Source organism: Carassius auratus, unplaced genomic scaffold (genome assembly GCF_003368295.1).
Source record: "Carassius auratus strain Wakin unplaced genomic scaffold, ASM336829v1 scaf_tig00040939, whole genome shotgun sequence".
In the NCBI taxonomy this organism is placed as follows: domain Eukaryota; kingdom Metazoa; phylum Chordata; class Actinopteri; order Cypriniformes; family Cyprinidae; genus Carassius; species Carassius auratus.
In genome coordinates this window covers 6,443-78,531 of record NW_020526618.1, presented here as the reverse complement: position 1 = coordinate 78,531, position 72,089 = coordinate 6,443, and the positions used below count along the sequence as shown (strand labels likewise).

The 72,089-nt window shown below is 36.3% G+C and overlaps 3 protein-coding genes across 4 annotated transcripts; all 3 read left to right on the top strand.

The window, feature by feature from the left end:
* Window positions 1-2,539: 2,539 nt before the first annotated feature.
* On the top strand, window positions 2,540-10,884 carry LOC113084936 (uncharacterized). The gene is made up of 9 exons (XM_026255036.1): window positions 2,540-2,597; window positions 2,773-2,841; window positions 8,709-9,077; window positions 9,360-9,493; window positions 9,598-9,876; window positions 10,081-10,176; window positions 10,275-10,431; window positions 10,551-10,633; window positions 10,726-10,884. Exons 1-9 carry the CDS (start codon window positions 2,540-2,542, stop codon window positions 10,804-10,806), a joined length of 1,326 nt encoding a protein of 441 aa, XP_026110821.1. The 3' UTR covers window positions 10,807-10,884.
* Window positions 10,885-14,617: 3,733 nt separating this feature from the next.
* On the top strand, window positions 14,618-24,394 carry LOC113084935 (uncharacterized). Of its 2 annotated transcripts, XM_026255034.1 has the most exons (25): window positions 14,618-14,696; window positions 16,262-16,365; window positions 17,036-17,071; window positions 17,156-17,200; window positions 18,093-18,128; window positions 18,214-18,243; window positions 18,364-18,497; window positions 18,603-18,866; window positions 18,951-19,046; window positions 19,166-19,295; window positions 19,426-19,559; window positions 19,662-19,931; window positions 20,018-20,113; window positions 20,210-20,345; window positions 21,504-21,581; window positions 21,712-21,845; window positions 21,951-22,214; window positions 22,299-22,394; window positions 22,486-22,615; window positions 22,735-22,865; window positions 22,961-23,230; window positions 23,311-23,400; window positions 23,495-23,624; window positions 23,699-23,781; window positions 23,860-24,394. In XM_026255034.1, exons 1-25 carry the CDS (start codon window positions 14,692-14,694, stop codon window positions 23,938-23,940), a joined length of 3,003 nt encoding a protein of 1,000 aa, XP_026110819.1. In that variant the 5' UTR covers window positions 14,618-14,691; the 3' UTR covers window positions 23,941-24,394. The 2 variants fall into 2 exon arrangements, with proteins under 2 accessions (XP_026110819.1, XP_026110820.1); XM_026255035.1 differs by lacking the exons at window positions 17,156-17,200; window positions 18,093-18,128.
* Window positions 24,395-42,393: 17,999 nt separating this feature from the next.
* On the top strand, window positions 42,394-44,053 carry LOC113084934 (forkhead box protein I2-B-like). The gene is given in 3 exon segments (XM_026255033.1): window positions 42,394-42,496; window positions 42,499-43,131; window positions 43,240-44,053. Coding segments are annotated over 3 exon segments (1,236 nt in total). The 5' UTR covers window positions 42,394-42,408; the 3' UTR covers window positions 43,755-44,053.
* The last annotated feature ends 28,036 nt before the right edge of the window (window positions 44,054-72,089 follow it).

Here is a 72,089-nt window from a genome sequence, read left to right as displayed (position 1 = left end):
CCACAGGTGTTTCCAGAGCAATTAACACGCCGTGGAGCATTGCTAGGAGGACCGACCATAGACACAAGATGCAACTGCAGCTCAAAATGACTCTCTCTCTCCCTGTTCTCCCCCAATAGTTAGAGAGCTTAGTTTAAAATGTTGATTTTTGTTTCATTCACAGCTGACACAGCTCATTAACATGCTAACATTAACAAACGGGAGGAGAGTGGTGGGGTAAACCGATTGAGGAATGAGACTAAAACTAATGCTGACATAAAAATCCTGCTCCCTTACTGCATTTCATTATGTCTGCCTATCAAATCAAATGAAAACATCTGCATCATCTGGGCAATGAAGAAAGTGGTTCAAAGTGTGCTCATTTCTAAGTTAAATTCAGGAGCATATGTGTGATTTACTTTTCAAATAAACATAAGCAGACTAATGCACAAACCCTCTCCACAGTTTAATTAGCTGCAGATCATTAATATTGTCACAAACAAGCCATTTTTTAGCATTTTTACTATTTTGTGTACAAAGCTTCAAATGTGCATTATAGATTTTTAGACTTTGACAAATTTTATATATATATATATATATATTTTTTTTTTTTTTCAGGATTATTTGATGAATAGAAAGTTCAGAAGCATGTATTTGAAATAGAAAAATCTTAAAATGTCTTCAGTTGCTCGGCTCGTCTCTACAGAATCCCCCACAGCTTCTCAAGAGCATGAAGATTGAGTGAAATACTGAAGGATTTTCACCTTGGGAGAATGAATATATTCATTGTCATGCTGAAAAAATGCCCAATAATGCAGGGAACGAGGGGAGGGTATTACATCACACAGTAGTGTGTGAATTCATGCCAGCGTTGATAAAGCACACCTTCAGCACTCATTCATCCCTACAGAAAAACTTTACTAGCACTGAACATCACTGTGGGTACCAAGCACTCACTGTACCGCTCCTCTAGCAAACACCTGATCATTCTGGAAGCTTTTGGATCCGAAATGATTGACTTGATCTCTTGAGACCAGAGTATGGATTCCCAGAAGTCTCCGTTTTGTAAATATGAGCCTCGGAAGAGGTTATATTAGCTACAGTAAGTAATTCTAGTTGTTACAACAAGCATGCATGTCACCTCTGCAGACTGCGTCATACTCTAAAGATAAAGTGTCACTCTTTTTGTAGCTTTTGCCTGCTCTGAGACACTTGCATGTTATTTCCCCTGCTCTTTTTCTAGCAAAAATTCACTCATCACTAAATGATAAAACTTAAAGGGAAGACCTTTCAGGAGCCTTATCACAAGTCCATTCTTTTTGAATGATGGTGCAACTTCTGCTTTATTTTCACACTTGTACCATTGTCCTCTTTTATGCTAAGAAATACATCATCTGGCAGTTCTCTCCCTAGTGGTTCCTCTGATGCAAGCATTAAGAGTATGATTCAGTGGGCTATATAACACTTTTAATTGTCAATAAATTACTTGTCTTTAAAAGTTTTGGTTCAATATACTTACCTGTTGATCAAAAATAGCCTGAAGCTTATACACTTTTTTAGTAACTTTCAGGAGGATGTGCTCATTTTTGCAACACAAAATGTTATCACTTTGATAAGAAAATCTTATTTGCTAAATAATATTGGAGCTCTTCTTTGCTAATTGATCAAGCAGGCTTATTAGGAACAAAGAACCCTAACATGCACTGTATAGTATATAAGGCTTGCCACAAAAATATGAAGCAGCACAACGGTTTTCAACACTGATAATAATCAGAAATGTTCTTGAGCAGCAAATTAGCATATTTTCATGATTTCTGAAGATCATGTGAGACTGAAAACTGGAGTAATGATGCTGAAAATTCAGCTGCGCATCACAGGGATAAATTACGTTTTTAAATATATAAAAAAAGACAACAATGCTTTTCAATTTTAATAATATTTTAAAGATTTTAGATTTAAAAAAAATCTTATTAATGCATCCTTGTTGAACAAAATATACTTCTGTAACAATCTTAGTTATTCAAAACCTTTGACTGGTAGTGTATTTGACACACACACACACACACACACACACACAAATGCTTATCAGGTTGCACTCTCCCTATTTCACAAATGTAGATGATGCACTATTCAGAGCGTCTTGTCACCTTCCAAGTGCATCAGAGTCTATTTGTTCTGCGTGTGAGAGAACATAAGGACTCTCCTGACACGAGCGTTTGGACATGTGACATAACAGCAATCTGAACTCTGCAGCATCTGATTGACCTTTGAAGAGCAGAATACATTTCCTGCCACACATCCGACAGACTGATGCATTTGTTAATCTAACCTTAATTACGGGCCAGAGTTGAACAATAATGAGAAATTTCTTATTCTTATTCTTGGCATGAAAAAGGATGAGAGATAAAAGCTCTTGACAGTGGCTCGCTTATTAGAGCCATTTACAGATAATGCAACATTTCCCATCGCGCTGATGACGTGTTTCTCTAAAATGTGTTGAAGTGTCTCTCTGAATATTGTTCCCAATTAATTAAACGTTTACTGGCTGTATTATAAAGTAATGAAGGTCCCCAGTGGTCCTGAAGTGTTTCTGTTTCATGTCTTCGCCCTTCAGGAGGGTAAGTATCATCAATAACTCTCATCAGTCATTTTAACTCTGTGATCACGGGGCATTTGCTGATAGTCAGACTTCCACTCATCTGAGCTTAAAGCAGGGAAGCGGTGAGGGCCTGGATAAATGTTAAGGAAATCATGAATCATCCTTTGATGTGTTTCTCTCGCCTTTGCCTGCAGAAGTGGCCTACAAAACCCCAGTGCACTGGAGGAGGAGTACCACTGACCCCATCAGGTGGATCACTGCAGGTACATCTAACAAAAGCGGTTACATCTATGCTTAAAGGAGACCTATTATGACACATGCACTATGTGTCCTTAGAATGTGTCTGTGAATTTCCAGCTCAAAGTACCCCACAGATTATTTATTATATCATTTTGAATATGCCTGTTTTGAGTAGAAGCAGAAACCCCATTTACAGAATAGGGCTGTGCTTGTACAGCTCATTCCTCAGATACCGCAAAAAAAACATCTGTTTGGTTTAGATTATCATGTCTATCCTGCGGCGGTCTCACGGCATGCGAGCACTAAACTAAATTCTCTTTCATGTCTTATTGCACTGAAACTGTCAAATACACAAAAGTCTGTAAAGAAAAAAAAAAACACGAGTTACAGAAACAGTCAGTTATGTCTGTGAAGGTAAACAGCTGGGAAAGAAATCACACATTTACCGTATTTTCCGGACTATAAGTCACACTTTTTTTCATAGTTTGACAGGTCCTGCGACTTATAGTCAGGTGCGACTTATCAAAATTAATTTGACATGAACCGAGAGACATGAACCAAGAGAAAACATTACCGTCTCCAGCCGCGAGAGGGCGCTGTAGTCTACACTGAGCAGCATAGAGCGCCCTCTCGTGGCTGGAGATGGTAATGTTTTCCTCTTGGTTCTTGGGTCTAAATAAATGCGACTTATAGTCCATTGCGACTTATAGTCCGAAAAATACGGTATATTATATCTGTGTAGACGCAATTTGATATACAATAAATAAATCAATAAATCCACTGCTCTCTTGTCTTCTCTCTAAAGAGTGTTCTGTGCTCGTTTGGCCACCCAAAGTCAGAAGAGTTAGCATGCTTTCCTTGAATTTATTTAAAGCACCCTTTTCTAGATAATTAATCATAAAAATGATGACTAATAGGCCATAAACACAGTTACATCTTCTCAACAACTTATCTGTACAATATATTTATTAGCCAAATTGTATTACAATTATGATAAACGGTCAAAAGCACAGTGTTTTTCAGAAGTGCATCTAATCTTGCTGTACGTGCATCAATGACTTTTCATGTAACTAAATGTGCACAGTAAGAACACTAAGAAATATAGGCTACTCAATATTTGATGCGCCATCCTTACCTGATGTTCGTGATCGTGTTCAGGGGGTTGGGGGTTGACCGTATGTATATCTATATACAGAATCAGCAAACAACAGTTGTCTAGTAATGTAAAAGCCAATGAATATACACATAAACACACACACACACACACACACACACAGAGAGAGAGAAAGAGAGTGAAACAGAGAGAATCAAAATATTGTGTAGTAAGCAAGTTTCCATCTGCAATATAAATACACACAACATGTGTGTGTATGTGCATTGTGTATTGACAATATTGTATGACGTAAAACAATCGCACAGATAAAGTACTTTAGATGACTAGCCCTTAGAAAAGCTGTGTCTGTTATTCTTGTGAGCAGAGAGATAAGCAGAGATAACTGGTTGTTAAAGCAACATTTCAGCTGAAGATACTGATGTGAATCAGCAGGTGAAACCTCCAAGCATGCACAGAATGAGGATACAACAGAAACAAACATCCACCTGCTGAATGATGGTACTTCCACTGAATGATGACACAAAGGTTAAATGTTTTATCATTCTGTGTGAACAATTCCAGATAAAGAGACTGTTGAGCGAATCCAAATAAGTCAAAATTTCCTGTATTAATTAATTCCTGTATTATTCTTTAGTGCTGATTTGTGCTGTTGATAGCAAAGCCTCATGGACCAACTAGAACTGTAAAAAAGTATCGTAATTTAACTGCAAATGCAGCAGTAAACCTGTTCAGTAAGTTTCCTTTACTTTATATACAGTGGAAAACTGTAACGTTATGTTAAATTCTAGTAATATTTCACAATATTTCTGCCTTGGTGAGCATTAGAAACATGTGTGACCCTGGAGCACAAAAGCAGTCTTAAGTCTCTGGGGTATATTTGTAGCAATAGCCAATAATACATTGTATGGGTCAAAATAATAGATTTGTAGTTGATATTAAGTAAAGATCATGTTCCATGAAGATATTTTAATTTTTCACTGTAACTAAATTAAAACTTAATTTTTGATTAGTAATATGCATTGCTAAGAACTTCATTTGGACATCTTTAAAGATGATTTTCTTAATATTTAGATTTTTTTGCACCCTCAGATACCAGATTTTCAAATAGTTGTATCTCAGCTAAATATTGTCCAATCCTAAAAAAAAATGCATCAATGGGAATCTTATTTATTTAGCTGTATAAATCACAGTTTCAAAAAATTGACACTTATGACTGTATGGTTTTGTGGTCCAGTGTCACATTTTTTGTTTCACTTTAGACATATGTATGCATTTAGCAGATGTTTTTATCCAAAGTGACTTACAGTGCATTCAGGCTAACATTTTTCACCTAACATGTGTTCCCTGGGAATCAAACCCACAACCTTTTGCGCTGCTTATGCAATGCTCTACCACTGCGCCCTAGGAGCAATTTCTCATCTTTAGACTTAACAGGCAGAAAACAGAAACTTAGATTTCTCTATTTTCCTCACATAATGCCCAAGTCTAGTATTCAGGAGAACATTTATGGTGCATCTGCATCTTCTTTTAAAAAAGGCAATTCTTTACATTTTGTCTATTATGCACAATGACATCACTAATGTTTTGTACCGTAGGTGAGGTGTGTAAATGATGACAGTGTTTCTGGATGATTTATTCCTTCAATGTTCTGCTGTCAGGTTAAGTAGTGCATATCATGTTGGCATGCAGTGCATATTTGTTTTGTTTTTAACTTTCTTTCTGTTTTGCATACAAATAGACGCAGGCCAAAGGACTGTACAGTAAAAAAAAAAAAATAATAATTATAAAAAGACACATTATGTTTAAACAGTTATAACTATGTGTTATAACTAAGTTATAACTAAGTTATGACAAGCCAACTTTTCGTATGGTGTGTATCACTGCCAATTCCATGATGTTTATAAATGATTTTGGTCATATCTCTTAAAAACCTATCTTAAAACAGGATAGAAATCCTAAAAATGAGTCACAGATTAAACTAGTATAATTTCTTAATAACACTTTATTTTGCAGGGTCTTTGTTACACGTTACATTCATTTAGTATTATAAAGTCTATAGGTAATTCTTTTTTTTTTTTTTTTTTTTTTTTGCATTGAAGTTACTCGTAACATTATTTTATGATGTTGATCTGTCACATTGTCTGAAATGTGAAATGAAGCACTTTTCTATTTTGTAAGTTTTTGGTGGTGTTCCAAGACCAAAAAAAAAAAAAAAAAAAAAAACCTTAATTCCAGGGTGATGTTCTGTCCTTAAGCAAAGGTGTGGACGATTAAAAACCACTGCAAACTTCCTGCTAACTCACAGCAGGTTCAAGAGCATCGTCAAAGCAGCTGTCTGAGGTTCGTGAAATCATTATCTATAATGCTCCATGAGTGATAGATCGATTCTCTTGTAAATTGAGCATAAACATTACTTAATAATATAACATCTTTTATTTCTGAAGCGAGATATATTCGTTTTTACTCCACTAAATTGTATTTAATTTTAATTATATGAAGAAAAGGTGATTTAATTTTTTTTTTTAAAGGGTTAGTATTACTGTAAGCTTGAATTGAGTGCTTGCATGTGGAGAAACGGAAAATGAGTATGAGTAAACCATGCTGGTATATCATGTGTCCCTAATTATATTGGTATGTGTTAACTATATACATTAAAAAGCAAACTAACATGCATTACATATTTGTAATAAGCGTACAGTGTAAAAATGTATTACGCAACATACTTATAAATATAAAGTAAGGGACTTCTTATTGGATTTTTTTTCCTCCAGTTTTAGTGGCTTTGAATGACTCCAGTAAGATTTGATTGAGTTTCCCTGAGTTCCAATAAGAGATTTTGGTTTAATGCATTTTTGATATTGCATGCTGCTTTAATAATGCTGTCTGATTGCAGAAGAAGGGCTTTTGGTTTTATCTCTGACATCAGTGTCATCATGAGATTGTCTCCAGTTTTCCAACATCTGCGGTTGTTCATATCAGTTCTAATACTCGGTAAAGTTTAGTTTGATTGATTTTCAGACTTAAGCTGATGATACATGGAGCAACTTTTTGAGCAATGTTGCCGTCAAAGGGCAGCCAGGTGAGACACAGGGCCCACGAAATCTTAAAGCCCATTCTCAATGGGAAATTGCCCAAGCAACCTTGCAAAATTTTGCCCCATGTATGGCAAAGGCAATAAAAATATGTGCTGCTGAATTTAATCATCTCTTTTTCTTTTTAACAGCCAGGACACAAATAATAGCAACATCAGGTAATACAGATTTTATTAATTAGAACCAGATCTGTTTTTCCTCACAACCTATAAACGCTGCTTTGGTGCGAATAGAACAAACTGAAGAAAGGAGTGAGCATCTCAATCGAAGTTGTAGCTATGTAGATGGCATCTGATTATAGTTTTGGAGACTTTCTGATCTGCAGGTCTCCAACTGATCCATGTAGACTATTTGTCTTCTAAAAAACATCCTCCTCACGGTGTACTGTATGATTGTTATGCGTACAGGTAGTACGCTTGTGTGCCATCTCATAATTATAGCCTAGTTACACTTGAAATTCACTATTTTATTCTTACAGTCAGCATGAGATATAAATTAATCTGTATTTGTATGTTATAAGTGGGATAATGCATGGCTTTCTGTGCATTAAATTATTTGAATGCACTTTTTTGGAGGCTTCACGTCGGGTTCTTCTTGGCCTCCACGTTGTGCATTAAAATCGTTAAAGGCACAGCTAGCCATGCATTATCCCGCTTATACCATGGGCATTTGCCAGCATTGACAAGTTAAAGATGTTGCACAATATGTGACCGCAAGGGTAAAAATGAAGGTACATTATTAGTCAAATATGGCTTTTGATGGCATTCTGCCTGCTTCAGATAAGACACAGAGATGGAGTAGTGTGATTTTATTTAAAAAGCAATTTTACAACTTGTTGTGGAGTAATATAATCTAGCGATTAAGTATCTAAGCTATTTTATGAATAAATGTCGCAGGGGTACGTTGACAAGTGTGTGCCCAATCCTATCTGCGATCTCTCTTTCTCTCTGTGTGTGTGTGTTTGAGTACAAGTGATGTGTGTGGGTATGTGTGCATCAGTAAAAGCAGCACATTATTATAAAAAGGTGATTAAACTGACTTGGAACTACATGTGCTTTAAATAGTTTTAGCGGGATAAGTCAACGTCTATGTATGCATTAAGCAATTCTAATGCAGGATGCGGAGGCAAAGAACTTTTATTTGAAAGATGATAAACGGATTTACCAAGGGTGCCAGTTACACTTAAAGTCTACCACCAGAGGTCATCAGCATCCCTCAAAAGATTACATCCAGATTTCTCACAGGAGATAAACATGAGTGGAAATCAAATGTCACATTTTTAGTATTTTTTGTTTGCTCTCTAGTCACCACCAGCAATATTACACTCATTCAGTTCAACAGCAGGATGCACGATAAATTTTACTGCTGCTGATGGAAGCAATTTATAGTTATGTTATCGATATTTCAATTAATTATCAATAGACAGAAAGAGGCAAAGTGTGTTCTGTGTGGGTGTTTAGGGTTAAATACCCGTGACAGTGCATTGTCTCTCTACATTGTCAGTTTTGTGTTAGGGCTAATCAATAAAAGAGATGAAGAGATGCTCTAAAATTGGCTGTGTGCAAGTTAAAAAATGTATGATTCTTAAATCCACTTCTCCACTTCTTGGTAGATCTTATGCTAAAAGTGTACTGGTAATTAAAATTATTTCTTTTATAAATTGATTTATTTTATGTTTTCACAGATCCCTGCTATAACTACACTGTGCTGGATGATCCTAGGAGATCCACAGACAATCGATATTCCTACGAATTAATGTGTGACGTATGGGTCAGCTGGAGCGGCTGGTACCGTCTCTTCATTCATGGTCAGAGCGCTCAGATGCCAGACACATGTGTTGATAAGTATAGCTGTGGCACTAATGTCCCGCTGTGGCTGAACGGAGGTCATCCGAATGTTGCGGATGGAGTGGTCACTCGAGGCGTCTGTGGTCACTGGTTCAATAACTGCTGCCGTACTCCATCCAGTTCCATTAGAGTCAAAGCCTGTCCAGGAGGTTATTATGTCTATGAGTTTGTGGTGCCAGTTACCTGCCATTTGGCATACTGTGCAGGTAAATATAGTTTGCATTCACCCATGTATGTGTTTGTGTAATACTTTATAATATTTGTATGAATATTGTATGAGTTTTTGGTTTACTGTGGAGGAAAATACTTTTAATGTTTTGCACAGTAGTGCTAATTTCGTTAATAAAAACTATTTGTCGATGAGCTTGTTTATATTAGATGAGACAAACCAATGTCATTAAATGCTAACTGTGTCTCTGTATATCAACATGCAATACTGTTGACAAAAAAGTGAGAATAAATCATTTTTTGTTTTTTTCTCTCGACAGGACGAGGAATATTCTACCCATTCGGCTGGGCAGTAGGAGACGCAATAAATCCTGTTGTTGATGATGAAAGCTCCTCTGTTATTCAGCTGTCGAGTCCATTTCTGTTCTTTGGTCGCACATACCAGCAGATTTATGTACGGATTTGACTCCATCTTCATTGTAGGTCTAAATGTGAGTGGTGAATGCTTTATAAACTCATCTGAGGTCAGTCATTTTCACAATATGTCGCATGTTTCAGGTGAATAATAATGGACACCTCACATTCAACAAGGCTTCAGCGGAATATGTTCCATATTCATTTCCTGGTTATGAAAGCCAGGATATAATCGCTGGTCTCTGGACAAACCTCGACAACAGTGTGAGAGGTTTTGTATCTTATCAGCAGTACACCAGTGGAGATGTTCTCTCTCAGGCCACTCAGGACATAAACACACATTTCCCAAATCTGACTTTCACTGCTTCTCGGGTTTTTGTTGCAACGTGGAATAAAGACGCTTACTCCAACTCAACCATCACAGTAAGATTGATATTCTTCTCAAATATGACTGTTTTTACTTTAATCGTGAATCAGTTTCGGAAATCTTTATTGGCATGAATGTATTAACACACAAAGAAAGTGACAGAAAATAACGCAAATCAGTTATGACCACAGTTTTCTGTAATGTAACTAATTTCACAAAATACATAAATAATGAAAGTACTTATTTTTCCAATCTCACAGGAAACATCGTTTCAAGTGGTTTTAATTTCAGGCAGTAATTCTTCATTTATTCTGATGAATTATGGTGAGATTGCTGAAACAGGACTTCCAGTGCAGGTGAAACAAACTTGCGTTCTGTTCTGTGAACAAAATGTTACTATATACCACTGTACATAAATATTTTGTTTGTTTAAATATGTTTTGCACACTTTCAGGCTGGTTATGACACAATAAACTCTACACACTACTTTGTGGTTCCTGGGTCAGACAGCGGCAGCTTCATCTCAAACCTCAGGAACTCCAGTAATGTTGATGTTCCCGGCCAATGGGCCTTCAGAGTGGACAGCGGACCAAGAAACAGCCTCTTGAAAAGTAAAACTCTTTTCAATGTTTAGTCGTACATTTCAAATATCCCCATATAATATGTTTGTATGATTAGCGTCAATAAATCCAAATGAGTATTATATGTGTTTGTGTGTTTTTCTGTTCAGACAATGTTGTTAGTTTTCGAGTGAGACTTTCCTCATTTTCAGACCTAACACAGAGTGGAAACACTGAAAGGCTTTTACAGAAAGTAAGTCACGCGCACTATGAATGTTGATACAAAAGTCAACAATAAAAGATGATTGATGGAAAGTTTGATCTGTTTGTCCATCTGTGTTTCAGATGAAACAGGAGCTGGTCAAATACGGTCTGCCAAACAACTGTGAGCTGAAGTTAAGAAAACTGCAAAAGATAAAGCCATAATTACAGTTTCCTTCAGAAAAAGTCAAACTGGTTTGTTTACCATCTGACAGCAAATATCCCTGATGACTGATGATGTAAACACCTTATTTAGAACAATATATTATAAGGATACAAAAATTGATCATGTATTAAGAGCTCCATGTTGCTGAGATAATTCATACCCGTTCGTTTGAAGTAGTGATGTGTCGTTCTTTAATGTGACTCGGGAAGAACGAGTCGTCTCGGGGAGTGAGTCTTGAGCCGGAAAGAGAATTGATTAGTTCATAGTTCGGGTCTATCCAGGGGGGCAAGGTTTCATATTTTATTGAAGCAGTCCTGGGTGCCTCCATTGGCTAGCGGACCCCCACCTGCTGTTAGCATTCCATTGACTCCCATTCATTTTGGTGCCACTTTGACAGCGAATAACTTTACATCTGAGGCGTTTAAAGACTCAATTTTTCCATTAATTATTTCTAAAGAAACACGAAAATGAAAGGGGAAGGGCTAAGGGGTAGAATTGGGATTGGTCCTAACCCTAAATCTCAGATGATAATTGCAATTTTAAAGATTTAGAAAATGATCAAGAGAGGAATGTCACTGCACAGGACAGAGAATCTTGTTTGATGCTTCACTCTTCCGCTTTCTGTTTCTCTCATACATATTGCCTACATACATACAAACATATTTGATTATATACAAAAAAAAAAAACAACAAAAAAAAAACTGTCTTTCTGTGTTTTTCCGTCACATCATGCTTCATTGTCACATCTTTTTAATCCCTTAAGAAATTCAAGTCAAGAAGTTTATTTACTAAAATATATCTTCTATAAGAAGGGGAATACTCAACCAAGTTGTAAAATATGTGCTTTGCCTTTTATAGTTTGATTGGTATCAGTGGTTTCTGTTTTTGTCTGTTTATTTCACACTTTAGCGAGTAAAAAACAAGCTTGCTTCCTTTTGATTGGCAAAAATAAATTGAGTATTCAAAATGAGTATTCAAAAATATTTAAATTCTGACATATACAGAGCATTTGATATAAAACTGTCACAGAGAATAGACTAGAAATTTTCTTTTTTCTTTGTTCACCACGAGAGGGAGACAGCAGCTAAATGGTGTTTGAGTGAGATCCTTTGCTTTAAACAATTGTGTTTATGTTTTTACCCTGAAATACCAGTTTCAAAATCATTCTGAAGGCACACTTAATCACACAAACTTCTGTTTTGAGACCGCAGAATGTAACAGATGATACAGATGAACCTTTAAATTAAATCAGTGTCTGGATCCAAAATCACAACTTTTGTGCCGTTTGCGTTTGTACTTGTACTGCTGTGTAATAATCATTTGATGCTAAACTAATTGGCAAGCTCCAGTTCTAATAACTTTTTAATGAAATCTATCATAGAATCTAGAGTCTAAACCTTAATCAAACAATTAAAAGTCACTTATAGTACATTTGTATGATTTCGCTGTGGACGTCATCTTTTGGAGAGAAGTGGGAATTTACTCTGTGGAGCCCAGTGCATTATGGGTATCTTCTAGCTGCTGAGAGAGTGTCTCGCTTGTACAGTCGTTATTGTGGTGTAGCTTGGAATTGAATGAGTGCTGCCCATAATATCCACTTTAATAACCTCTACAAATGATGTCCTTTGAATTAGTGTAATTTACAGGAAAAATTTAGCAATTTTGATAAGTTCAACAAAACAAACTGAGTTTGTTGTTGTCATAATTTTACATTAATATGTATCCTAAGAAAGTGCAAAATAAAGTGATTTTAATGCTTTTTCAGCTCATAGTTTAAAGTTCTCTTCATTCCACACAAAAGTATTTAGTTGACCGTGATAAACTCGACCTTTTCTCTGGAAACCGTTTGACAAAAGTGTGTGTGTGTGGGGGGGGGGGGTAGTTTTAGCTATAGACACCACACTCGGTACATATATTGGTCTCATCAAGCCAGACAACTTTATAATTTACGTTCATCAGCTACGACCAACAGAAAGTCAGCTATTTTGCTTTGAATGTTGTTTTATGGAAGCAATCTTAAGATGAAAATGCGTATTTTGCTTTTATGTCGCGTAATTATACATTTTGGAATCTGCACAGAGGCTGGGACCTGGGCATTGCACATGGTCTCTTTGGCATCCCCTCAAACATAGTCAGAAAACTTGATGTATATCTCACACATACTTGCATGTATTTATATGAAACTAGATAGATCTCATTGAGCATGTCATAGGCTCCGCTCAACAGGAAGTTAGCTGTGTTATGGCATGCTCTGGAATTTGATATATTCCTGTGAGGATTTCCAACTGATTGCCACCAAACTCGACGAACATGATCTCAAGACATTAGGGATGCTAAAATGCGAAGGGATATTTGTTATCTCGAATGGTTTGGCCATGGTGAGTGGACGAAAATATGATGAGAAATGAGAAACGGCATGTCTAATAACTGTTGCACACATTGTTTGATTTTGATGGAATGTCAGTGGTTTGTTCACTGTGTGAGGTTGATCACATAGATGTGACTACTAGGAGTCGCCACCAACTGGCAGCAGGAAGTGTGTCTTTTCAAAATGCTTTGAATTCAGCATCTTGTTTTTACTCGATTTTTTTTTTTTTTTTTACTTTACCAGGATAATTTCAAAACATGACCGATGTGAAACTGTAAAGGGACTTTTAATATCCCGAGAAAGCTTGTCTCCCCAAGTCCAGCCATGAGTGGACTTTGGTTCCCATTGGCAGCCCAGGGTGTGCTTTTGGAAGTTCACAAATAACCACCCACCCGCCAGCTCCTTCCTCCTCCCCTGCTGTCATCTCACCATTTTTTCGATGGGATCAGAAATTGTCTGCCAGTCTCTGCATCATGTCTCCGCCTCCAGGAGTCCAGGACTCCACCTCGATATGTGATATGTCATGCCCATGAACTGTCTGTGTGTGTTTTTCCTCTCCATGTGCTCCCCGTGACATAATTTCTCCCTATTGTTGATTGTCTCATTTGAATCCCCTGTGTCATGTTCATTAGACTTCATTAAGCCCTGTGTTTATAGTGTTGTATGCCCTTTGATTGCTTTGCTTTGTTAAACATATTGATGTGCTACCTGTGTCATAATAAAGACTATTATTTTTTTTCCTATTGCGTCTCCACATTCCTTGCTGTTCACAGCAGCACCATGACAATACGAGACTGCATTGGTGTTTTTCCATAATAAATTTAAGAAATTGATAAGTCTGTTACATAAATTTAGATGTTGTGAGTGTGCATTTGATACAGAGAGCAGAAAATTGTCAACGTGCAAACATGTTAGAGACAGAAATTACATGCTATCGTGTAAATAAGATAAATAACGTAAGGTTATTTAGTTTGTTTAATAAAAGAATATAGATTGTTCTATAGGAAAGGTAACCTTAACTGACTGTTGTGATCTGGTGCTATATAGAAAATTAAATTGACCTTCAACAATATAATGGCAGGGTAAACACTCAAAGTCACATTCATATACTGTAAATAGAATAAAAAACAGTTAGACAACAGATCACATAGTTATACATGTTGGATTTTAATTATATGTGTGATTTTTAATTAATATTATTAATTAAATTGAATGTATATAATTATATTCTATATATAATTTTAATTGTTTGTGAATTTTGTGTTGGTGTATAGAAAAGATATAATGTATAGCTATACTTGTTATTAATCGAATTTTTAATCTGCATGCAAGAATGATAGCGAAAGTGAAAGAGCCATAGGTCAAATACATTTCTAAGAATTACTGGCAGTGTGCCAATGTAAACAGTTTCTACAATTCCAGGAGATGTCCCTGAAAAATGTTGGTGATGCATATATAAACCCAATGCGAACTGTATTCCACAATAGATACCTAGGAACCTGTTAGAAGAAGCTGCATGAGGCAAGTACAATATTATCATTGCTTGTGTAATGGTTTGAACATTATATATCAATGGGTATATTTTATTATTTTATTAAGGATACATTTGAGACAACACACTAGTAAAGCAATAATCCAGTCAATTATTTTATGATTTTAAACACCAAATTGTATAAGTCACAATGATGTATTATTAATATTTAAAATAACATAATTATTGCAGGTGTAAGCATAGTTAATAGTGAGAACTGGTCCCTATGCTAAAGTGTTACCAAAGTCATATTCATTTACTTTAAATACCCTTTACCCTTAAATACTCCAGTTAGACAACAGAGCCCGAATTTATGGATTATTTTTATTTATTTATTTATTTATTTATTGGAGAATTTACAGGAGGGTTTGTCTATGTATTTTGAAACAACAGTTGGACAAATATGCAAATAATGGTAAATAATGCTTATTCTGCACATGCTATAATTATATGTAACTATTAAATCATGTACATTGTAATCTAAAGCTAAAAATTAGTACATAATTAAATATTCACTGTCAGCTGATAAATATCCAATGTTGATCAGTACCTTTAAATTAAAAATAGCCATGCTGATGATATACCTTGAACCACTATTTTTAGCTGCATTTTTTTCTTGTTTCCAAAGTACAGTACTGTAGCATGTAATCACATGTACTGTTTACAACACATAAAAGTTAAAGATTCCCAAAACAAAGTGGGACCCGGCTTCAGAGGCAGAAATGTCTGATTACTTTCTCTTAAGTTCTCTTGAATTACCCTGATACGACAGAACTCAAAATTAAGGCAACCATTTTTTGTTTTTTTAGATAATAATACATTTCAATATTTGTATTACATGCTAAATGTATTTTTTTTTTTTTTTTATACAGTTTGTTTAATTAAAATATTTTAATTAAGTTTACTCTTAATATTTATGGTGCCGGTGAGGTGTAGCTGCATCAAGTTCTTGCAAGGTTATGACTGATTCACAAATTCCTTAAAATACACTATTAATTGATGGGATATCATTTTTTTATCATCTGAAAAGATTATTATAATTGTTTGGGGAAAACAATGATGAATACAATTTAGAGTGCATTTTGATCTGAATGTTCTACTTGATTCAAAATTAAACAAATATCTATTCTGACATCTTTTTTCCAAATGAATAAAATATTAAAAACATTCCACTCTTCTTCCAGCCACTCACAATTCACCCTTTTGACTTTTTAATATTTAATTAATCTGAAATGGAATGTATATTAATATTTTTTTGTCTCTCCTCTTTGGACATATTAGGTTTACAACAACATTTATTAATCTCTTGAATCAACTGAAATCTTTCTACTCGTTTCTTTTTTATCAGATTTTTGCTAAATGTAATTGAATACTCTCTCAATTTATGTTTTAAGTATTCCCAATTAATACCACTCTGCATTCTTTTACAGGAACTCAAAATATCTAAGTTAGTAGAACTGTTCTTTAAATATTTTGAATGTTTGTTTTTACAGATTAGGATTGGTATAACTGCATTGTACAATAATAAATTCAGTTATTATTTCTCTGATTACAGAAAAAGAACCCCTACATGTGGTTTTATCTCTGACTTCATCATCATGAGACTGTCTCCGGCTTCACAACATCTTCTGCTGCTCCTCTTATCTGTCCTGTCACTCAGTAAGGCTTTGTTTATCATCTGTCTTAAAGGTTTAGTTCATCAGATTCAGCAGTAGGACAGAAAAACATATTTTATAATATCTCAGAAAGCAGTAGGCCTAATAAAGGAGCAGTAAGTAACTTCAAAGGGATTTGAAAAGACCTGTGTAATTTTAAAAAGTGAAAATGTCAACTCCAGCCTTTCTGAGCAATCACCAAAACTGTGTGCCACCTGGTAGTGATCTTGCGAATGAATTTCACATGTGACCAGATTGTATTTCCGTGACATAGAATGCCATTCACGACTGTTTTGACTTATTTTGTCACAAAATAATTAGTCTGGATGCCATGAGTCAGTTTTGGTGACTTTGCAATAATTATTAAAGTGTTTAAAATGTTAACAGTGAAAAATGAGTAATTGTTTCCCATGTATGTAAGGAACACAAAAGCCCCGTCATTGGGTGTATAAATATAGGCAAGTAAAGCAAGAGAGAGATTAACCCTCAGAAAAAAACACCAAAATATTGATGACTCTAATTGTTTTTAAAAGGACAATATTTGATATGTCCCATACCATCTTTCTGTTTTCATGAGAAATATTAATATTTATTTATATGTGAACATTTGTTAAATGAGTTACGAGTTACTGGTGTAGCTATTCAATGATTTTTGTGTTTGTTCATTCACTCAGCAAACCCCTCATTGGCCAACACCACAGATCCATCAGGTAATGTTATGAATTTTGTTGTGTGCAATGTTTTTTATGTACTTCACAGAAGTGTTTTATTTAATGTTGTTTTTTTTTTAACAGTCAATACAACAATAACTCCAACAACAACTGCACAGCCATGGACAGGTAGTCTATTTTTGAATGAATGTGTGCCAGAGTAACTGTAATTACAAGATTATGGAAACTGGAAATCCAAGATGTAGGTGACTTTGTTTCTTCAGTAGAACACAAACTAATTATTTTTTTACTCAAATCGTTGCAGTCTGTCAGTCCCATAATGTCAGTGGATGGGAATAAGGGCTTTGAGAGTCATAAAACATACACAGACAATACTAAATTAAACCTTGCAGCTTGTGATGATACACTGATGTGTAAAGACACGAAATGATTGCTCTGTGCAATAAACTGAACAGTATTTATATAGTTTTTTACATCTGATTTTAACCACAATGTCTGAACTGTCCTGAGCGCGTTTGCATCTTCTTCTTCTTGCTTTACAGTCACAGAGGTACGAACAACTCACTTTTTTTAAATGAGAATGTCCCTTCACTAATAGGTCCTGCATCTGACTCGATAAATAGCAAGTCTGCATGCATGCTTGAAATGGCTATTGGCTTATTTTCTTATATATTTTATAATATTTCAGATTTAATTTACACTGTCAAATCATACTGGTGCCTATAACTCGAAAGAAAGAAAATGTCAAAGTTTTAAATATTAACAATGAAAAATTAGTGATTGTTTCCAATGTAAGGAACACAAAAGCCCAGACATGGAAAGGATAAATATAGGCAAGTAAAACAAGAGAGAGAGAGGGAGAGGGAGAGAGAAGATTAACCCTCAGAAAAAGCACTAGAATATTGATGATTTTTTTTTTAAAAGGACAATCTCTTTGAAATGTCCCACACCAACTTTCTGTTTTCATGAGAAATATTAATATTTATGTATATGTGAACATTTGTTAAATGGGTTTCTGATGTAATTATTCAGTGTTTTTTGTGTTTGTTCATTCATTCAGTAAACCCCTCGTTGACCACCACCACAGATCCATCAGGTAATAATGTTGTGAATGATGTTGTGTGCAATGTTTGTATGTACTTTACAGAAGTGTTTTATTTAATATTGCTTTTCTTTTACAGTCAGTACAACAACTGTTCAGTCATGGACAGGTAGCCTATTTTTTTATTAATGCTGTGTTCACTCCAGAGTCTTCAATTACAATATTCTGACTTGTAAAACTCCTCACATCTTCATTTGTGTGTGTGTGTGTGTGTTCATTCTCTCTGCAGCGCCAGCAATATTTTATCCATTTGGCTCAGCAGCAGGAGACACTGAACATGTTGAAACTGGTGGTGAAAGCTACTATTATGTTGGTCTTTCAACTCCATTTAAGTTCTTCGGCCGAACATACAACCAGATATATGTGAGAACTCAGTTCCATTAACAGTTGAAGTTTGAATTATAACGTAGTAATGATAAGCCAGTTATTATTTTTCTGCTGGATTTGATTTGATTTCTCAAACTGCAGGTCAATTATAATGGACTCCTTACGTTCAACGTCCCTTCAGTGTCAGGACTATACAATCCCACCAGAGGAACTGAAGATTTCATTGCTGCGCTCTGGAATGACTTTGATGACAATTACAGTGGTGTATTCTCATATCAGCAGTACACCAATGGAAGCGTCCTCAGTCGCGCCTCTCAGGATATCAACCAGTATTTCTCTCAAGTGAACATCAATGCTGATTGGGTCTTTGTCGTCACTTGGAGATATGGATCTCAGCCAAACCCGGTAATTAAAAAAAATCATCTATGTATTTTCCAAGGTCACCTATTATTTAATCAATTAATTTTGTTGTTTTTCTTTTCTTTTCAGGCAATCCTGTTTCAAGTAGTTTTAATTTCAGGTAGTGGTCAGTCTTACTTTCTGATGAATTATGGTGACTGCGGTATGTTATATGGTCAAGTGGAGGTAAAACACATCACAGGATTGAAATAATATTACATGTATTCTATATCAGCTCTATATGTATTCATAATGTTGTTGTTGTTTTGTGTGTGTGTGTGTGTGTGTGTGTGCGGTTTTAATAGGCTGGATATGACACAATAAACTCCACATACCATTTTGTAATCCCTGATTCATCTAATGGCAACTACCAAAGCCTGAAGAACACGACTAATGTAAATGTTCCTGGTCGCTGGACATTTAGTGCATGGGCAGGTATTGATTGACTTTTTAATTAATGCTGTGTTCTCGAGCACAGTAGCTGCAATTACAAGATTCTGACTTGTAAAACTGCTCACATCTTAATTTGTGTTTTTGTGTGTGTGTGTGTTCATTCTCCTGGCAGCACCAGCAATATTCTATCAGTTCGGCTCAGCAGCAGGAGACACTGAATATTCTTTAAATTCTGATGAAGGCTATTTATTAATTCCCTTCTCCATTCCATATACATTCTTTAACCACGCGTACAACAGCTTATATGTGAGAATTCAGTTCCATTGCCAGTCTACAGTTAATATAAAAGCAAATGTTAGGATAAACATTTATTTTCTGCTGGATTTGAACTGATTTCTCACATTACAGGTTCATTTTAACGGACTCATTACTTTCAACCAACCACAACCCTCATCTGGACCTAACTATAATCCCAGCAGAGGAGCTGAAGATTTCATCGCTCCGCTCTGGAGTGACCTTGATGACTATTATAATGGTATGTTCTTGTATCAGGAGTACACTAATGGAAGTGTCCTCACTCGCGCCACTCAAGATATAAACCAGTATTTCCCTCAGAATAACTTCACTGCTTCTTGGGTCTTTGTCGTCACTTGGAAATATGGACCACAGCAAAACCCGGTAAATGTTATTTATTATTTTAATTTTTGTTCAGGGTCACATACTGTATAGATTATGAATCATGACACATTTTTTTCTCTTTTCAGGCAATCCTGTTTCAAGTGGTTTTGATATCAGATGGCTATTTTTCTTTCTTTCTGATGAATTATGGTGACTGCGCTGTACTTTATGAACAAGTGGAGGTAAAACCTACATCACAGGATTTAAATAATATTATGTCTATTCTATATTGGCTATGTTTTTGTATAAATAACATCTGTTTTTCTTGGTTTTAATAGGCTGGATATGACACAATAAACTCCATATACAACTTTGTAATTCCCGATTCAACTAACGGCAACTACCAAAACCTGAAGAACACGACTAACGTAAATGTTTCTGGTCGTTGGGCATTCATCGCAAGCAATGAATCAGGTAGGAATTTCATCAAGATTATGTCTCAGTTTGTTAAAAGGATGGTTCACCCAAAGAGGAAAATGTGATGTTTATCTGCCTACCCCCAGGGCATCCAAGATGTAGGTGACTTTGTTTCTTTAGTAGAACACAAACTAATATTTTTAACTCCACCCGTTGCAGTCTGTCAGTCCTATAATGTCAGTGGATGGGAATCATGGATTTGAGAATCATAAAACACACACAGACAAAACTAAATTGAACCTTGCAGCTTGTGATGATACCCTGATGTGTAAAGACACAAAATGGTCTGTCTGTGCAATAAACTGAACAGTATTTATATAGTTTTTTACATCTGATTTTCACTGCAATGTCTAACCTGGCCAGAGTTTATTCGCATCTTCTTCTTCTTCTTGCTTTACAGTCACAGCGGTACAAACAACTCACTTTTTTAAACGAGAATGTCCCTTCACTAATAGGTCCTGCATCTGACTCGCTAAATAGCAAGTCTGCACGCATGCTTGAAATGGCTATTGGTTTATTTTCTTTTATATTTGATAAGATTTCTGTTTTAATGATACTTCATAAAATAATTTAAAAATCACAATGTTTCCAAACTTTTGACAGGTAAAGTTACTGTATGCAAATCTGTAGAAAATCATATTTTAACTGATGTCATTGTTGTCTACATCTGTGAGGGAGGATGCAAGCAGAAGGCAGTATAATCAGGAAGTAAATGACATTTAATTTACACTGTCAAATTATACTGGTGCCTATAACCCGAAAGAAAAAGAAAATGCCAAGTTTAAAATATTTACAATAAAACATGAACACAAAAGCCCCGACATGGAGTGGATAAATATAGGCAAATCAAATAAGAGAGAGAGAGATTAACCCTCAGAACTTAATCCCCAGCACTCTTTTTATTTTAAAAAGGACAATCTCTTTGAAATGTCCCACACCAACTTCGTTTTCATGAGAAATATTAATATTTATTTATATGCGAACATTTGTTAAATGAGTTTCTGATGTGGCTATTCAGTGGTATTTGTGTTTGTTCATTCACTCAGCAAACCCTTATTTGACAACCACCACAGATCCATTAGGTAATAATGTTGTGTGCAATGTTTGTATGTACTTTACAGAAGTGTTTTATTTAATGTTGTGTTTCTTTAACAGTCATTACAACAACAACAACAACAACAACAACAACAACAACAACTACAACAGCCCCAACAACTGTTCAGTCATGGACAGGTAGCTTGTTTTTGAATTAATGCTCTGTTCACTCCAAAGTCTTCAATTACAATATTCTGACTTGTAAAACTCCTCACATCTTCATTTGTGTGTGTGTGTGTGTGTGTGTGTGTGTTCATTCTCTCTGCAGCGCCAGCAATATTTTATCCATTTGGCTCAGCAGCAGGAGACACTGAACATTTTGAAAATGGTGGTGAAAGCTACTATTCTGTTGGTCTTTCAACTCCATTTAAGTTCTTCGGCCGAACATACAACCAGATATATGTGAGAACTCAGTTCCATTAACAGTTGAAGTATGAATGATAATGCAGTGATGATAAGCCAGTTCTTAAATTTCTGCTGGATTTGATTTGATTTCTTATATTGCAGGTCAATTATAATGGACTCCTTACGTTCAACATACCTTCAATGTCAGGACCATACAATCCCACCAGAGGAACTGAAGATTTCATTGCTGCACTCTGGAATGACTTTGATGACTATTACAGTGGTGTGATCTCATATCAGCAGTACACCAATGGAAGCGTCCTCAGTCGCGCCTCTCAGGATATCAACCAGTATTTCTTTCAAGCGAACATCAATGCTGATTGGGTCTTTGTCGTCACTTGGAAATACGGATCTCAACCAAACCCGGTAATTTGTAACATTCAAGTTTATATTTTCTAAGGTCAACTACTGTTTAACCAATGAATTTTGTTGTTTTTTTTTTCTTTTCAGGCAATCCTGTTTCAAGTAGTTTTAATTTCAGGTAGTGGTCAGTCTTACTTTCTGATGAATTATGGTGACTGCGGTATGTTATATGGTCAAGTAGAGGTAAAACACATCACAGGATTTTAATAATATTTTTTATTTCTATATTGACCCTGTATTTATAAATAACATCTGTTTTTCATGGTTTTAATAGGCTGGATATGACACAATAAACTCCATAAGCCACTTTGTAATCCCTGATTCATCTAATGGCAACTTCCAAAACCTGAAGAACACGACTAATGTAAATGTTCCTGGTCGTTGGACCTTTAGTGCATGGGCAGGTATTGATTGACTTTTGAATTAATGAAGTGTTCTCACCAGAGTTGCTGCAATTACAAGATTCTGACTTGTAAAACTGCTCACATCTTAATTGACAATTTTTTTTTCATTCTCCTGGCAGCACCAGCAATATTCTATCAGTTTGGTTCAGCAACAGGAGACACTGAATATGTTTCTTCTGATGAAGGCTATATATCCATTCCCTTCTCCATTCCATATACATTCTTTAACCACACATACAACAGCTTATATGTGAGAATTCAGTTCCATTGCCAGTCTACAGTTAATATAAAAGCAAATGTTGCAATCCTTTTCTGCTGGATTTGAACTGATTTCTCACATTACAGGTTCATTTTAACGGACTCATTACATTCACCCAACCACAACCCTCATCTGGACCGACCTATATTCCCACCAGAGGAGCTGAAGATTTCATCGCTCCACTCTGGGGTGACCTTGATGACTATTATAATGGTGTGTTCTCGTATCAGCAGTACACTAATGGAAGTGTCCTCACTCGCGCCACTCAGGATATCAACCAGTATTTCCCTCAGAATGACTTTGTTGCTTCTTGGGTCTTTGTTGTCACTTGGAAATATGGACCTGGGCAAAACCCGGTAAATGTTATTTTTTATTTTTGTTCTGGGTCACATACTGTATAGATTATGGATCATGATGTTGTTTCTTCTCTTTTCAGGCAATCCTGTTTCAAGTGGTTTTGATCTCAGATGGCAGTCTTTCTTTCTTTCTGATGAATTATGGTGACTGCGCATATGGTCAAGTGGAGGTAAAACAAACATCACAGGATTTAAATAATATTATGTCTATTCTATATTGGCTCTGTTTGTATAAATAACATCTGTTTTACATGGTTTTTATAGGCTGGATATAACACAATACATTCTATATACAACTTTGTAATTCCCGATTCAACTAATGGCAACTGCCAAAACCTGAAGAACACGACTAACGTAAATGTTCCTGGTCGTTGGGCATTCATGGCTGGATCAGGTAGGAGTTTCATCAATTAAGTCTGTTTGTTGAAGTTATGTAGTACTGTCTCATATTTTTGCGTATGGCTTTAGAAAATGTTGTAGGACTTCAAGTGAGACTTCAGTCATTTTCAGACCTAACAAAGAAGGAAGACGTTGAGACTGTTTTGCAGCAAGTAAGTCACCAGAGCATTTTATGTTTTATAGAACAGAAATATCATATATTTTGATCTGTCTATTCATTTTTGCTTCAGATAAAACAAATGCTGTTAGATCGTGGACTGTCAAGTAGTGTCGTGATGAAGATAAGAAAAGTCGAGAAGACAAAGCCGTAGCATCAGCCTCATGGAAGTGAATTAAAACACAGAACATCGCTGCAGTTGAGGATGTTGTTACCATTGATAAAGAGGAAATGTCACTTCACAAGAAGGAAACCTTAATATTTTTTCACTCTTCAGCTTTCTTATGATGGACAATGATGTATAAAAAATTATTACATGAACTATATATGTTCCAGCTCTTTTCTATGTTGATTCAGTTTGAATAATCATTGGTCCAATCTTTTGTTAAAGTCTAATCTAACTGATCTGTAGTATGCAAACCATGAAATTCAACATGATCTTCCACTACTTATGTAAGATGATTAATACTTGACCCTGTTGTGAATTACTTTCTTTAACATTTAACCCCCTGAATAGTCCCTTTTAAATAACAAAACATAAATGTAAATTGTTTTTAAACAACTTTGTAATAGAGGTTGTCTTTAACAATAAATGAGACTTGACATCACATGAGCTGATCAACTGTGAGAAGAGCGTGTTTTCTTGTTTCTTTTGCTCACCACAACCGGGAGAAGCAGCTGAGTGAATGAAATGCTAAACTAAATCAGTAATATTTTCAGCAATCTCGGAAACAAAAGGAAACGTCCATATGCAATTACATTTGGTTCAATAAAAATGAATGTAACTTTATAAAACTGATCATAACTTTTTCAGAAACTATCAAAAATATTTCAAAAATTTCCAATCAGAGTAGATCACTGTTAAGTGCGCCCCCACGAGAAGTTTGTGTCAAAACACCAAACGAAAAACTGTGAAACATAAGTGAAATCTATGGCAATGCATTCAGAATCCACGATTAGCGAAAAACAAATCTTTGAAAATCGTTAACAAAGAATGAAGTATATTTGAAGAGCCTGTTAAATTTGTGCGACGGAGTGAATTTTTTTCACTTTCATTGTGTTTTTCTTCTTTTGTAATGGCATATTTTCATAGTTTCTGAAAAAGTTATGTTCAGTTTTATAAAGTTTCGTTCATTTTTATTGAACCAAATGTAATTCCATACATCCAAAGCCAAAGGGACTCAATGGCACGCTGTCAGTAGAGTGAGTAATGTGTTGTTTTTTTATTATAATCGCAACGATTATAGGGTGCATTATAAACCAATTAGTTACAATTATTGCATTATATTTCAGACAGTGCAGAGTGGTATCGTGTGGTAAACAGTAAACAATAAGTGGCGTACACGCGTGAGAGATCACTTCCGGCACTTTCCGGTGCTTGCGCAGACTAAACCAGAACGTGCGCACATGTCACACACCAGGAAGCACGCGTGCCCTCAGATCACTTGGACGTGGTTGTGTATAAGAGGTAAAAACAATATAAATACTGTACGTTTTCTCACACAAACCGCTCGTTTCGTGTCTTAGACCATCAATGTGTACTTACGATGGGGAATTGTTTAATTTGGACTTCTCTGTGCATGCTCTTTGAGGTGGTGACCATAGACCTCCGTTATATAAGTCACAGACAAGAATGGTTTGACTTAAACATATCAAAATTGAAACTACTTTGGAAACAAAGACACCTTATCTTGGATGCCCTTGTGGTAAGCTAAAACATACCAAAAATTAATTTCAAAGTGAACCATCCCTTTAAGCATCATTTTTAGACAGCGAACACAACGAACTTACTCCCGATTTCTCTCAACATGGAGACAGGAGAGCTGTCAGTCAATAAATGAGAAATCTTGCATTGCTTATTTGAAAAAGTAATTCAGATATTTTACTGTAAATTAAAAAGTAATGCGTTTACTTTACTGGTTACTTGAAAAAAAATAATCTGATTATGTGACTTGTGTCACTAATGCGTTACCTCCAACACTGTTAATAATGATACCAATCTTTAGCTGATCAGGCTGGGAGTCCAGCTAAAACCAGCAAACCAGCTTGGATTAAAAGGGTTAAACATTTCTACTGAAACTGTGTTTCTCTCAGCATTTAGAAACTCATTTCAACCAGTTGAACAGGATAAGTACAAAAGTATTCAGAACACAAAGTAACAATCATGGTTTCTCACCTGTTCGTGCGTCAGCTGATATTTATCCTTTTGTGATCCTCATTCTCTACATTCTTATGAATGCAGACAAAACACACACACAAAACATATGGATGAAATCTGTCAGAAGAGGTTAAAGAGGTCAAATTACCAGTTACTCCCTCAGCAGAGAAACCCCAAGGCGTCGTTTATTAGTATTTTGTAAAGAGCACATTGTTGTGTTTTTTTTTTTCTTAAATTCCCTCAAGGAATGTGTGCTCAGACAATCTCAGGTTGTGTAACGTTTAAAACAAACCCACAGAAAAGAGCACTGTGTTGTTACCATTATAAAGGGTCATCACACATTTTCATAAAGTATGTTGCAGGTAATGAATCATGTACCATAATAGTAAATATAACAAATTAAAGATAAACAGGCCTATATAAAGTGTTCATATTGCTCATATTAGATTACATCTGATAAGATTTCTTTTTAATTTGTTTTATTTTTCTTTAGAGAATTAATGCCAGTATTCCCACAAAATGTATGTATTTAATTTTTTTCCCTCATCCCAGGAGATTTTTCCCCGTAAACAGTGCTAGGACATCGATGAAACAGGTGCAATAGTTACTCAGAAGAAGCTGTATGAGGTAAGACAGACCTTTCTATTTAATATTTAATGCTCAACAAGTTATGTTCTCTTAACTGTGTAACATTAATGGATTATGCAACTTAAACATTACATAATAATGGTTATATTTTGTTGAGACAACATAAAAAATAAAGCAATAAGCCAAACAAGTTGCTTAATGTCTTAATGATTTTATAAAAACAATACGATAGAAGATGATGGAATGATAGAAGCAATATGACTGAAGATATCAGTATAAATAAATATTCTGTTATATGTTATATAAGCTCTCTTGTTTGAATCCATGTTCAAATGGGGTTAAAGATAGACTGAATTAATTAAACTGAAACGTTTTAAATATAACTAAATATAAAAATGCGTGAAGGGTTAATTTAACTAGAAACAAAAGAGACCAAAAATGTAAAGCATCTTTCTGTCATCTTCCGTATTCAGGACAAAGCTTGATATTAATAATATTTCAAATTAAATAGATCTGCCACAAGCAGGGTTAATTAGGCTTTAATATGGATTTTAGTCACTTTATATTAGGTGTTTTACAGTGTCTGCTTTGCATTTATATTTATAAAATTGCATCATGTAGAATGTTATTCTTTTGGACACACATTGAAGAAAATTTACTTCGAAACAGTTTTTACTCCAATATTGATAGAACATGACACAAATAATTACAAAAGAAATAGTAAGTAACACATTTAATTAAACTTTACATTTTGGAGTAAAAACACTGAAATAGTATTTTCTTGTGAAACATAAAAATACATAGTATTTTAGTACTATAATAAATAATATTTTCTGATAAAATTTATTTCTACGTTATTTTATTTACAACTTACACGTACCAAATCCATAATTAATTAATTAATTCATTCATCAATCAATTTTTAAAAAGGCCTAATATAAAATGGAACCTTTTAAATAAATTATTACAAAAATATATTTAAAATAAAATTTAATTTATGCATTTAGCAGACGCTTTTATCCAAAGCAACTTACATTGCATTCACACTAACAATTTTGTACTATCATGTGTTCCCTGGGATTCAAACCCCCAACCTTGCGCTTGCTAACGCAACGCGTCACCAGTTGAGCTACAGGAACACTAAATATATAGGCTATTTTTCCCCTATAACTTTGAAAGCAACTCAAATTTATAAATATCTAATTTCTAAAATATCTATTATTTCCAATTTAGTGACATACATTTCTGATTACATAATGGAGGACATATTGCAAATATTTGTCTCTGGTTAAGCAATGTCAGCTGCTCTTATCAGTCATGTCACTGAGTAAGGTTTTGTTTACAGTTTGATTATCATCCTTAATTTGGAAAAGACAACAAAATGTGTGTTTCTGAATTTAATTATCTCTCATTTTCTTCAACAGCCAGGCCACAAACACTCCATTAACAACATCTGCACCAACAACAGGTCTCAACTTATTACATGACTACTTGACACATAAGTGAATAATTACACACAAAATGTTGACTGGAGTAAATATTTAGCTCTTTATTAGCCCTTTAAACGCAAAGTTTCTGCAAAGAAAAACAGTTCCTAACAAAAGGCTTTGAGTCTAGACAAAGTTCAGACAAGATAAGGAATTCAAAGGGCTTCCATGGGGCATTGAAAAGCATTAAAAGTCATTAAATTACATTTTATTCATACAGGCATTAAAAATGTTTAGCTGGTTTTGAAGAAAATATCACCAGTTTATTTTGAATATAGCCAATTAATAACTTTTCAGTTTGTTGTTTCATACTTACATTGGTGTGATACACATGCGAAACCAGTTTGACCAGTGCAAGTTTGCTGTAACATCACATGATTGGACAGCGGCAGGCTGGGACATGTACATTTTGTCTCATAGAAATGGAGAAGTGCTATTGAGCAATTTCAACCAGAATGATTCTGATTTTATTACATTCGGTGTGATCATTGATAATGAATATTGACAGTAACAGCTGCATAAGTTAAGCCTTGTGTGAGGAATCTCGTAAAGAAATCAAAACAAGTGAGCACAGGCAAAGAAACTCATAAAACAAACATACTGTGAAATTGATTTTAAATGTATAACTTATGATATAGCCTATTTAAGCAACATGAGACAACCTGTAGAGTGCTGTTTCCCAAATATCAGCATTATTGCAGATCTGACATTGATTTTATTCATTCAACAATGAGTAGTGAGCAGTAAATGACTTCAATATAATACATTTTATATATATATATATATGTGTGTGTGTGTGTGTGTGTGTGTGTGTGTATGTGTGTAACAGTAGAACAGTCACCAATCTCTGAGAAAAACCCAGCAGGGTATTTTTATTAAATAACTCAGCATTTTTTTTTTTTTTTTTAATCATTCTATGTCAATTTTAAGTCAATGTTTTAGTGATCCATTCATAAAGACAGGCACTCGACTCAATCTTGAATCAATAACCCATCTGAATGAATTGATTGAACTAATGAAATCAAATGTTCACTCATTGTCACTTGCCATCACCTACATCTCCAAGATAATCATCGTGTAACACTTCTGTAACAGGGTCATTCCCTCTCTGATGGATCAGGCAGTAAACCTCAGAAGAACACGGAACATAATGTGATGCTCGCTTCCATTGATAACTGCCATTGAGAGGAATGCCACTTAACAGGAAGGAAACCTTTACATATTTTTTTCACCCTTCAACTTTCTTTCATGCATATGTAAATCTATGTATATATATATATATATATATATATATATATATATATATATATATATATATATATATATATATAAATATATAAATATTACATTAATAGTGCTCAGCTGTTGTTGATTTAGCTTGAATAATTGTTGATTCACCTTTTTTCTTTTTCTGATCATGCTTTTATACAATCAGATCTCTTTAACAGCTGCAAAACTAATCAAACTGATCTATCATATGTGAAAAATGAAATTAAACATGTTCTTCCACTACATTTTTTTGGAAGCGTGACTTATGGAAGATGACAAATACTTGACCCAACTGTAATAATGTTTTTAAAAACATTTTTGTATTTGTCTAAAAGAATAAATGAGATTGACACCACATAACCTGATCAACATTGCCATCATATATCACAATCTGTCTCTGAAATATTTAAACATAGGCATCTATTAATAGGTTATAATAATATTAATATGTGCTTAACAAGTGGACAGAAATAATAAATATAATATAGGTTTAGACAAATAATGCTAAACTTCAATATATTTCAATACATTTTGTACATTTAAACACAGGAATGGCAGGTACTGGCAAGCTAAGCAATATGAAAATACTCACATATTTGATGGAATGAAACAAATATATATTTCAGTATATGAGAAATATATAGAAAATTATTATATAGTATTAAATATTATATAGATTACAATTTATTTTAAGGTGTCCTTCCTTCAGTGCAATTACACATTAAAGTATTAAGTAATATTAATTAACATGTACTTACTATATGGTTGGGGTTAGGATTAGGGTTTGTCTTAGGGTTACTTGCATGTAATTATGCATAATTTATTATAATAGTAAGTACATGCAGCATGTAACAAGTTCAAGTTTATTTATAAAGCATCCAACCAAAATGCTGTACACTGTCAATAGCACAAATATGAGATGGTTAGATGTTCCAGGTAGTAGGACAAGCCACTTCTAATGCTCTATTTCCTCTCTTCTTTAGATGAGTGTGAGGAATCTGGAGGATAAGTTTTTCCTCTGATCTTAATAGTCTTGTATGGATTGGAGGCATTAAGTAGGTTTGTAAGATAAGGCGGAGCTAAATTGTTCAATGATTTGTAGACGAATTAGGTTAGATTAGATTAGATTCAACTTCATTGTCACTGCACATGTAAGGTACAAGGCAACGAAATGCAGTTAGCATCTAACCAGAAGTGCAATAAGCAGTAAGTACAGCATATACAAGGACTTCAATAAGTACAATATCTATACAGATAAGTACTATGAACATACTTTACAGATGGATTAAGTAAAAATGTATGTACACTATAGGGAGGACTATGAACATATGAACATAATTTACACTATTGCAATGGGCATTAAAGTGCATAGAAAATATTTCAGTGTGCAAATGGATTACTCAGTGTTTCTGGATGAACAGACAGTAGTTCAAGTAATAAATTCACCGGGATGGCAGAAGACAGCTGGTTCTTCTTCAGTGTCCTGAGGAAGAAGAGGCGCTGGTGAGCATTCTTGACCAGGCTGGAGGTGTTTGTGGTCCAGGACAGGTCCTCCGAGATGGTGGTTCAGACATGTTGGCACAGTTGCTTGGTTGAGGGACAGGTTGAAAATGTCTAGACCACTGCAAGCTGCTCTGCACATGCCCTAAGCACATGTCCAGGAATGCCATCCGGGCCAGCAGCCTTGTGTGCATTGATCCGGCTCAATGCAGTGTGGACATCTGTTGAGGTGAGTTTGAGGGGTTGGTGGTCTGCTTAGTGTGTAATTTTGTTGGCCATCTCCTTGCAGTCACTGTTGAAGCGAGCATTAAAGTCATTTAGCTTGTTAAGGAAGGAGTCATCTGTGACAGTTGGAGTGGAGTTGCTTGACTTGTAGTCACTGATGATCTGGATGCCCAGCCACATGCGCCGGGGGTCAGATTTGGAAAGGTGTTCCTCTACCTTCAGCTTGTAGTAGTACTTGGCCTTTTTGATGCCCCTTTTCAGGTTATCCCAGGATTTACTGTAGGCCTGAGCATCATCTGACCTGAAGGCAGTGTGAAGGCTTTCAGCAGAAGTCGCACATCCTTGTTCATCCGTGGCTTCTGATTAGGGTTTGTTGTTATCAGTTTTTTTTTTTTTTTGTAACACTGTCAAAGGTGGTGTTGATGTAATCCAGTACAGAGGAAGTGTAGATATCAATGCCGTGTGAGAGCCACAGGCAGCCTGAGAAGCAAACATACTCTAGTCAGTGTGTTGAAACCTGTCCTGAAGTAAAGAGTCTGCTCCAGTTGGCCACACTTTGATGGTCCTCACTGATGACTAAACACGGTTGATGAGGGTTGAATACTTAGGGGTGAGAAACAAAGAAAGGTGATCAGACTACCCGAGGTGGGGGAGGGGGGTCGCGATGTATGCTCCATCAAAGGATACATGCTGGTGGAATTTGGGGGGGGGGGGTCCTGTCTATAATTTGCAGTGATTAAAATCACCCGCGACAATAAAAGCAGCCTCCGGGTGTGCAGTCTGTTGTTTACTAATGGCTGCATGAAGTTCGTTCAAAGCAAGCTTGTCATTATCATTCGGTGGAATATAGACTGTGGTTATTATGGTGGAAGTAAACTCCCGTGGCAGATACAAAGGTCTACATTTAACCATGAGAAACTCTAGGTTAGCTGAGCAGGGTCTCCCAACAATGAAAGTGTTTGTACACCAAGCTTTGTTGACATAAATGCACAATCCACCACCTCTTGTCTTGCCAGAGTCATCTGCCCGTAACATGTAGCGTCTGGCTAGCTCAATAGCATTATTGGGTACGTCGCTGTGTAGCCATGTTTCTTTGAAAACCATGACATTGCAGTCCAAAAGTCTCTTACTGTGGGTGATGCGAAGCCTTAATTTATCCATTTCGCTCACCAGTGACCGCACATTACCGAGGAAAATCCTGGGTAAAGAGATCCGGAGTGGTGTTAGCTTTAGCTTAGCTCTTAGAGTAGAGTGCGTAGCCCTGGGTGTTCTGGCGATCTCAGGGATGAGTCGAATATTGGTGATAAAACTGTTGGAAAAGTCCTCACTGATATCCAAAAGCTCCTGTCGGGTGTATGATGTTAAAGCAAAGCTGTTCAGTATGAAATGACCAGAGATGAGCAGGAATAATACTGCAAAATTGCAAAAACTGGAGAGATGCTGAGCCTTGCGATGTGTTCGCATTGCCATCTTGGTCATCTCAGGGATCATCAGGGATCTCAGAATGGGTGTAACATGATTCAATTTTTTAGACCCTTTCAGAAATCTAGCTTCTGCATTTTGTACTACCTGTAAATGAAAAATTTGAGTTTTTGAAATGTCATAGTACAGCGAGTTACAGTAAATCAGCCGTGATGTGATGAAGGCATGGATTGCAATCTCTAGGGAAACTACAGAAGGAAGCGGTTTAATTTTAGAAAGGGACCGAAGGTAGAAGAAGCTGGAGCCTATGCCAAAACTGTTTATCGAATTTCAAATATTTATCAAAATTTACACCCAACTTTCGGAAGTAAATGTATAGAAAAAAAGAGTAGGAGCTACAATTGAGCCCTAAGACCAACTCAAACCTTGTCTAAAATCTAAAGTCAATGGCGCAATATTTTTTAATTATTTAAAGAGGGTGTAGAAAATCCGCCTCTGGGCGGGTCCACAGTGGGCGCTGACTTTGCTTATTACACACACATCAATCAATCAGTCACCTTTATTTATATAGTGCTTTAAACAAAATACATTGCGTCAAAGCACTGAACAACATTCATTTGGAAATGAATGTCTCAATAATGCAAAATGATAATTAGGGCAGTTCATCATTGAATTCAGTGATGTCATCTCTGTTCAGTTAAATAGTGTCTGTGCATTTATTTGCAATCAAGTCAATGATATCGCTGTAGATGAAGTGACCCCAACTAAGCAAGCCAGAGGCGACAGCGGCAAGGAACCGAAACTCCATCGGTGACAGAATGGAGGAAAAAAACCTTGGGAGAAACCAGGCTCAGTTGGGGGGCCAGTTCTCCTCTGACCAGACGAAACCAGTAAGTGAAAGTGACATTCAGCCAAGTATGGTGACCCATACTCAGAATTTGTGCTCTGCATTTAACCCATCCGAAGTGCACACACACAGAGCAGTGAACACACGCACACACACACACACACTGTGAACACACACCCAGAGCAGTGGGCAGCCATTTATGCTGCGGCGCCCGGGGAGCAGTTGGGGGTTTGGTGCCTTGCTCAAGGGCACCTAAGTCATGGTATTGAAGTTGGAGTGAGAACTGTACATGCACTCCCCCCACCTACAATTCCTGCCGGCCCGGGACTCGAACTCACAACCTTTTGATTGGGAGTCCGACTCTCTAACCATTAAGCCAGTAGTTCAATTCCAGGCTGCAGCAAAGTCAGATTTTGCAGAAGAATAATCTGTTTCCTGTGGTCTTGTCCTGGTGGTCCTCTGAGACAAGGTCTTTACAGGGGATCTGTATCTGGGGCTCTAGTTGTCCTGGTCTCCGCTGTCTTTCTGGGCAGTAGAGGTCCTTTCTAGGTGCTGATCCACCATCTGGTATGGATACGTACTGGATACGGGCGACTACAGTGACCCTCTGATCTGGATACAGACTGGATCTGGTGGCCACGGTGACCTCGGAACAAGAGAAAAACAGACAAATATTAGCGTAGATGCCATTCTTCTAATGATGTAGCAAGTACATAGGGTGTTATGTGAAGTGTTACCGGTTCCGGTTTACCTAATTAATGCAGCCTAAAAATCCTTTAACGGATTTGGATATTAAAAGCATATTAGTATGTTATGTGTATGCCAGGTTAAAGAGATGGGTCTTTAATCTAGATTTAAACTGCAAGAGTGTGTCTGCCTCCCGAACAATGTTGGGTAGGTTATTCCAGAGTTTAGGCGCCAAATAGGAAAAGAATCTGCCACCCGCAGTTGATTTTGATATTCTAGGTATTATTAAATTGGCTGAGTTTTGAGAACGTAGCGGACGTAGAGGAGTATAATGTAAAAGGAGTATAATGTCGTTTGACATTGACAGCATAGGCCGTAATTTAGATATATTTTTGAGATGGAAAAATGCAGTTTTACAAATGCTAGAAACGTGGCTTTCTAAGGAAAGATTGCGATCAAGTAGCACACCTAGGTTCCTAACTGATGACGAAGAATTGACAGAGCAACCATCAAGTCTTAGACAGTGTTCTAGGTTATTAAAAGCAGAGTTTTTAGGCCCTATAATTAACACCTCTGTTTTTTCTGAATTTAGCAGTAAGAAATTACTCGTCATCGAATTTTTTATATCGACTACGCATTCCATTAGTTTTTCAAATTGTTGTGTTTCACCGGGCCGTGAAGAAATATAGAGCTGAGTATCATCAGCATAACAGTGAAAGCTAACACCATGTTTCCTGATGATATCGACCAAGGGTAACATATAAAGCGTGAAGAGTAGCGGCCCTAGTACTGAGCCTTGAGGTACTCCATACTGCACTTGTGATCGATATGATACATCTTCATTCACTGCTACGAACTGATGGCGGTCATATAAGTATGATTTAAACCATGCTAATGAACTTCCACTGATGGCAACAAAGTGTTCAAGTCTATGCAAAAGAATGCTGTGGTCAGTTGTGTCAAATGCAGCACTAAGATCCAATAAATCTAATAGAGAGATACACCCACGATCAGATGATAAGAGCAGATCATTTGTAACTCTAAGGAGAGCAGTCTCAGTACTATGATACGGTCTAAATCCTGACTGGAAATCCTCACATATACCATTTTTCTGTAAGAAGGAATATAATTGTGAGGATAACACCTTTTCTAGTATCTTGGACAGAAACGGGAGATTCGAGATTGGTCTATAATTAACAAGTTCTTTGGGGTCAAGTTGTGTTTTTTTTTTTTGACAGGCTTAATAACAGCCAGTTTGAAGGTTTTGGGGACATATCCTAATGACAATGAGGAATTAATAATAGTCAGAAGAGGACCTATGACTTCTGGAAGCACCTCTTTTAGGAGCTTAGATGATATAGGGTCTAACATACATGTTGTTGGTTTAGATGATTTAACAAGTATGTTAACATGCATATAAAGAAACACGCTGCAAATCCTCACAACACATGCATATAATGAAACACGCTGCAAATCCTCACAACACATGCATATAATGGAATGCGCTGCAAATCCTTCATAACACATGCATATAACAAAACTCACTGCAAAACATCACAACACATGCATATAACGAAACGTGCTGCAAATCATCACATTTGCAGCGCGTTTCGTTATATGCATGTGTTGTGAGGATTTGCAGCGCGATTCATTATATGCATGTGTTGTGAAGGATTTGAAGCGCGTTTCGTTATATGCATGTGTTGTGATGACTTGCAGCGCATTTCGCTATATGCATGTTTTGTGAGGATATATACATACATACATATATACATATATACATATACACACACACACACACACACACACACACACATAAGCAAACAAACTTGTAGAATATTATGATGGCAGTGCATCAAAATTCAGTGTCATCAATTTGTCAAAAAGAACACAGAACATTTTACGAATCATTTACACATGGTAAGGAGCAGGTGTACATTTCAGTCATAACAACTAACAGTTTGAAAATATGAACACTTTCATGAATCTGAAAATTTATGACAGAACAGCTTTACCAGCGATTTACACACAAATTTATTCTGCTGGTGTTTCAGGAACAAGGCCCATTATGTTTTTTAATATTATTTACAGAAGTGTTTCATAATTTAGCACTGTTTTCTTTAACAGCCTCTACAACAACAACTCCATGGACAGGTATTTATTGACATTTCAGTTAGTGGTGCATTTGTGTTGGGATCATCATAATTATGAGATTTTGAGTTGTAAAAACTGTTCAAATATTAATTTGTATTTTTTCTGTCGTCAGCACCAGCAATATTTTATGCTTTCTGTGCAGCAACAGGAGACACTGAAATTCTTGAATATGCTGGTGATACCTATCAACTTGTTGCCTTTTCCACTCCATTTACGTACTTTGGCCACAAATACAACAGCACTTAAGTAAGATTTCAGTTCTGTTGCCAGTGTTTTGAGCAAATGTTTTGATACAGCAGCTGATTGCTTTTATTTCAGATTAATAATAATGGACTCATTACATTCAACCAACCAATTACGGTTCAAGCAGTTTTGATTTCAGGTGGTGGTTTTTCTTTCCTACTGATGCATTATGGTGACTGTGCTGGGGAGTATTTTCCAGTGGAGGTAAAACAGTCATCACAGTATTGAAACAATAATTTACCAGCTCTGCTTGCATACATAACCTTTAACTGATTTGAATAGGCTGGATACGACACAGTCGGCTCCACTGACTACTACGTAATTCATTATAATCCATATGATGGGTACTACATCCCAAACCTCAATACCACGACTAACGTAGATGTTCCAGGTCGTTGGGCCTTTCTTGTGAACAATGTAACAGGTAGGATTTGAAACATAATTATTTGTTACTATTATCAGTTTTTTTTATATATATATATATCATCTCGGAGTGTCTTACTATGTGTTTGTACTTAGAAATCGTCATAGGACTTCAAATGAAACTTCAGTCATTTTTAGACCTAATACAGAGTGGAAACATGGAGGTTGTTCTGCATCAAGTAAGTCACACTTTTCATAACAAAGGTTGTTGTTTGGAAGCCCTTTAATATCTTTGACTTTATATCTGATAGTTGTGACCTTTCTTTCTTGCAAGGACCTTTTATAATTTTTTACTCTGGGGAATTTTAACCAGTAACCATAACCAGTAGATTACAATAAAAAAATAATGCTCATTTTGATCTGACTATAAATCTTTTTTTTTTTTACAGATAAAACAAGAGCTGGTCAATCATGGAGTGTCAAGTAACTTTGAACTGAAGTTAAGAAAAGTCAAAAAGACTTAAAGGTCGTAATGCATGGATAGGAATTAAAACTCGAAATGTTGTTGCCATAGAAGGTGTAGAAACTGATAAAGAGAGGAATGTAACTCCACAAGAAGGAAACGTATAATTTTGTGCGCTTCTACATCGATTTGTTTTTACTTTAACATTTTATAATAAAACACAAGCATGATTTAGCACAAATAATTAAATAATGTGTACAAATTAATTATTTACCATGTTTATTTAGCTTGAATAATAATCATTGATTCTCCTATTTTGTCCCACTTCCTGAAAAGTTTCAGGGGTTTTGAATCAAACTGATCTATATGTGAACTAAACCTGTTCTTCATCTACGCCTCCATTTACTTAACGCATTACTCATCCATGTCAAAATTCCTTCACGTAGTCTACTTGTTTATGGTGTAAACTAGGCCTATGTTACCATCGAAAACTTTTAGAACAGCAGGTTTTGCACAGTTGGCAATGGCGTGCAAACTCTAATGTAGGTGTGGTCATAATTTAAAAGTTTTGTTTATGATTTTTGAGGATGTTTGCACGTCAGCATTTTTATGTTGGCACCTGTGTGCCAAAAACCCATTGTGTTTGATCGGATGCCCAGCCTTTGATGTCAATCACAAATAAGGAAGCTTTTGTAGTTTCTTTTTCAAGTTTATTCAGATCTGCTGTGTACTGTTACAAATAACTTTAATAAAATTTTACTAAAAGAAACTCGTTCTCAAATAATCTAGTTATTCAGTAGGATAAGGGGTGATGAAGTGGGTCATAAATAAGTTTATATTACATATTAAATGGTATAATATGGAGCACCAATAATACGGTCAAGTTTAGTTGCATTTTAGGACTTTTTTTTTTTTAGTTTGACATGGGACTCATGGGATAAATCATGGGATATTTTATTGAACAGTTCTCATGTAAGAATGAACAGCAAACAACATAAAGTTTTGATAGATTATGCATCATATAACAATGTTTTTTTTTTCTTCAGATGATGAGCAACTAAAAGTAATAGTTCAGTAGATATTATTATTGGGGTGTTTTTATCAGCTCTTTGGACTCTCATCTACTGATGAGCAAGGGATGCCAAATTTTTCCAAATATGGTGAAAATCTACATCTTGGATGGCTTGATAGTGAGTGAATTGAAATTTCATTTTTGGGTGGACTATTCCTATGATTAATTGAACATAATGTGTGTGTGCATTGATTTTCTTAGAAAATATCATAGGAGTTCAAATAAGAGTTACTTCATTTTCAGACCAAGAGAGTGGAAACACTGGGACCGTTTTGGAGAAATACTACTACAGTAAATAACACCCCCTCTCCCCCAAAATTGTGGTAATAATGGTCAGTTTAAAAATATTTAATCTTTATTTGAGCTACAACAGGAGCTGATCAAGTACAGTCTGCCAAGCAGCATCAAACTGAACTTAAGAAGAGTCCAAAAGACACGTTTGTAATATTAACCATCATACAAGGAAGGAAATTCTAACAGAGACCAGTTCACTGAATCTCTTGCATCAAATATATCCCTGCAATTAAAAGATATATTACAGGAAATTAAGGATAATAACAATTAAAAATCAGATCTAAAATAAAAGTGAAAGGAAAATAATAGACATTTCCATGACAACTGGCGTCTGCAGATCTGGAATGTCACTTTACAGGAAGAAAATGTTTTCTTACACACAAATGATATGTGGCAGGAGTTTAAGCTACAGTATCTGCAATATGAGAATAATGGACGTAAACCTGTTCTTCCTCTATGGCTCCATTCGCTTGAAAATCATAATATTTATTGTAACATGAACTTTTCATAACGAGATATTTGGGCAAGTACTCTTCTGGCTAGCTGTCACAATTTGAACTGTAGAAGTTGTAAGTAAAACAAACATTGCAGTAGCTTTAAAAAAAAAAAAAGAAATTCAATTGTCTTTCTACTTCAGAATGTCATGCTTAAATCAATGCATTACTTGCCATTTATTTAAAATAAAAAAGTAATAACAATAATAATAATACTAATAATAATAATAATAATAATAAACAAATTATAAGTAGGCCTAGCTTGTGAGTCACATCTCTTTACACATCAACATTTTTTTATTTTTGTTTTTTAAGTGTGCATGAAGAGATTTTGTTAGATTCAGAAAGGAGAGTCTTTATCTTGCCCTCAGTTCAATCTTTTCGGATCGTATTATTATCTAGTTACACACAGCCCTTTTTAATTCCAAACTGCTGATGTGGCATAAAGTGACATTGACAGAATGTTTCTTAAAAAAGGTCACATTCAACGTAGGCTACACAATAGTTAGTTCTCATACAACTCTACTTTCATTACAGTGTTGGAGAAAGTTTTCATTGTCCATAAAGTATTAAAGATCATGATAAATGTATGTCTCCATCTGCTGGTCAAACTTATAAAGCATTTTAAAGTTGGCCTTGACGCTCTAACAGAACTGCGTGCATCTTGCGGAAGAACATTGTAGCCGGAACTACTTCTCTCTGTTTATGTCCATGACTAATCACGCAGATACTGGTCTACTCCGCAGCGGTTCCAGACTGAAATGGTCCGAATATAAAAGCTTTTTATAGATGTACCATCGTAACGATTCAGGATAATTCATAAACACGGATTGAAACATGGATTCAAAATGTACTCACTATATATACATTTACTTTATGAAAACAAAACATTTATAGACTGAAGCTACTGAACCATAACCATGGTATTGCTTGCTTGGGGATGTGTATGACCCTGTCCCATCACTGCCTTCACAACATGACTGCATCATTCCAGGTCTAGTCTCATCTGCACTGTTCGCCAGCCATGGGCAGCTTCAAAGCATGCAATGGCTATCCACGTCTCAGAGCTACACTGCCCTGGTTCCCCAGTGGTTCCTCTCATGGTTGCCCAGAAGCCAAAACTTTGATGTCCCAGAGCTACCAGCTATGGTGCTCCAGGTGTCCCAGTCTCGCTGTCTTGGTAGAATAACTTCCTGTAGTGGCTACCTGGTCCTCAACTTCTAGTCACAACTGCACACTCACAAAAGCTTGTCCTGGACAACAAGGTCCAATCTCAGATATTCTTCTTATGGCTGTCCCAAATGCTATATGCTCCATGTGATCTATGCCCCAGGTACCAGACATTTCTGTAATGGCTGCATTTAATGGCTGTCCCAAACTCTCCATGTAATGTTTTCTGAGTACCAGAAGTTCTCGAAAAGACCACTAGTTCCAGTACTCCTGGCTGCTCCAATACAAGATCTCACCAAATGAAGTGAATGTGTTTTGGTTATTTATTTAGGCTACTTATTTTTATACTACTGTAACGTCTCATTTTCATTTAGGATATGAATTCATCTCTGTTAAATACTTGATGTTTAATGTCTGAAAGGAAGAAAAACAGATTGCATTTTAAACTGAAATGATGAAAAGGTGAAAAAAGATGACACGGCTTTACTTGCCATTGCTTGCCCGTCTTCTGTAATGTCCTGTAATTTGCTACATTTTATGTATTTTTATTGTGACTGCATCTGCCCGTCATGTTCTCGTACTCCAGAAGGTGGCGATAGAGAAGCATCTCTGTGCACCTCCAGCAGTCGCATTGACTTTTATCAGCTTTATCACAATGTGAATGTCATGCACATGATGTAAGCTTAAAATACCATCGCCATTCATTTCCTTCAGTTATTTTATTTTTATCCTCACATTTTATAAAAGAGGTTATATGGCTAAATGTTTGTTTATTCTTGAACAACGAAAGGTTACAAATGTCCTCATATGTTTGCATTAATTATTCCCCAGACCATAATTATAGTTATAGCTGGACAAATATTTCCAGAGACCATAATAGTTAATATTCACATTCTTATTTATTATTATTATTATTATTATTATTATTATTATTATTATTATTATTATTATTATTATTATTATTATTTAATAGACGTTCTCTTCGGATGAATGTCTTGTGCATTTTCAAAAATGTACAATAAATAAGCTACATAAATAATTCAGAAACTTAACTAGCCTAAATATTCATGCAGAATGCTGCATGAATTTCCCAAAACTGCCTGTTCATTTTGATTCCTGTGCCGTATCCATTTGTAAATTCATGCGAAACTTTGCTGAGTTCGCATAAGCTGTAGGACGGCAGTGGGGGAGTTTCGTCCAATTAGAATAACTTCATGTTGAGTGATGATAATGCATCATTAACTTTTGTCCAAACCAAACGTTTCGTTTCATTAACGAAGACAATTTCCATCCAAATACATTTAGATGTTTATTTCAGCTGTCATCAACTGAGATTTTGAGTCAAATGTCTAGTTTTCTCCAGCAAGTTGCTTTATATGTTGGTTTCAATCGTTGAATTAAATCATCTTAAATTTACAATAACGTTGTGATCCACTTAAATTACAGTACCAAGACAGCATACAGTTTGTTATGCTATTAAACAATAAAACTACACTGTCATAGACTAGCAATAATGAAAAAATAATAATTCTTATCTTAATGATTTCAGATAGCCAAACTGTTTTAAATTTAATGGTTTTATGGCATTAAAACAATGGTTTTATGCTTTTTTACGTTTTACATTTCTGCTTTTTAGTTATTGTGCGTTTTATAACTGTTTTACTTATATACTGCAAGCAACCCGTTATTCCAATGGCAGATCCTAACGTAAACAACTGACCCATTACAATGTGACAACATGCCCCGCTATCGTACGAGCTGTATAGGCCTCTTTTTTTTCCCCTCCGGGGATTAGCGGTAAAAAGGTTCGGTAGGTTTTATTTGATTTGCTTTGATTATCAAATTATTAAAATAATTATAATAATTATTAATTATATATTAAAAGTTTGACCATTAGCCACTTATGCATAACTTAATTATTTTAGTATTATGATTATCAATTTATTCTTCTTCTTTTTCTTTTTCTTTCTTTTTTTTTGAATAAGTAGGCTACCCTTGTTTTTAATCTTTAGTTTTTTTTTGTTGTTGTTGTTGGGTTTTTTTTGGTTCAGCATGAAACTCAAATGCTTATCACACGAATGACCTCGACGTCAGATCGATGCATATTGGATGAAGTTAATTTAGGAGAAGTGTGACAGTGGGAGGGGTTGCCAACCAGCAGCTCTTTCACTGCATGCGCCCTGGACATGTTAAATACCCCTCCCCTGACGCGCACTCGGGCACTCTCGAGTAAACCCTCGGAGACGAGCACACCCAGCGGGTCTGTTCGGAGAAACTCATGTTTCTAGAGGGAGAGCGGATTATGAACGCGTTCGGGCAGCAGCCGTCGAGCCAGCAGACCAGTCCTCTCCAGCACCACAACGCGCAGGACATCCTGGACATGACCGTGTACTGCGACACCAACTTCAGCATGTACCAACAGAACCTCCACCACCATCACCATCACGCGCAGAGGCCACCTGCGCATCCTTCCAGCTACGGCCTGGGCGAATACACCTCAGCCACAGCCAACCCTTACCTTTGGATGAACAGCCCGGGTATCACCTCATCCCCCTACCTCTCAGGCCCGAACGGAGGCTCTTACATTCAGTCAGGATTTGGGTCGAACCAGCGGCAGTTCCTTCCTCCTCCCACGGGCTTCGGAAGCGCGGATCTCGGCTGGCTGTCCATTTCAAGTCAGCAAGAACTTTTCAAGATGGTCAGACCGCCTTATTCCTATTCAGCGCTGATTGCGATGGCTATTCAGAACACGCAGGATAAGAAACTGACGCTCAGTCAGATTTATCAGTATGTGGCGGACAACTTTCCTTTTTATAAGAAAAGCAAAGCCGGATGGCAGAACTCCATAAGACACAATCTATCCTTGAACGATTGTTTCAAGAAAGTAGCGCGGGATGAGGACGACCCTGGTAAGTTTGAATGCTCTTTCTTTTTCAAGAATTCGAATTCGAGTTTGGCGCGCGTAATTACGCGCTAGGTTTTAGTGCAATACTAACCTGTTCCCTTTTTTTTTTAAGGAAAAGGAAATTACTGGACTTTGGACCCCAACTGCGAGAAAATGTTCGATAACGGCAACTTCAGAAGGAAGAGGAAGAGAAGAGCTGACGGAAACGCCAGTAGCCCGTCGGTAAAATCCGAGGACGCGCTTAAATTGTCGGACACTGCGAGTCTGATGAGCGCGTCCCCGCAGAGCCTCCAGAACTCTCCGACCTCAAGCGATCCCAAATCTTCCCCCTCACCGTCCGCAGAGCACACCCCGTGTTTTAACAATTTCATCGGTAACATGAACTCAATAATAACTGGAAACGGCAACGGGATCAGAAGCAGAGACGTCAGTTCTGGACACTTGGGGGATTTTACGCACGGCATGTCTGGATATGAAACTGCCTCTTCATCAGAACCAGCACATCTCAGCACCAACAGACTGAACTACTACTCAGCATCCCATAATAACAGTGGCTTGATCAACTCGCTCTCCAACCATTTCAGTGTCAATAACCTCATATACAGCCGGGACGGAACAGAAGTTTAGAGTTTGTGAACCTCTAATGTGCTCTGTGAGTACATGGACAATACTTCATTTCTATACACGCTCACCTCAGTCGCACAGTTCATTTTAATTCAGACTCTCTGGTGTTTTGGGATGCATCAACAAGTGGATTTGCAACATTTATATTTATTCTGCAATGAATAAATGTAACCTTACACCTAACTGTGATACTTAACAAGTCAACATGTCTATTTCCTAGGCCACCATAACAAGTGCCTTCAGTTTTTTTGTAGAACAAATGTAGATATATTTTATTTAAATGGAATGTTTTGGATTTGTAAATAAACGTGCATATATCTGAAGTTCCTGTATCATCGATTTCTGTTTATTTGCTGTTTATATGCATGATGATTTCCCATTATCTGCTCAGTGGCACAACAAACAAACACATACCTAGTGCATCTCAGTGTGTTCCCACGCGATCAGCGGGTGGCCGCAGAGATGCACATAACTGTAACAGCAATTAAGACGTTTGCATGTTTATGTAGTTTGTTTACAGTAGCTTGCAATTATATATAGTTTGCTTTTGGATGGCTGCAATCAAACAGGCAGTTTACTGACAACTTTTAATTAGCTTTTGCACTAAAGTACAGTTTAGTTTTGAACAGTGGCATTGAAAGATCAGATTACACTTGAAATTTTTAGTGCAAATGTGTTGATGTGTTCTTTCTGAAAGCCTAAATTTCAAGGTAATTTAACCAGCGCCCATCTTTTTCCCATAACAGCTCAACTCCAGCAAACATATTGAGTTGACAATTATTTATGAAAAGAATTTCAGGTTTAATCGAGCGTTTGAATTAATCCGTGCCCCTGCTGTGTCCTCTCCTCCTAATTGCTTTCTGCAAAAAGCCAGACACATTTAACTCTTCAGTGTCCTCATTATCTCAGGGAAGTTTTTCAGTCTGTTTATTTACTGTACAAGTTCCGGCATTGAATGGCACAGACTCAACTGGGTGATGGTGTAAATAGCCTTATATGATCCACCAGTTTATCTAGAGATTCAACTTCCCCTTCTACCATTAGCTCATGTCTACTCTGACCTGCATGAAAACAGTAGGTGAGACAGAGACATGTTCCGCTTGTCGCTTTGCATGCAGCTGATTTAGACAAGTCATCACAGCTTCATATCTGGAGAGTTCAAAAGTTCGGCTGTTTGTCTGGGAGACTTTTATTTACTCTCGACTCATTTAAAGGTGTATAAAAATTCCAAAGTTTGGTGAATGTTAACATTAGGTATGAAAACATTATTTCCGAATGTTCTCAGTTTAAAAAAAAAATATTATTGGTTATAAATGTTAGAGGAAACATTATAAGAAAATCCCGTTTAATCATTTTGCAAATAATATGGGAAAATTAATTTTTGGTCTGAAACATATCTTTAATGTTTAACAAGAGTTAGATGAACATCCAAAAATGTTTCAGAAAAGCATTCCATAAAGGATGCATAAATGCTGATTCTGAATGCTACCGAAGACACAATAAACGAAGAATGTTTTTATCATAATTTTGAGTGAACCTTGCCAAACATCAACCTTTAAAACAGGATCGAGTGACTCTAAGGTTGTTGAGTTGTTATATTGATCTTTGGAGATTAAAAAAAATGTCTTATCGCATCATTTAAAGTTCTTCAGATTAACATTTCTGGGTTCTTTAAAGCACTTTAAATATGTTTTCTAACAAACAGACCAATTTTTGTATTTATAAAGGCTCCAGTGTCACATGAGACTGTAAAACCCCATTGTTTTACTTTTCATCTTGAGGAGTGAAGTTCACAAATTTATATGGTTTTTCAACTTTTTTTTTTTTTTTTTTTGGTTCCTGCTCATGGTCTTATTTCAAAGTCAATCTACTCCAGGTCCCATAAATGAAATGAAAATAAACACACAGGCCTTACTGCAGTACAACTGAATTGGCTCTGTTGTCTGGGATAAAGCAGAACTGACAGGAGGTTCGTGTCCACGGTGCTGGAACACAAACGGATCTGGCATCACCAGAGACACCCTGCCGCTCTCTAGTGAAAACACAGAACAAATGAAAGCACTCAAAGCACATTTCCCCTCCGTGCGTCTTTGTTCTAACAAAGGACATTGTTGTTCCACTATTGCAGGATAGATTCTCATAGTGACAATATATCTGTGGTGAGAAGAATATGCAATTGAAATGGACATAAATGAGACCAAATCACATGCAATTAGCCTAATTCATTTATAAAACACTATAGGGTTGATTATTAATAAGAATGTCTAAGATGATCAAATATAAAAATGTTACTTTAACAATCTTAGTTTAGACTATAAGTGCCTTCAATCCTAAGTTAAAAAATGTAGCCTACAATTCATGGGGTGTTATACGTTTTAGGGTCCATGGTTCTGTTTGTTTCAGTTTTCTCATGTGGTATCTTATATATATATATATATATATATATATATATATATATATATATATATATATATATATATATATATATATATATATATATATATATATATTGAAAACACAGAAATTATAAATTATTGTGAAAACACAGAAAATTAGCCTAATTAAAAGTTCTCATTAAAGATAAGTCTTGATGCATTTTTCATTAAAGCAGAACAAGCTGAACTGTAAAATTGCAGTTAAAGTAAGATAAACTAAAAACTGTCCGTTTGTTTTTATTCATCCTTATTAAAGCTGGTTTCATTTGCTTGCATTATTGTGCAAACTGCGTCCAACAGACGCGAGACTGTTAAATATTATACTCTATTCATGTGTTACAGATTGATAATGACGTCATCAAGCATCGATACCCCCAGATAGCTGATGCTAAAATCATATGAATGCGTTAATGCTAAAGTGACATTAAGAAAATTTAGGTTACAACATGTTATGATGCGTGTGATTTCATCAAGTACAACATGTTCCTGGATCAACATTCCATTCATCCAATCAGAATTCAGATATAACTGTTCAGGAAATATCTGTTTTAGGCTTGAAATCAGGGTTAGGTGCTTCTACACTCTTGTTAATCAGCTATCATTTCCCACTGATTTTAGGAATATATTATGGGTAGGGTTTGGTCTAGGGATCGGGATTGGGTTAAATCTATATTTTTTATAATAATGTTGATCCAGGTTTAACAAAAGATGTTGATCCAGGAGCATGTCATTCTTGGCAAAATCTCGGCGACCAGATATATATATATATATATATATATATATATATATATATATATATATATATATATATAGAGAGAGAGAGAGAGAGAGAGAGAGAGAGAGAGAGAGAGAGAGAGAGAGAGAGAGAGAGAGAGAGAGAGAGAGAGAGAGAGAGAGAGAGAGAGAGAGAGAGAGAGAGAGAGAGAGAGAGAGAGAGAGAGAGAGAGAGAGAGAGAGAGAGAGAGAGAGAGAGAGAGAGAGAGAGAGATATAACGATATTAGCCTAAAGGTTTGTCGTCATAGCTAGCTGTCACTTGTTGAAAATGACTTTATACCATTTATTATTTACAATATTGGTTGGCCAATGTATTAATTTATTGATGTTTTTGTATTTTTTATACTATTTTTTTATAACTTTTTAAAACCTCTGTTGGTGTTACAGGCATTTTGTCATTCATTCATTCATGCATAAACAAATAAAATCTAAGTGCATTCAACAAATCTTGCCGATAAATGTCGGAGTATTGTTGGAATTCTTCATCTTCTTCTACTTTTTCTTCTATTTTTATAAATATCAACATAAGTAGTCCGAATTTAGCCTATGCATAATTATATTTCCTTGACCTTTACTATCATGTGGTAAATCTTGAATATTTTCGCTCACAGATGAACACTGATTTGCATGCTGAAGGTCCAGACTGACCGCGGGGCCCCTGGGGACCCTCACCCTTCACCTTTCTCATATCGCAGGTGCCATACTCCCGTTTGTGAGGTGAAGATGCCCTGGGGCAGGGATTGGCCAGCATGTCTCTGTGGGGGTCTCAATGGGTGCTGATGTTCTTCTGGTCCTCCAGTGAGGAAAAACTATAATCATAGGGTTAAACTCCACAAACAAAACTAGAGCTTCATCTTAACACGGACTGTTGAGACTTCAGTGCTAAGATTATTCTAATCTAATCCAATCTGACAATCTGATCTAATCTAATCTAATCCCGTTTTCCTTGAGCAGGAAGAGGAAATATCACTTTCTACTGACATCTGACACCTAATCCTTGCCCAAGAATCCCGGGAAAAGGACGTCATGTAAGGTGAGGGGTTTTGAAACCATGCATCGATTCATTCAAATCAATGCATTTGTCTATACAACGCTGGAAGGGTTTGGAAGATATTATTGTTTGTGTGGCTTCATGCTTTTTAATTTCCAAATAGTCCAGAGATCAGGTACTATGTGTGGGTTTGTAAAGATAAACCATGTTTGAGGAGTCATGTTACTGATAAGACTCGGCCTGGAGAAGTGCAGTCACTCAGCGACTCACAGATTGAGACCAAACTGATGAGTAACTGGAGGATAGTGTTGCAGTCTGGGACGTGTGAAACACCACTGCCATTAGCTGACAGACGCTTTTACCTGTTAGGGAAACAAGATCAGGAAAAATATATCCTAGGTCAAGACTTTAAAAGAGTTATTCTGAATTAAACCTTTTAACTTGCATTTATGGTAAGGCAATCAATTAAATGTACTAAATGCACTTGCATTCAAATATTTGGGCGCAACTACTCATTCTGACAACTTTAAGATTTTCTATATTTTAGAATAAAAAAGTATTAATTTATTTCAGTGGAAAATTGGCCAAAAAGTGTGTGTGTGTGTGTGTGACATATTAGGACATAACTTTGTATAATGACATGGGTATGACTCGGGTATTACAAGGAGAGGGTGACTTATGAGGACATAACCCATGTCCCCATTTTTCAAAACACTTATAAATTTTGAGAAAGTAAAAATGCACAAAGTTTCTTGTGAGGGTTAGGGTTGGTGTAGGGCCATAGAATATACAGTTTGTACAGAATAAAAACCATTACACCTATAGGATGAACACACTTTACACAAAAATAAAGGTGTGTGTGTGTGTTTCTGTGTGTGTGTGTGTGTGTGTGTATGTAGTTTTAGATTTTTTTTATGCTTATTTAACACTATCGAATGACTTCATAATATTTATAGAGAGAGAGAAATAGCTTTAGATATTTTTGTACTTATTAAACACTTTGAATTACTTAAATATAATGATGTTGTTGTCAAATTAATTATATAAACACTGTAATGAAATGTTTTATATAAACAAATACAATTCTTAATAATAATTAAAAAAAAAGTTTGATAATGAAATTCATACAATCTAAATCAAATAAGTGTATGTCATTAGATATAATACAATACGTCCTTTCTCATGTGTCCAACCTTTGGTACTGTATTTCAGCAGTCTAGAAATGTAAATTAGATGTAAATTAGCAGTTACACTGGACTAAAGTCAATCAATTTGATGTAGATGATAATGTATTGGTAAAACCTTAATGTAACTATATTTTAATAATGATCTCATTGGAAAGACCTGACTTTTCCGTTTTATCTTGCATTTAAAGCATGAACATGATACCATTACTGCCCCGTCAGCTCTATCAAAACAGACCCATAACTTACAGTAGTGATGGTTCAGTCATCCTACGGTCTGTTCATCACTGTCAAACCCATAATACAGTAAATGTTGTGTCTGGATCCTGTGCAACGTGTCCCTTCTCGTAACCCAGCTTTATCACCAAACGAATGCGCGATATGAAACCGACTCCGTCTGACCTGGAGAACATGATAGTTCAGACACTTATTCTGTCTTCATCCGACCTGACGTTCAACATCTGCTTGTAGCAGTCAGCAGGAATTAGGAGGCTAATATCTCATACCGCTGCGAGATCTCTGGAGGAAGTTTAATGTTTAAGGCCGCAACACGCGGCTGGGAACATCGGCTCCTCGCAGCTCTGTCAAAAACATGAAACATACATTCGATATCTGAGGATAATGGTCATCTAATGGCATGACTCTGGTATGGTTTCATCAGACTCCTTGCTGGGTCCATAAAAGAGGTAATGTATGGGCTGATAATGGCGTGAGATCCAGAGAACGACCCAGCAGAATCCATATGGATGCGTTTATATAGAGCCAAACCTGTATAAGCTCTCTGAGCTGTCAGCACTTGACATGCAATATGATTTAGCCACTGTGTTGGGAATATTGGTGTGATGGGACTGATATATGGCTACTGGGAATTACTGCGTGCATCAGTGACTGGATGAAAAAATGGCTGTGAAAAAAAAACAAAAGAAAGCAGTTTAATGCAGTTTCAAGGTATTTTCACACCCTCATGCTGAGCTCTGCAGCATTCTGCTGTTGAAAACGGTTTATTTTGTCGGATTGATTGTGCTTTTCTAGTTTTTAGTTGTGAGAGAACTCGTTCATTTGCCATATTTTGTGATGGGAACGTGATGTCTTTAGTGAGGCATGATAGCCAAGACTGTTCATTTTCAGTGACACTTTATAATAAGGTCTTATTTGGTAACATCCCTTACAAAAGGAAAATATATTTACCAATATATTTCTTAAAATGTATTGTGATATATTGTAATATATTATTTTTCCTTTTTATTTTCTAATATTTTATATATTTGAATACATTTAATAGTATATTGATGATACATATATTATATAATATATTGCAAAATATACAAATGATTGCCGCTTTCAATATATTGGAAAAATAAATATATATAAGAATATATGCCTAATATATTACATGATAAGTTCCAATATACTGCAATATATTTTTGTTTCATTAGGGATTTGTTAACGCATTAAAGAAGTTCACCTTAAAATAAAAAATAGCGCACAGTTTTCTCTGACCAAGACGTTGATGAGTTTGTTTCTTCATGGGAACAGATCTAGTCCTTCGTGTTCCTTCATGCAAAAATCAGTGTGTTTGTAAAAGTTAATTAAAACTTACAATTTTCAACTTATGCATGATAAAATATGCAGATAAAGGGGTCATGACGTGAAAAACCAAATTTCCCTTTATCCTTTGACACAGAAGAGGTCTTTGTATACCTTACACATCCTGCAAGTTTCATAATCATTTAGAACAGCTTAGAAACCACATCTTAGCATCATTCGGTGACTTTGCCACATGTTTCCTTCAGAAAATGTACAAATCCAGTCTGACAAGGTAGCGACAGTGTGACTGTGACAGGCCAGTCCTCACATCACTGCTGTCAGACACCTGAGAGTATTTTGACAGTCCGTGTGAGGACATGACTCAGTGCAGACATCATTTATCTGTGGCTTGTGTCAGAATACATTGTGACCATTTATACAGCGCAAAAGATCTAAACTGGTGGTGAGTTTAATTGAAGACCTGTAGAGAAGTGAGTTCACTGACACATCATTGTTCAATCATTGTTGGTGTATATTAGAGCAAATCTCATGCCACCTGTCTACTAAAATAAAAATAATTCAGAAATTAAGCCTATATTGTTTTTATTAATATTTGAAAATATATTTTGAATAAATTCTAAAGTGTTTCTATCTTGGTAGTATTTATTTAGATTTAATATGCTTTTTTATAATGAAAATAAAAGTTAATGCATTTATTAAAAAAAATCACATTTATATAATATAAATGCTGTATTACAATAGTTATGAGAATGAATATGAGATAATATTTAAAAAGCCATGTCAATTTTTATATATATATATATATATATATATATATATATATATATATATATATATATATATATATATATATATATATATTAGAACTAATAAGATAAATAATATATATTATTAATTAAATATTAAATAATATTACTGTTATTAAATTATAAATTAATTAAATATGATTACATTTAATATATTAAAATATGATTACATTAACCATGACTATTATTACATTTATATTAAATATGACTTTTTAACTGTAAGACTATAAAGACATTTCTGTAGAAATAGCATGTGGCGTTTAAATAAATATGACAGTATACATACATAAATATGGCCATAATATAGCCTAAATATGTGTCAATGATCATGTAGTCAGGAAAATTTGAGACATTTTTCTTTTTAAATATCACACAGATGTTTAGCTTAGCTTATCTAACTGGTGACACTGGATATATTTTCACAGTTTTTATATAAAACTAGCTCTAAATATTGCAGACTAACCCTAAGATATATATATTTTTTTTTCCTTATTTTTTTTTTTTTTTTACAATTGCTGTATAATGAGCCTTTTTAAAATCTTTATTTTTATACTCATTTTACATATGAGGATGTCTCCCAAAATAGCGGGAATTTGTCAGGTCCGTCTCACTCTGGGAACAAATTTGTCTCCAAAATATGGTTATGCAGGAATAGAAACACCCATAAATGTCATGTTTTCATTGTCTTAGCTGCATTGCAGTGCTCTTCCATACAGGTAGAAGACGACCTCCACCCCCAAACCATGCATCAGTCTGAGTAAGCCTCAGATGACCCATTGCTGAGGGGTCTAAGTGACACCCTTTCTAAAGAGGCCAGACATGCCTCTACCACACCACACCCTTTGTGTTCGGGACTAATCCAGCCTGCACTTCAAGGCTGGGCCGGACTTCAGAGGAATCCGCTATCAATCTAAAGAAGAGAAGAAAAAGTGCCCCCCCCCCCCCACTCCCTCAGTGAATTACTGTGATAAGGTGCTCATCCTCATAACACTCATTATTATATATTTGGTGAAGATCCTCCTGTGGTCGACATCAAAGGGCTCGCTGAATTTCAGGAGGAACAAAAAAACTGCTGATGAACAGATTTTGGAAGTGAACATGGTTCAAAATTTAAGGGAGTTTTTACAATGGACTTCAGTTTGAAGGAACCAAGTGTGAATAAAGTGAAAAAGAAATGGTTTGCATTCACATTGTTCTACTTTAGTGTATATATAAACACCTACAAAAAAAAATGGCATTATTATTTGATCAAAATGCAATAAAAATGTAATATCGTTAAATATTAATACAGTATTGCATTTAAAACATTCTATTTAAATTCATTGTAAAATGCAATTAATTCCTTTGATGAAAAGCTGTATTTTCAGCATCATGATCCTTCAGATTCTTATTTGGTGCACACAAAATATTTCTTATTATTGTCATTATTATTATTGATGAACAGAAAGTTCAGAGGATGTTCATTTAAAATAGCATTATAAATGTCTTTATGGGCATTTTTACACAAATTGATGTGTCCTTGTTGAATAAAAATATTCATTATAAACAACTTATATATATATATATGTAGTGAATGTTACAGACATAATTCACCATTGTTAAGTGTAGTTCTGTACACTGTGTTCTGCATAACTGTTCAGGGATCGTTGTCCCTTTAAATGATCGGAATGCGTGATGACGTAACACGCCGGTCAGCGCCATTATTCTAGTTTCTGTTTTTTGCTTAGAAATAAACGACACACGCATTCGTGTGCTCAAAGTGAGAAGTTGTCTCTTGCAAATTACTGCAATTTCCACACTGGTGACCCCGACATTAGTCTGCTGGACGTATCCAGAGACACAACGCGATCATGACCGCGAACGCTGTCACCCTCAAACTCCCCGAATTCTGGGAATCGTCAGCATCTGCATGGTTTGCCCAGACTGAAGCGCAGTTCGCATTGCGTGAGATCACCGTGGATACGACAAAATATTACTATGTTGTGTCTGCTCTCGGAAATTCAACAGCATCCAGAGTGGTGAGCCTTCTTACAAATCCTCCCGAAAATGGAAAGTATACGGCACTTAAAGCCCACCTGTTGAAAACGTTTGAACTGTCAGACGCTGAGAGAGCCAGCAGGCTTTTCTCACTTCAAGGACTGGGTGACAGCAAACCGTCCGAGCTCATGGACCGTATGCTGGATCTTTTGGGCGAACACAGACCTGATTTTCTTTTTATCCAGCTTTTCTTGCGTCAGCTGCCTTCCCAAGTGAGAGCTGCATTAGCCAACACCACTATCACTGACTGTCGTAGACTAGCTGAAGAGGCTGATAAATTTTTCCTGGCAGGTCAGGGACATTTTGCGGCCGCGCTTTTTCCCGCGCACATCTCTTCAGTGATGCGGGACGACGCCACACTCATTGCTGCGACCACTTCTCGTCGGCAGCAGTCTTCTGGCACCCAACAGCCCTCAGGATTGTGTTTCTACCATGCAAAGTTTGGAACCAAGGCTAACAAATGCCGTCCGCCGTGCAGTTTCAGTGTTTCGGGAAATGCCAGGGCCGGCGCTCAGTAGTAGCCATGATTGTCGGCCGCGTAGGCAGGCTGCTTTTCATCCGCGATAGCATCTCCGGACGCCGTTTTCTGTGCGACACGGGAGCACAAAGGAGCGTCCTGCCTGCATCCCGTTTGGACATGGTAACCGACAGTCACGGCCCCCCTATGGAAGCAGCCAACGGTAGCCCCATCCGCACATATGGAACGAGGCATGTAGAATTGTGTTTCGGAGGACAGCGTTTCGGTTGGGATTTTGTTACTGCAAAGGTTGCCGTTCCCCTCCTTGGCGCTGATTTTTTGTGTGCACATGGACTGTTGGTGGATGTAAAGAACCGCCGTCTGATTGACGCTGTCACATTTTGTTCTTATACATGCACGCTCAGCGAAGCGGACTCCATACGACTGTCTAGCATGCTCTCAGCTTCCGATGATTTTCAACGTCTATTGGCCGGTTTCCCAGCCCTCACTCAGCCCACTTTCTCTTCATCTATTGTGAAGCACGGTGTGGAGCACCATCTCGCCACTACTGGTCCACCCGTCTACGCCCGCGCTCGGCGCCTCGACCCGACCAAGCTTGCCGTTGCAAAGGCTGAGTTTGCAAACATGGAACGCCTGGGCATAGTACGCCGATCCGACAGCCCGTGGGCATCACCCCTTCACATCGTCCCCAAACCTGGCGGCGGCTGGCGCCCGTGCGGTGACTACCGGCGGCTTAATGAGGCAACGGCACCTGACCGATATCCAGTCCCGAACATACAGGACTTTTCAGCACACCTGGCTGGCAAGGTGATTTTTTCCAAGGTGGACCTCGTCCGGGGATACCATCAGGTACCGGTACACCCACTGGACATTCCCAAAACGGCAGTGATCACGCCGTTTGGTCTGTTTGAGTTCCTGCGCATGCCGTTCGGCCTTAAAAACGCCGCCCAATCTTTCCAGCGCCTTATGGATTCTGTTTTGCGGGACCTGCCTTTCCTTTTTGTGTACTTGGATGACATCCTGGTGGCGAGCACGTCCAAGTCTCAGCACCTGGCACACCTCCGAACCCTTTTTGAGCGGCTTAGCCACCATGGACTAATTGTCAACCCTGCCAAGTGCCAGTTCGGTCCCTCCACCATCGACTTCCTAGGACACAGAGTCACTAAGGACGGGGCAGTTCCTCTCCCATCAAAGGTGGAGGCAGTCATACAGTTCCCACGCCCTTTCACTGTCAAATCCCTGCAGGAGTTCCTCGGCATGGTGAATTTTTACCACCGCTTCATCCCTCGAGCCGCTCAGCTCATGGGGCCCTTGCACGAGGCCTTAAGGGGTAAACCCAAACACGCTGTGGACTGGACTGAGAGCAGAGTCAAGGCTTTTGATGCCACTAAAGCAGCATTAGCGAACGCCACCATGCTGGCGCATCCTTCTCCTACAGCCCCCATTGCCATCACCTCGGATGCCTCTGATTATGCTATCGGTGCAGTTTACGAGCAGTGGGTGGGTGGGGCCTGGCAGCCGCTGGCTTTCTTTAGCCGTCAGCTGCGCCTTTGTGAGCGGAAGTACAGCACTTTCGATCGGGAGCTGCTGGGTATCTACCTTGCCATTAGACACTTTCGTTCCCTGCTGGAAGGCCGACACTTCACTGCTTTTGTGGACCACAAGCCGTTGACTTTTGCCATGGCCAAGGTGGCTGAGCCGTGGTCCGCCCGCCAGCAACGGCATCTGTCTTACATTTCAGAGTTCACCACAGACTTGCAGCACATTGCTGGTAAGAGCAACCACGTGGCGGATTGCCTATCACGGGCTCTGGCAGGGGCAGTCCATCTTGGTTTGGATTACAACCGCATGGCCGCGATTCAGACCACAGACCCAGACGTGCAACATCTGAAAACCTCGACTACAGGGCTGCAGATCAAGGACGTGGTTTTTGGCAATGCCGGCACAACGCTCCTGTGTGACATCTCCACAGGCAGTCCTCGGCCTATCGTTCCCTCTGGGTGGAGGCGTCAAGTTTTTGATTCCATCCATGGTCTCTCCCACCCAGGTGCGAAAGCTTCACAGAGGCTTGTTTCAGCAAAGTTTGTGTGGCACGGCCTTAAGAAGGACGTTAGGGACTGGGCTAACACCTGTGTTGAGTGCCAACGGGCCAAAGTACACCGCCACACTAAAGCCCCGTTAGAAACATTCCCGGTTCCTGAGAGGCGTTTTGACCATGTAAACGTGGACCTGGTTGGTCCTCTGCCCTCCTCTCAAGGTTTCACATATTTGTTAACCATGGTTGACAGGACCACCCGCTGGCCTGAGGCTGTGCCACTGACATCGGGGGCATCTGTCGAGATGACACGGGCATTTATTGGCACCTGGATTGCCCGTTTCGGCACCCCTTCGGACATTTCCTCTGACCGAGGTGCTCAGTTCACGTCCGAGCTTTGGGATGCTGTCGCACAGAGCCTCGGAGTGAGACTCCACCGCACGACTGCATATCACCCGCAGGCTAACGGCCTCTGTGAGCGGTTTCATAGATCGATGAAGGCTGCCCTGCGTGCCAGCCTCAAAGACAGCAACTGGGTCGACAAGCTCCCGTGGGTGATGCTGGGTATCAGGACTGCACCGAAGGAGGACCTTCAGTCCTCATCCGCGGAGCTTGTTTACGGACAGCCGCTGCGAGTACCAGGGGATTTTGTCCCTAGCACCACGGTTCCCTGGTCTGCCACTCTCCAGCGGTCTACTCTACTGGATAATGCGAGGTTTTTTGCACCTGTCCCTACTTCCTGTCACGGCCTCCCTCAGTCGCACATCCCCGCTGGACTTCAAACAGCCGACTATGTTTTCATTCGCCACGATGCCCACAGAGGACCACTTCACCCACCCTACGAGGGCCCATTCCGGGTTCTGGAGACAGGGGACAAACACTTTGTGGTGGACAGGGGTGGTAAACCGGAGCGACTCTCTATTGACCGCCTTAAACCGGCTCACTTGGACGTGGCCAGGCCCATTGACCTGGCCCAGCCCCCACGACGCGGACGGCCTCCTGCTCTGCCCCCACCCGGAGCTCCCACCTCACCCGAGCTTCCCACACCCCATGCCCCTCTTCCGGGTAATGACGGTACACCAGCTGCAGTGGGGTCTCCTCGGACTCCGGTACAGCGCAGTCGCTGTGGCCGGTTGATACGCCCACCCCCCCGTTGACAGCTGGGTTTTTCTGATATGGTGAATTCTGGGGGGACGTGTGTAGTGAATGTTACAGACATAATTCACCATTGTTAAGTGTAGTTCTGTACACTGTGTTCTGCATAACTGTTCAGGGATCGTTGTCCCTTTAAATGATCGGAATGCGTGATGACGTAACACGCCGGTCAGCGCCATTATTCTAGTTTCTGTTTTTTGCTTAGAAATAAACGACACACGCATTCGTGTGCTCAAAGTGAGAAGTTGTCTCTTGCAAATTACTGCAATTTCCACATATATATATATATATAAATAACAATATGCTTATATAAATAAAATGAACAATTAAATGCAAAATATGGGTTAAATACACAATTTTGTGTGTGCCTATCTGTTGCATGTTTTAATGGTTGTGAGGTATACACAAAACAACTTAATTTCCTGCAATTCTGGCCAGGATGTTGTCATGTGACCACATTCCATTGCCATGACATCATATCGGGTGAGAGACGGGTGATGCTGACAGCTCATCCCATGAACGTTTTAAATGGGCCATGCTCAGCTTTGATGAGCACCCTGTTTTTAGCAGAAGCGTAATGCGCCGGATGACACTCAGATCACAGACCGCAGTGAAAGACAGCAGACGGACTCTTCAGACAGTATTGAGTGTGAAGCTTTACCATCCTCGAGGAAGATCAGACACAGAGAGGGATGATGTTTGATGAGGAAGAGTAAGAGACAACTATAGCATTCCCAGCTGTTGTCTCAGAGAACCAGCTGGTGTTTGATTACCAACACGACTCCTCATAAAACGTCTCAAGCCAAACTAAAGAGATCTGGATCTGCAGCTCCTCATAATAGTTTATCAAAGAACCACTTGTTCCTAATAAACTAAGATAAGGTTACACTTTCTTTTCCAAACGGTCGTGCATCTCTACTGATAAAAATATGATGAGTGGGTTAACTGAATTTTTTTATTTGTTTTGTTGGATTGCTATCACATGAACTACTGCAGTATTCCAAATCATATAGTAATTATATACGATTATAATACGTATCTGAATTTTATGTTTCAATATTTTTCATTTTTATTTTTAGTCTTCTGACATTTTAATTATAATTTTTTATTTCAGTTTTGGTTCTAATTTATATTTTGGTAATTTTGTTATGTGATTTTCATTTTTATTACTTTAATATTTTTAGCTTTTATATTTATATTTTAGTTTTTAGTACTTATTTCAATTTTTGTCATTTAGTTATGTGCTTTTGTCCATTTATTACTTTATGTAGTTTAATAATTTTTTAGTACTGTAGTTTGTTTTGAACTTATTTATTGCCATGGCACAAATTATATTTCTATTATTTTTTTTAAATATTATATTTAGATTTATTTTATTTCAATTAATGAAAATTATTTATAATAGTTTTAGTTTTAGATAGCAATGCAGTCATAGATACAGGATGCAATATTATTATATTGTGTGTATATCACATATTAGGTAAAATAGCATTTTTAATGACATTTTATTTATATATTTTTGGAACTGAGTGAAACATTGAGATGTACATTTTAGTGTTTCTCTTAGAAGGCAGCCAAATTATGTTCACTATGTTTTGGCCAAGGACACATTAAGAAGTCAGATGTCTCTGTACATGTGTGTGTGTGTTTGTGTGTGTGTGTGTTTGTGTCACTGAGGCCCAGCTGTGCTCTCGTTCCTTTGAGGCTGACATGGGAGAGATCTTTTAATGTCTTGTAGTTGTTTTAACCCCTGCTGCCTCTCAGCAGGTTAAGCCTTACCAAACATTCATCCTGCGGGTCAGCGACACCGTTGACAACGCACTTTAGTCTTTCTCTCGGCTCATCCCCACTGTGAGCTACCTGACAGGACCGGCCATGGTCAGAAACCAGCTCACAGACTTCAGCCTCAGCCACAGACCAGTTACACTGCTACTCATTAAGACTGGTCAACAGGATATTTAATGACAGGTCTGTCCAAAGACAAGTCCAACAAAATGATTGATAGATAGATAGATAGATAGATAGATAGATAGATAGATAGATAGATAGATAGATAGATAGATAGATAGATAGATAGATAGATAGATAGATCTCCTCACTTCTCATTTAAATCTGTATGATTTTTCAAATAATGTTTCACATTCTTTTCACATTCGGATATCGGCTGAATAATTAAATAAATTAAAAATAAAAAGAAAAGTAGAGTTATTGAAAGAATTATCCGTTTATTTAAGATAAAACGAATCCACGATAATTTTATTATTTATGCTTATTCATCAATGAATGCACAAGCAGAACGTTTTGTGAAAAGTTTTGTTGCATGCAAAAAAATTAAAATAAAAAATAATAGTTTTTGATTAATTAATAGTTAGTAGTTTTTTTTAATAGTTTTCCATTTTATTTAAAAAAAAAATAATAACTTAAAGATGTAGTATTTTGTTGTGATTTTATCTTTAGTGTATTTTGTATTTCATTTTTTTTATTTATTTTTTTTTTTTTTTAGTTTTAGTTAACTATAATAACCCTTGATAGTAATACGTTACAGCATAGTGTAAGGTCATAGGTTCAATTTCCAATAAAAATATCTTCAGGATCTTCATATCTTCATCTGAATTGCTATATCTGCATTCATGTCTTGTAAAAATCAACCTGAACAGTAAAATATGGAATAATCAAACAGCATGTTTTAAACAGTGAAGACATTCTTTCACAGCCGACATGGGCTCTTCAGAATAGAATGTCAATTGATTAAAAGTTGCATGTTGACAGATCTAACAGCGCTGTATTCTTAAGCGGTGTCTCTGCCCCTCCTTCACTAAATGGAGTAATTATTAGCCATCATTACCCTGCCCTCTGCCCTGATGCAACTCAAAGAGAGGCGTCACTATCTGATCACTATGTAAATGTGGTTAGCTGCCTGCAGTAATGGATCAATGGAGCGCTGGACGGCCGTATGGGGGTGGCCAGAGACTGCCTGTCTGTCTGTTCCCAGCAGGTCCACTGTCCGCATGTCTCCACGGGCGGTGGGCCAGGGCATGTCTATCAGCTCGGAGACTCAGGAGGAAAACGCTGGAGGGGTTCAAGCCCGGGCTTGTTTGGAGGGCTTGGATTGCCGGGGCCTCTAGCCCTAGATTTGAATGTAAAATGTATGCAAATCTACGATGATTCAAGCAAATTCAGTGGAATCCACACTCTTTGATACGAGGGTCTACAACCCATATGATTGCATTTCTTTAAAATGTGCTGCTTCTGTAACTAGTGGTTTAACTGAAGCTAAAAATCAATGTTAATGGCATTTCAAGCAAAACTAAGCTGGAGATTGTCCATATAAAACAGAAACAGATTTGTATGAATAATAATAATAATAATAATACTAATAATAATAATAATAATAATATATATATATATATATATATATATATATATATATATATATATATATATATATATATATATATATATATATATATATTTTTTTTTTTTTAACTTTATTAAAGTTTTAAAATATAAAAAATGTAGGATCTTATTGTATATAATGTAATGTATAAATAAGATAAGATGACATTATGATCTATTTTAATAAAATATAGCAATATTTTTTTTATTAGCATATATTAAAACTTTAAAGATTACAATTAAAAAATAATGCCTATAATATTTAAAAAGTCTAAGTTAAAATATTTTCAAAATAATATTTTCAAAATAATATTTTCTATTTTTTAAGCCAAAACCCATGTTAATTAAAGTTGAAGTTTGTCCATATAGAAGAGGAATATATTTGTATGACTAATTTTGAATAATTTTGTGCATTTGGTGAAATGTATATGATTAGTGAGACTGTGCTGGATCCTAAATATATTTCTAAATATATTATAGTAAAATGTATTTGTTATATTTTAATTATAATAATAAAAATAACATGTATTAATTTTAGTATATTAAATAATATATAATATTTTAATTATAACTTTTTATACATTTAAATTATATAATTCTATAATAATAATAATTAAAAAAAACATCAGCATCTTAAATAGATTTCCCATATTTCCTATATACTGTATTTTATTAATAATATAATGATTATATAATATTACTGTAACGCTAAGTTGGAGTTTGTCCATATACAACAGGAATAGATTTGCATGGATTTGACTCATTTTGGGACAGACTCTGCGTCTCTGGTGTTCGTGGGACAGTTGTGTTCATGTCAACAGCAGCAGAAGTGTGACCGTGATTAGCAAGCTCTTTCTGGAGTGTGCAATGCACTGTTGTTTAGCCACATTAGCTTTATCTAATGCCATCAAAAGGCACGTTATCTTCATGTTGTCATTGTAGCGGAGTGAAGTACATGTAGATCAGAAAGCTTCATTGACTGAAGTGGATCTGCTTCACTTACTCCAGCAAACCATGAAACGTTGGGTTGTTGGATTATGTCAATTTATAAGTTAACCTGGTGGGTTATTTTACATTACGATGCAAGTTTTAATGTTTTAATATACATGGAGAAACATGAAAGATACTAGTGTTATACATGAGAGCATCAGTCAGCTGCTGTTTCATTAGGTGTAATTGCTCAGCGATCGCTCTGTTTATTAAAGGTGACTGCCATTCACCGCTGCAGTCAGCAATATGTGACGGAGATGATTGCTGTGTGTGTGTTCGGGAACATGCAGCCCTCCAGCGCAGGTCTAATAAAAGAGTTGAAGAGATTGAGCCATTACCATGTCAGGCCTCCTCCTATTACGACCCATTAAAAGAGCTCAACCCCTGATTCAGAGCCATTATATTTATTGAATTTAGAAGCTGACTGATGTTGCGTTGGCCGAAAAGCTTCATACCATGAACACTTGCCCTGGCTGTGTATAATATTATCCAGGGATTTCAGCTGTTAGACTTGTTTTAAATTCACACAGGCCTCAATCTCTCTGAATTTGTCGAAGCACAGCTTTCTCAACAGCGGGTATTCAATAAACAAAACGATATGTCACAATGTTACATAACTGCAAAGTTGTCAGAATTACAATAATGCAATTCTTCTCTGAGCTTTATGCATGCTTTGATAAAATAAAAAAAAATCTAGTAAAAAATAAATGTGTGTGTGTGTGTGTTTCTACTGGAACCAGACACTTAAGATTTTTTTGACATTCAGTAAAAGTATAAAACATAGCTAAGTTCATTTTCAAAGAATGTAGTGAGAAATATTTGAGCTCATAGTGAGATTTCCTGACCTTTTAGTGCAGTCTTTTGGAATTTTTAGAAAATCTGAGAAAATTTGAGACATTGTTGAAATTTGTGTGAGATTACTTCGATTCTTAAATCTCCATTTGCTCTTGATTTAATCTCAAGGAGATCTCATTTCAGATTTTTTTTTTCCTATTGGAACTTAAAAAAATTTGAACAAACAAATGAATGTGTGCTTTACTTTCAGCTCAGAAACAATCAATCATGCATAAAGAGTGCGAAAGGTGTAGTGTTTATTTTTCTCAAAAGTAGGAGGGAACCCCTAAAATAAAGCGCTGATTGTGCTTAGGTTACATCTACTCATAGTGGGACTCTTCTTTGTTGTTTTCGGACACTTTGCCAGGTTTACGCCTGCCGTGGTGCACAGAGCTCTGTGAGAGGTAAGGTAACCTGCTCACAAGACAATTCTTCATTTACCCCGACGCCTTTGCACAGAGCAGATCAAATAACTAGAAATTTGAGGGACAAAGCCATCGATAAGCTGAACCAAAGCAGAAGGGCCATTTAGCTGCTTGAGCGAGAGATGCCAGAGAAACCTGAAGCTGAGGTGCAGGACGCGTGTGAATCCTGACTGACAGCACACTCATGTTTAGGATCGGGGCAGCTTCAGTCACTGCTGAAACAAAGCTGCTTTATCAGAGAAGAACAGACACTGAAGAACATCTCAGAATTAGGACCAATGGCAGTGTTTTCCTTGTTTCTCCTGTTCATTCAGTGGGGTCCAAACATCAGAGACGCATCTGGAGATGCCTCTGCTGACGTTGTTTTTGATGTAGTTTAATGTGGTCTTTAATTTGAAGTTATGTTAACAACATAAAAAGTTGAGTAAAAAGTCGGGTTAGGATTAGTAATTTTTTTCATTCAAATGTACTCAAATTTGCTTATTTACATTGTAAAGGATCTTATATTTTTCTTATATATATATATATATATATATATATATATATATATATATATATATATATATTTAAATGTAAATGTTTTTATTATAATATACATAGAATAAATATTGATTTATTATTTATATTACAATAATTTATTAAATAAATGAGAGCTTTATTAATGTCCAGGTTTACATTTTTAATTATTTAATTATTTGGCATTTAATATTTATAATTATAAAGAGAGAGTTTAAGTGATAATAATATTTTAATAATATATATATATATATATATATATATATATATATATATATATATATATATACTGTATACTATATATACTGAATTTTTTATTTATTTATTTTTTTTTGCACCTGGGAATTAATAAAGTACAAAGTTCAGTTTTTACATCCCACTGAATTATTTATTATTTACATTATAACCTCAAATCCTCAAATTATTATACTTATAACTTTGTAATTGTAAAAAAAAATATAATAAATTATTATTTTATATTTGTTTACATTTTGTAAAAATATTTTAGTGGTTTATAATATATACATATATATATATATATATATATATATATATATATATATATATATATATATATATATATATATACATATATTATAATTTTCAATTACACCTGGGAATTAATAATTTTCAGTTCAGTTTTTACACCTCATTGAATAATATATTTGTAGTTTTTTTTTTTTTTTTTTTTTTTTTTTTTCTCAATGATTTGCCCAGGTTGATTCATTGAGATTTGATTATTCGTGAAGCTGATACAGTATATGTAAGAGAAACTGGTATTATCTGCATACCTCAAGTTAATATGTAACCACTTTCGCAAACACAAAAAGTGCCATATTTTTCATATTCATCCTCTTGAATTGATTTGGTAATGAAACGTGTCTCTGTATGAATATGAGATTTGTGTTTGACAAATTTGTAGTTTTCTAAATCCTCTAATGTGAAATCTAGGTCTCGAGTCTAAAATTTGTTTCAGTAGGCCATACTGACACCCTGTAGAATCTACGGGAGAATGGAATCATTTCTAGAAAGCGCGGATGAAAATGTTTAGTTCTTCTGAGTTGGATGTGGCTTGACAGCTGGAGCTGGTTCCCCGCAGCCGAGGATCCGTCAGTCTAACAGGATTAACCATTACAAGAACTAATGTTTGGAGTCACCTACTGAACTCACTTCATCTCAGCACTGAGAGACTCTCATCAAGCACAACAAATAAACATGCACAAGTCATACAGTATCTCCTGTGCACTGACAATATTACTTATTGTTGCTGCAGGCTGTAATCAAAATGTCCCATCCAAATATATATAAGTGTTATAACAAGTCTAGTTAGGTTAACACAGTACACGTTGCAAGGGTTTTTAAATAATATAATAAATAAAAATAAAACATAATATTTTCTGTATATAAAAAATGAAAAGAAAATATAATACAAAAAGATTAGAAAGATTTTTTTTTTTTTTTTTTTTTTTTTTTTTTTTATATATAAAGATGGAAGAGATGGGTTTTAAGGCGATTCTTGAAGATGGCTAAGGACTCAGCTGCTCGGATTGAGTTGGGGAGGTCTTTCCACCAGGAGGGAACATTTCATATAAAAGTCTAATTATTTATTAGTTGATTTTTACAATTTCAGATGTGGCAGGTGGTAAAAGATTATGTCGAGATAAATCACCTGTAGGCTGTGAGAGATGATCGTTCCCATAGCTCTCCAGTTTTACAGTGTTTTGATTTTTTGCAGCCCTATACTGTAACAGTCATGCTGCATCACACACTGTGACCTGGAGCTCAGCAGGGCCCTCTGCTGGCCTTTAACAGCACTGCTTCAACCAAAGCATGAGATGCAATGGTTCTTTAGTTCAGAGGTGCCTTATTATTATCATTTTAGATTTCTCTGCAGAAAGGAAAAACTATGCTTGCTTCGCATTATTATTTTTTTTATTACAGTTGGTGTAAATGCTAAACCACTGAAATTGAGAGGCTCACCATCTTCTCATGCCACAGCTGCCCATCTCTCAGGAAAACATGAATGAACAGTGTTTACATCCTCAGGCATGACATTCTTATGTCTTACACTCCTTTTCATTATGTTCCTCTTCATTGTCTAGTCTTCTTATTTATTAGCATTCATTTTTTTTTTTTTTTTATAAAAAAGAACAATATAGAGACAAAGCAATGCACTAGTAACTATAATAATCAATAATCATAACTAAAAATCATCATAACATATGTTTCGTTGCATATGTTGTCATTTACTGATTAGGGGTTAAAATGACTTTATAGGGTAAATTCAGGTAAATGGGGGCAGCATTTTGACAGTTATCTCATGTTAAGAAATGCCCAGTGAACCTCAATTCACCCTGTTCTGTTGTTAGATGCAAATTTTAAACAAAGATGAGGAAAGAATTTGCATCACTGTTTGTCTTGAATTACCACTCAATCATCACATTTTCATTTTCATATCATTTTTTTATAACTTGGTTGGTTTTGTAATTTTGCATATCCTTTGAATGACTGATTCCCATGCAGTTCAGAAATAATAAAATTAAATAAATAACGAAAACGATTCATTTAATAAACAAGGTATCAGGTTAATTTCATAATGGACTCTTAAATAAAGAATCTCTGTGGTTCCATTAAAAACTTTTGACATTAATGGAACTGCACTAAAAATTCTTTATAGTGGAAAAAAAGTTTTTTCATCTTAATTTATAACATGTCCTTTTAAGAACCAATGGCTGAAAGGATCTTTGGAGAACCCAAAATGATAGCTACTTCTTTGGCATCACTTAAAAAAAAAAAAATATATATATATATATATATATATATATATATATATATATTTTAATAGTGTGTAGTTCAATATAAAAATGTTAAATTAGAGTCTATCGGACATAAAAGAAAAAAAAAATCTTCATATAAAAAAATAAATAAAATGCAGTTGGTATCTCGTGTGATTAATCTCAGTTGGAGTGACTGACATGTTTGCAGTGAGCACCAGTGGCCCCTATAGAGCTCCGAGGGCCCGTGAGAGGCAGGAATGTCTCTGTATCCCTCCGTCCCTGCTGCAGCTCAGGTTACAGCGTTCATAGATCACACTGACACCGCAGGATGGATCCGCTGTACGCCGGTCACAGTTTACACCCACATCTCTGTGACGGACACATGGTGAAGATGCAGCATCTGCCTGGGCTATCTAAACACACGCAGCACATATCCATTCGTCCCAGCACCTGCCGTTTATTTGATGAGGAGCTTTCGGGTGTTTAATGTGAGATGAGCCCGTGTTCTCTTGAGAAACTTTTTCAGTTACACACAGTGGCGCTTGGTTTTATTTGATAAGATGAATTTACTAGATCAGAGCAGTGACAATCCTCTTGCTCAGTGATCTTGGTTATGCATTTTGATTTCTCCATAAATATTTAAAGGAGTTCTTCAGATCAGCATCATAAATTCATTAGCAATTCATAAGCAAGCATTAATAATAATTTTAGAATTTCTATACATGCACATATTTTAATATGTAATATTATATGATAAAGCTATATAATTACATTTGCATGCATGCATGCATGTGTGTGTGTGTGTGTATACATATATATATAATTCTAATTACATTTACATAGAGAAAGAAAAGAGAGATCTTCAGACTCATCTAGCAACTCAAGAACCTATTTTTTAAAAAAAAAGTGTAAGAGTAATTTTTTATCTAACAGAAAATGATGTTATTAAACCATTGACAGATCCTGAAGATGGATTGCTGTCCTTCCAGATGGGGGTCAGATCTGAAGAATTGGATCCTCAGGTGAGCTGTGGGTCCCTCTCCCCTCTCGCTGCTCCTCATGAGGGTCTTTTACCGGGCGCAGTCGAGTAGAGAGGAATGCTGAGGAAGTGAGTGTGCTCCAGGCGAATATCTGAGCATGAGCCTGAGAGACAGACAGATAGAAGGATAGAGGGATGACAAAAGACAAGAGCTGAGAGTGGCCCCGGGGCCGAGGCGACACGCCCACCTGTTGACTGCAGTCCTGCGTTAAGTGCACGGTGAATGGACTCTTACAATGGCCAGGGCAAGACGATCCGCTCTGTCTGTCTTTAGCAGCGCTCTCTGATCGCCTCTTCCTCTCGGTGTTGACACCGATCAGCAGGTGATAGATCGACACAAACCATGAGAAACTATCTGCTGCTCATTCTAACCATCTGCCTTAAATTCTTCCTCAAAACCTTCCAGCGGTGTTTTATCCTGGTGTACATGGATTTGTGCTCATGGCATTGTGCTGCTGAGGTCTTGAGGTTAACTGCTTCACGCTAAAACAAACTGTCCGATCATCAGTCATCAGACTTCTGACAGCCTGACATTTTAATCAAAGAAAATTCACCCAGGAGACCTAATAGACATCTCAGTTATGTTTTATTGGAGTATCAGAGAAATTGATTGAAAAAAACAAAAACTGTCACCGGGGTGGTACCTTTTCAAAACACTGTACCCGGTTTGTACTTTTAAGGTAGTAATATGTACCCTTTAGAGGTTAATAAGGTACAAAGGTGCATCTTTTGAAAAGGTACCGTTCCAGTGACAGTTTTTCTACCTTTTCTTCTGACAGGAAAATGAAAATAAAACAAATATGGCCATTGTTGATTATAGACATTTAAAATTAATTTGAACTTTTATCTTTCAAAATTTTGATTAGAAATGATTCAATTCATATTAAGATCTCTGACTTTTAATTTCACACTTTAGTATATTAAGAAAATCAGAGGGCAGTAGTCGGTGTATATAAATATATATGTATATGTAATGTAAAAAAGTGTTGAGCTGTAAGATTTCTGTTTCTTTTTGTAAGGAATTCATACTTTTGTTCAGAAAAGATGCAAATATGTAACAGTAAATACATTTTTTATGATAATAAATAATTTCTCAAAGAACAAAATCTAACCTTTTTCGAAATTGATAATAATAATACATTTTACAGACACCAATCAGCATATAAGAATGATTTCTCAATGTTTACTTCTTTCAAAAACATTAAAAAATATATATTTAGTACAATATACAATGCAAATATATTTCAATGATATTAACATTTAAGAACAGAGAATAAAAAAGGATACAATATTTGAGCTCAAACTGATTGAATCAGTTTGATTGTGTAAATTGAATTTTGATTGCAGATTTCCTTATCAGAACACAGTTTGAGACATTATGTATATTTATTATATATAATTATATAAAATATATTTGTATTTTCTCCAGTCTTTGAGCAGGAGACTGCAGAGTTACAGTATCACTCGTCACATCATCTTTCTCAGGGTGCAATTTAGCCACAAAAGCCATTCAGAGCTTCCTCTGTTGACTAAGACACCTTTCTCAGCCACGGACATGATACAAACCTGCAATTATCCACAGACAACACGACAAATTACAGTGCCATCCAAAAACCACCTCACGAGGAACCTGATCCGGCTTTCCTCAGAAACCTCTGAACCTCTGTGTCCTGAGACGTCAATGCGTGAGGTCTGGACAGATCAGCAGTGCTTTTTTATATGAAATTAAACTTTTTGTTTAACTATTTTTATAAAACATCTTGGAAGAAACCACCTGAAACATACTAGTAGCCAATGCAAAATTCAGAATCAATTCATATGAAATTTGAACTTCCAGGAAGGTTCAATAAGCTGCACTGAGATTAATGTTTACTGAATAGTAATTCCAGGAAGTTCAACAGCGGTATTTCATTCCGGAAAGCATCAGCACATTGCACAGATGCTTCAAATTTAACTATATTGATTGCATATAAAAAATATAACTTGCATATGACTTTTAATATGGTATATTTCATGATCATTGAAAATTCCTTTGCAATTTTAAGAGGACACGTAAGAAAACTGTGCTTATATTTACATTTGTACAATGCATAATTGTTTTTTCGTTCTGCATGGTCCCAAAAATGTATTAAATACAATTAATAATAAATGAACAAATAATAATACAAACTCAATAGTATATTAAATATACAGTACAAATATGTAAAATCTAAAATAAATATTCAATTACATTTTATTTGTGTAGCGCTTTTTATGAAACAAATCATTGTTTCTATAATATTTAGTGGTAGCGTACCAGTATAAATATAATTTAACACATTAAATATGACATATAAAAAGAAATAAATTTAAAATAAATGAAATAAATCATCAATATAATGTCAATTTACGATATTGAATATAAGTAGTTTTATTCACTTGTTTATAATTATAGATAGATAGATAGATAGATAGATAGATAGATAGATAGATAGATAGATAGATGGATATATATATATATATATATATATATATATATATATATATATATATATATATATATATATATTATAAACATATGTTATAAACATATGTTATAAACATCTTAAAATGAATTGAATAATTTCTAATCAATTTTTTTGTAAGATAAACGTTCAAATTAATTTTAAATGTCTATAATCAACAATGGCCATATTTGCTTTATTTTTACTGTTCCTGTCAGAAGAAAAGGTATATATATAAATATGTGTGTGTGTGTGTGTTTACTTGTATCTAAAATCATTACTGAAGAGCTCTTTTGACCCAAGCTCTTTCAGGATGGAGAACACATCTTTTATTGATAATCCATCTGCTGCGAGTGAACCCTGAGAGCTGTCACAGTCCGTCAAGCCTGACATCACATTGAGATGTCAAACAGTGCTGATATGTTTTATGGATTTTATGGACCGGAGATGTAGCATGACGAACCGGAGCGTTCGGTGCACCAACAGTATTTCACCAACCTGACACCTGTGCTGAGTGTGAAGAGATGCCTGCTGCTGGAACTGTTGAAATGCATTTGAAATGGACCCCATGATATCGCTCTGATATTGTCGATGGGATCCACTCACCGTTTGAGATCTGGGAGAGAGAGAGCGAGAGTTCATGTGTGGAGGAGAGAAGAGAATCACCCTCTCAGTTTCTGTGATCTCTGAAAGAGCGTCTCGCTCCAGTGACGACCTCGGCTTTCATCTCAAACGCCAAACCATCACCTACGGCTTCGGTTACCTCTCAATGACAGCCGCAAATGAGTGAAGATGTGCTGCTCCACATACAACGATGGGTTTTGAGTGGGAATTGAGGGTAGTTTTCACAGTAAGCTGGAGGATCAATGTCAGTTTAAGTGAGAACATAACGGCTGAAAACGCAGCAGTTTAACTGTTGTAACCAAAGAAAACATTACATTCACACAAATAATTGGAATGCTAAAAAAAAACTTTAATTTTTAAAAGAATATGAACAATTGAGTTAGCTTTTTTACAAATTTTACTTGAATTTGAATCAAAATCAAATGTTATTATAAAGAAAATTCACTTACACAGACAGATAGATAGATAGAAGACAGATAGATTGATTTATTGATTTTAAACAGGCCAATTATATGTAATATATATATGTATAAATATATATATGCACACACAAATATAATAATATCAGCTATACTTTGTTTACTTGTGTCTAAAAACACTGTCCTTGTGCCAGGTATATGAAAGGGCCCATTAATTGCAAGATTTAACATTAGAATTCTGCAACAAATATATATATATATATATATATATATATATATATATATATATATATATATATATATATATATATTCTCTCACTTTTTCCCCTGCAATTGTGAGCTAACATCTACAATTCTGAGAATTTGAATTTCTGAGAATTCCGAATTGTGAGGAAACTTTTTTTCTATCATTCGATCAGAGAATTCTTAGAATTGTAACATGTAAACTCAGAATTCTGAGAAAAAAATCTCATAATTCTAACTTTTTTCTCAGAATTCAGAATGTATATATAAACGCTCTCTCTCTCTCTCTCTCTCTCTCTCTCTCGCCTCGCTCTCTCTCTCTCTCTCTCTCTCTCTCTCTCTGCTGGTTGCATTGTTATGTGGTTACTAAGATGTTACTAGTATATAAGGCATTTCTGTCTGAAGCACAAACATTGCAGCACATACTCCAAATTTTACGTTATGATAGGGACTGTCCTACAGTATGGGAAATATTAAGTCCATACATTATTTACCCAGCCATCATTTTTTTAATGAATGTGATTTTACAAAACTGGGTCTTGTGTAGAGAAACAGAAGTGAAGTCTTCTCACATAATTGCCTGTGCTTATCCTCTTGACAGTTTTATCACTGTCTTGTTAGTGTTCATTTGTAGACCCAGCCTCTCATTAGCTGTCCCTCAGGCTGTGTGCAAATACAATATAAACCGTAAGAACTGCACCACTGGGTAGCAGTATAATATCCACCTTCATGGAATTTTTTTGACTTGTGTAGTTTATATCCATCAAATGGTCAGTTAAGAGTTCAGCTCAGAGAAAGTGTCCTGGACTGTTCATCACTCACAACAAGCATCAGTGTGGCCTGCCGAAGGGGACAACAGCTCTTAACTGGGACAGATTAACCTGTGATTGCACCAGTCAACCTGTGGCTCTGACATATTGTGCCTCGTGACGCTGATCTGGGGTCAGATGTGCACTTAATCATAGTGAATTGTAAGATAATCGCTGGGGAAGATAAGCTGAGATGTGCAGTGGAGATTGGTGAATAGGTGGAACTTGACAAGTTAACTTCCAGCTCCTCAAGTCGTAAGCTCTTTTTCAGGACTTCAGTGTGAGAAAATGGGTTTGTTTCAAATCATAGTGAGCTGCCTACCCAGGGAGCATTTAAAG

Coding starts and splice junctions, on each gene's coding strand:
- LOC113084936 (XM_026255036.1), top strand. CDS start 2,540: ATGAAGGTCCCCAGTGGTCCTGAAGTGTTTCTGTTTCATGTCTTCGCC. Junction 9,078..9,359: donor CCATTTGGCATACTGTGCAG/GTAAATATAGTT, acceptor TTCTCTCGACAG/GACGAGGAATATTCTACCCA. Junction 9,877..10,080: donor ACTCCAACTCAACCATCACA/GTAAGATTGATA, acceptor CCAATCTCACAG/GAAACATCGTTTCAAGTGGT.
- LOC113084935 (XM_026255034.1), top strand. Junction 18,867..18,950: donor ATGGATCTCAGCCAAACCCG/GTAATTAAAAAA, acceptor TTTTCTTTTCAG/GCAATCCTGTTTCAAGTAGT. Junction 22,616..22,734: donor GACCTTTAGTGCATGGGCAG/GTATTGATTGAC, acceptor TTCTCCTGGCAG/CACCAGCAATATTCTATCAG.